The following is a 71294-nucleotide window of genomic DNA, read 5'->3' on the forward strand; positions in this document are numbered from 1 at the left end:
AGTCCTCCAGTTTAAAGTGCTGGCTGCACATTCTTAAATATCCATAATATTTCAGTGGTGTATTCTCATCCTTTCCAATAGTGCCCAAATTCATTTTACAATGTTCAAAATCTTTCTCTGGAAAACAATCTGGTACACTGCACTCCACAGGCATTGTACCAGTTGTTTTGTGAAAGACGTTTGCTAGATTGGATAATTTGTTTTATGTGCAGTGTGAATAAGGTGTGCTACTCTTGCAGCCCAGTGTTATTTGTGCATGTACTGTATAAGGGGTTATAAGTCCACACTGGTGAATCACAGTAGGGATTCCCACTAGCTGAATTACACATTTGCATGTTGCATGCTAGAAATGTGATACAATACCATGCAACAAAATACTCATATTATATATATATATATATATATATATATATATATATATATATATATATAGTTTTATGTGGTCATACTTCTTTAAAAATAAATAAACCTACAGGCAGTTGTTAGGAAAATTCAGCATGTGAGAGTGATTAAAAAAATAAAAACTGAATTCAGTCTTCTGGGTATGAAAGTGCGTGAAAAGTTAGATTAGAATTAGGATTACAAAGATTATATGGTGTGTAACTTTATTGATGTACAAGTGGAATCAAAACTACAGGAATTTATTAGAGATAACAGATTTGAAGGTGTGAGAATAAAAAAAGAATCAAGATGGTTGACAGCAGAATGTCCAGCCAATCAGGATTAATTTCTGATGTCATCATGAAGTCGGTAAAGTGGAACTGCAACCTGTGAAAACTTCAGCGTTACACATGCAAGAAATGACATTGTAAAAACATGTGATATGTTAAATCTCAGTGTTTACAATGTAGAGCGATTTTTATAAATATTACATTAAAAACGTTCTCACGGGACAGATTGAACGCTATAGGAACTGAAAATTTCACGAAGAGAAACGTCATGTTTCAGTGGTGAATTTACTCTTCACACACACACACACACACACACACACACACACACACCATGACATTTTATTCACACAACTTTACATGTTGCTTTTACAAATGAAACGTACAGTGAAAGTGTGCCGATTAACACACTAAACACACAACGGTGAACAGTTAGGGTTAGAACAGTTCATGAACATTTCATCACATACACAATAACAAACGCAAACACCATTTCACTGTGTAACACGTCTCACAGAAGCAGAAACTAAATGGAAAGGATTATGGGTAAAAATTCTTAGCCCCACAGTATGGCATCATACACACTGAGCACACTGTCTCACTGTCTAGGTGTCTCACTGTCAAACTGTTGATCTACGATGTTTTCAGGTTGTCGTCCGGCGCTGTATTTAATTGCTGCATGTTCTTTAACAGACCAGCAAACTGTTCCTCCTGAAAAAACACACACACAACCACATTCAGAACTTTTTTTTACCCAAACAATAACTGCCATCAATAACAACAATAATAATAAAGCTCCACCCACTTACCAACACATTCATGCGTTCAGCTGCTGCCAGAGCAACACTCAGCTTCCTCTCATCTTCCTCACGCTCCTCCTCAATCACTCCCAGTCTACACACACACACACACACACACACACACACACAAAACAAGACACACTAATATTGAGGGTAGCTGACACACAGTGATACCGTAGGCAGATTAATATGATGTGTACATTTCGGTGACAGTGCACTGTTACTATGTCTTTTTTTCCAAATTTTCCCCCGAATTTAATCATGGCCAATTCCCACCCACTAAACAGGCCTCCTATTGCTATCAACGAGGGAGGACAAAGGTCATCGCATGCTTCCTCTGAGGCATGTGACCCCATCTTTCCAAACATAACACACTTGGAGGAAAGCACTATCCTCCCACTTCCACCCACATCTGCCCATGGCTAGCGTCGCTGTAACTGATGGGGAGAAAGAGTTCGCCACCCCTCCCTGAGAGCACAGGCCAATTTTGCTCTCTTAGACTCCCAACCATTGGGATTCAAACTTGTAATCTGTAGGAAAAAATGCTTTTCTGTTGCTCTACTCGGGAGCCATTCCTGTCTTTTTATAACATCACACTTATACAGGCTACTCACACATCCCTGTGTGTGTGTTACCTGAAGGTGGCACTGGCAAGCTGCTCCTCTCGCAGAGCTAACACACTGCGCAGTTCCTGCACTTCAGCCTGCAGCTGTGCCTGCTGTTCCTGACTCACGATGATGAAATCCTCCAGCCGCTTCGCCATCTCCAGCTCACGCTCCGTCACCTGCTCCACCCCCAAGCGCAGCTCAGACAGTTCCTGAGCATGCTGGGACACACACACACACACACACACACACACACCTGTCAAAACTCTGACTGTGTCAAGAAAGAGGCAGTGATTGGAACAATTTAGGTGTGTTTTTATAACAAGGTGTTTTTTGAGACATTGTCAGTGTTTCAGACAAAGCAGATGTTTGGGACAAACAGTGTTTGGGAAAAAGGGCAGGTATTTGAGACAGAGACAGCGTTAGGGACAGAATCAGTGTTTGGGACAGGGAGGGTGTTTGAGATTGGGTGAGGGATAGTGCCTGTAAAATGTAAGTGATGTTAGATAGCCATGAAGACCATGATAATGATGAAGTTCAGCATGAACACACACCTTATCCAGTAGACTTGTCTCTTCCCGAACATGATTGATTTGATCCTGCTCTTTGATCCAGGGAATATGAGCAGGTAGGGGTTTAGCACTCGTGGTCTACACACACACACACACACACACACACACACACACACACAAAATATGCATCACAACATCGCCACAATTACACTCGCTCCTTCTCTAATTTGAGGTTCTCCATCAGCTGTACTGAATCTGGGGGTGGCTGTTGTTGCCATCTGAACATGTGATTCTTGTGTCCCAGAGTGAATCTGAGGGTTCGTGTGCCAAATTAACCTCTATGTGACACAGAAATGCGCCCTTTTTCAACACACTCCTGAGTGATGTGCTGATGTTTTGATTATGACTTCATGGTGCGTGTTGAGTATGCCAGTGTATCATATAAAACAACACACACAGGGGTGAAGTTAAAGAACCTCATACGGGTGGAGGAACAAGTGACCCATTAATAAACCTTTTGAAGAGCCCTAATGTCATAAAACCCTCACGTGCTGTGGTGGCGAGATGTCCATGGGTGGAGTTTCACTGTTCTGGTGGATGTCAGGGTTCTCTGTCAGGTCAGTAGTGCTGTTCGTTCTCTTCGCAGGATGGCGATGGTGTCTTCCAGAGGCAGGGACACTCTGCGTCCTCGTCACCTGCTTCCGATGTTTGTCCTTGGCATGTGCAGGGCGTTGGTCTGTGGGCAGGTGCTGAAGGGACTTGTTCAGTGGGCTGTACTTGCTGAGGTCTCGGGGAGGAATGTAGGTGGGCTTGGCTGCTTCACAACTGTAACTGAATAAACAAAACAAAAAATGCTCAGTACTACAACCAGGAACAAATACAGTACCAGTCAAAATTTTGAACACACTTATTCACATTAAAAAGTAAATGTGTCCAAACTTTTGGCTGGTGCTGTACATCCAGAAGCTCCTCAGAATTCCCAATCCTCAACAATCCCACTCCTGGACTTTTACCATTCTTGACCATTCCGTATGCTCAAAATGATCTAATCCTGAACATTCCATCTCCTGAACAGTCTCTGTCCTGGACATTCCCATTCCTGGTCATTTACCCCTCCTGAAAATTCACCACTTCCAGTCATTCCCTGTTCTAGAGCATTCCCCTCTCATGAACATTCTCACTCCTGAAAATTCCCTTGTCCTGAACAATTTCACTGCTGAACATTCCCATGACTGAGCATTCTCCACTCCTAAACATTCACTAATACTGAACTTTTAAACTTTTTAAACTCCTGATTAGAAGTCAGTAGTTCCTAGAGGTTTTCCTACTACCTGCTGCAGGTGATCTGGGGAACGTCCGGGCCGAGGTGTTCGGTGATCTGGTTCAGGATGGAGGGTAGAGGTTGTAGGTTGTTTATAGTTTCCTGTGTCAAACAGAAAGTTGTTTAGTGTTTCAGGTCACTGCTTAACCAGAATAAAGCAGGATTCTCAGAGCATTTTAGTTCTAATTTTTCTAGTTCTAGTTGCACTGGTAGGATTGCATCCAATTTCATTGTACCGTGTGAATGTACAATGATGATAAAGATATATTCTAATTTTCTCCAAGTTATTTTTTTGCTTGTAGAATTAATCAGAGAAAAGTCTTCCACAAATTATCTGAAGAAAGATTCAGCAAAATACTGATTAAAATTGAAACCTTTTACATTCATTCTGTGTTTTGTTTCACAATTAAAATGATGAATTGTGTTTATTAGCACCAGCAGCTCATACTCAGGGCTTGTGAGTGAATGTGGAGCCTTCAGCTGGCTGTGCCTCAGTGGCAGATCTTCGTGTATTTTGCTTTTGATTAATTTATTACCAGGCTCATTGAGGAGATGATGGCCACTAGCAGGCTGTGAAGCACAGCGAGGCGTAAAGGAAGATCCACATATCCATCAAACCGCGCCATCTCTAGTTCACAGTCAGGGTTTGATACTTTCTGCAGGAAAGTCCTCATATTGTCCCAATGTTCCACCAGGAAGTCATTCATGAACAGCATGTACGCTTCTTTCTCTCCAAACCTACAGTGTAAACAGAGGGAACCAGAGAACATTGAACTCAAAGCATTTTATGTGTGGGTCTCAACATCATCTGCGGAGTATAAATTCAGTTAAATTTCCTTTAGTATACTTTAGAATAACTTTAGTTCATTTCAGGCTTTTTTGTGTGTGTGGTGATGTAGCATGGTCATTTAGACATTCTGAAGATAATCACCCTTCAGTACCATGTTCTCTGAACTACAATTTGTGTTAGATTTTTTTTTTTGCTGTGACTTGTCATTTTTTATTTGGCCTAAATATAATTTGCATATTTGTTAACATTTATGTTAGCATTTTGACTTTAATATAAAGTCCTAAGTTAGGCTATGATTTTTTTTTACATTAGCCTAAATGTCTTATTTTATATCCCATAAATTCAAGCATTTTATCAATCTGAAGTATTAACCAAACCAAAGAGTGTTGTGGTGAAACACTAACTGTGACTTCTATTAAACATTATGTGAAATAAACAATGCAAGTTTCAATAACGTGTTATGTTAATTCCACAGTGCTGTGGCAGTAATGCTGTGAGTGTTATAGAGTTATATAGTGTTGTAGTGTTTCCGTAACTCACTTTGTGAAGTTGGCAAGGTTCTGCAGCACCTTAGCCGTGAGAGTCAGAGTACGGAGTGTGTTGGGTTCTGGGTATGGTTGGGTCAGTCCAAACAGAGAGGGACTGAGGATGGCAGGACAGAGGAACCGGAGGAACAAAGATGCTGAAATGAGACGGTGTCCGATGTTGGCTCGTCCGCATTCCTCACAATCAGACACCCAGCTGGAGAAAATTTCATTCAGTTCCACTGGAAAAGAGCTGCAGGAGATGGATCACAAACAGACAACCACATCACAAAACCAAATCACCGCACACACTCACAGAACCGTATTACACTGTACTAAATGATTACAGGTTTGCTGTCTGAAGTTTGTGTTTTAGCTTTGCATCTGAGCTATGAGGCTAATGTAGCTAACAGGTCATGGAATGGTATAGATTTCAGTTTAACATGATACAAACTACATGTCTAAATCACTGAACTGCTCCCTTAGATCAGTAAACTCGAGACTGAGTTTTTCTTGTTCAGACCTGTGCGTCTCAGTGATATGCTTCATCACTTCTCCACACGTTTCCTTTAGGTGGCGCTGGTTGACAAGCAGCTCGGAGGCAGAACATTTCTGTGGATCGACTTCACAGCTTTCTGAGGATGCATACAGTCGAGCGATGAAATCTCCTGTTCAACAACATGTGAGAAACAAACATGGGTGATTTTACAGTTTCCAAATGGGCATGTCAGGGAGAGAGAGAGAGAGAGAGAGAGAGAGAGAGAGAGACATGGCGTGACACATTTGTGTAAATACAGACACATTGGTCTAAATGTATGGTCTGATGTGCAATACCTACACACACACACACACACACACACACACACACACACACATCAATGCACTCAACAATTATTAAACCATACACTTGATAATAAATCATGAAGAAATACAAAACTCAGACAAAACAGTAATGGAAACGAGAACTGTAATATTCAACAGTTTCACCCGAGTATGCTCAAAATAGACACAGAGAGCCTCATAAATGGTAACTGACAGGCCACTTGGGGTGAATAAGTGAGTGATCGAGTAAATGAGTGATCGAGTAAATGAGTGATCGAGTAAGTGAGTGCATGGGTGAGTGAATGGGTGAATGAGTGTATGATTAAGTGAGTGGGTGAGTGAGTAAGTGAGTGATCAAGTAAATGAGAGAGTGATTGGGTGAATGAGTGAGTGATTGAGTAAGTGAGTGGGTCGGTGAGTGAGTGAGTGAGTGAGTGAGTGAGTGAGTGATCGAGTGAGTTAGTGGTTGAATGCGTGAATGAGTGAGTGGGTAGGTGAGTGAGTGATCGAGTAAATGAATGAGTGGGTGAGTGAGTGATCGAGTGAGTGAATAATCAAGTGAGTGGGTGGTCAAATAAGTGAGTGAGTGGGTGAATGAATGAGTGATCGAGTGAGTGAGTGATCAAGTGAGTGGGTGAGTGATCGAGTGAGTGGGTGAGTGAGTGAATGATCAAATAAGTGAGCGAGTGATCGAGTAAGCGATCAAGCGGGTGGGTGAGTAAGTGAGTGATCGAGTAAATGAGTGAGTGGGAGAGAGTGAGTGAGTGGGTTGAGTGGGTCGAGTGAGTGAGTGGGTTGAGTGAGTTTCACCCCAACAGTAGGAGGTGCTATAAAATTACCTATAAAAACAGCAACCACGTGGAGGATATAAACTAGAAGGGACAGCTTAATAAAACTGATCTGGAACTTTCTGTACCAAGAGTATCGATGAGATATTTCTGCCCCACCAGCTTCATGTACTCGTCTATGGCTTTGGTGGCCAAAGTGTTTTCTCTGAAGATTAGAGCCTCGTTCTCACCCGACCGCTGGACTTCAGCCCCACCCAGCTCGATTAGGAATTCCTGAGAAAAAGAAGAAGAAAACAGGAGTGGAAAATGTTTCAGTCCCTTTGTGGCTAAATCTCTGACCACAAAAGACTAATGATAATTAAACTCTAAATATCTAAACTCAGACAGCAGCATGCTGGTCTTGGACTCAACCTTCTGTGGTGATGTGTAAATTCGGTCCTTTTTGTCTCCGTCTGTTCCTGTTTATCCTCCACAGTACTTTTTTAGTCACAGTTTCTTGTTCTCATTAACCTTCACTCTTTCTACTGCTTTATTGCACTGGTTTATCATTTTACAATTTCTATATTTGGTCAGAGATTCCTGTTCTTCTGAACAACAAAAAAAAAGAAAATTAGGTTCCTCTCAAAGTTCCTTCCTTATTCCATCACAATAAGTTTCTCCTTCTCAACTGTTACCTTTGGCTCAGTTTTTAGGATTTATATTAAAAGGTTTATGCAGCTAAAATTTAACTGAATTAAATCAGTCATTCTTGATTCCAAGCTTGTTTACGGTGGTCTAGTGGTTAGCACTGTTGCCTCACAGCAAGAAGGTTCTGGGTTCGAGCCCAGTGACTGACGAAGGCTTTTCTGTGTGGATTTCATATGTTCTCCCCGTGTCTGTGTGGGTTTCCTCCGGGTGCTCCGGTTTCCCCACAGTCCAAAGACACGTGGTTAGGTTAAAATGGGGCGGCCTGAGGTTGGGCTGAAGTGCCCTTGACCAAGGGACCTAACCCCCAACTGCTCCCTGGGCGCTGTAGCATCGCTGCCCACTGCTCTGGGCATGTGTGTGTTCACTGCATCAACTGAGTGAAATGCAGAGAGGAATTTCACTGTGCTTAAGTGTATGTGTGATAAATAAAGTTCTTCTTCTTCCAAGTCTCTGATGGTTCCTGAGTTCCCCACACCCATTTGTTCCCCATGTGGCTTACCCTGGTTTTAATCTTAGTTTATTTGCTGTTCTGATTATGAACTAACCCTTTCTTTTTTCAAAGTTTTAATTTCAACCAAGTAAACACTTTAACCCTGCACACACACACACACACACTATAAATAAGCAAATACATTTTTATATATTTCTCTTTAGTAGAAATGATGGTTGTATGTTTTCAGGTCTATCTGATTCTTCAGCATTGAACAGGTAGGGTGATCACTGCAACAAAAATGCACACATACATTTTTGTAAATTTGTTTAGAATTTGTTTTAACTTCGTATTGCACATTTGAAAATGCCACCTATTTTTATATGGTGTGTTCTTTATTTATTTTATTATTTTTCAAATATTTATTCTATTATTTGTTTCTGTACACTGTTTTGGGTAGAGTTCCTACAATTTCATTGCACCCCACTGTGCAATGACAATAAAAGTCTATTCTATTCTATTCTATAAGCATTAATGATGAGAACATTATCGTGTCTGGGGGTACAGACCTTGGCCTTTCCAATGCTCTGTAGGACATGGACAAGTGCTCCAGCCAGCTCCTCTTTATCTCTGACATTCAGTAGAGGTTCCAGGTTGCTGCACATCTCCACATACCCCAGTGTCACATACTCTGCAAACTCCTTATATCTCTCAATCGGCAGCACCTGCAGGTTCTGGAATCGTGCCTTCACCCGGACACATGCCTGTGGCCCAAGCTGCTCCTTCACCCCGCTTGTACCAGGAGGTTTGAAGGGAATGATTGGATACCATTTCTCCTGAAATATTCGTCCTTTAATGTTGGCCAGAGACAGAGCCACGCTGCCCAGAGGGTAAGAGATGCACTCATCCTTCGAGTGGCGCTTCTTCTTGGGGTCATCATCACGGAACAGGTGCAGTGTGATCTGTGTGACAGGGGGGAGGTTATCAAGCTCAAAAAGCTCGCCCCAAAACAGCTGGCAACCCCCTACGCTTCCACTTCCTCCAGAAGATACGCCCACAGTGCTTGACCCGCCATCATTCCCAGGGACTGATGATGATTTACCCACAGCGCGACTGCTGGTGCGAGCGAACAGCGTACCATCAAGATGAATCTCACAGTAGTAGCGCTTTTTTGGTGGGAGATCTTTAGCTTCATTCACCCACAGGCTGAGAGAGTTCTCTGTACGCTCACAGTTATCCTACATGAGAACCATCACAACAAACACACCAGATTTATCAAAGGACTTAAACCAGCAACCAAAAAAGTTAAGTCAAATGGATTTTGTTGCCATTCCTCTATATACCTTATATACAATACATTGGAATTAAATGTCATTTTTCCAAGACTATGGTGCAATACATGACAATAAAGTATAAATAATATACAGAACTACATAACGTGCACATATAGAGCAATGTGAGATAATTACAGTACAATAAATACACAGGAGAATAAATACACAGCAGCATGTTGAATATTCTGCTTTCCTCAGGGAAGAAGCTGTTGTGGAGTCTGAAGGTGGTACAGATGCTATGGTAAATAATGTAATGCAACAAGCACATTACATCACACACACACATACACACACACACTTCTTCTTGTTAGTCCATCTTCATTGACCATGGTAGTTCTCATTTAGTTGTTTTTGGTGGGAGTTGCTAAACAGACCAATCTGAGCCTGGAGTTCAGTTCTTTGTGGCACACTGAACTGTCATGACTTTATGACTGGCATTCCTTTCTTGGTCATGTGGGGTCCTCAGTGTCTTTTGTTTGGTCTAACTATCTCTGTATTGTGTTCACCCGAGCCTGGTTAACGTGCCTATTTGAGCTCCCCTGTTTTCCTGAGTTCTTTGCTCAGTTTTGAGCTGACATTCTGTTTCAACCCTGTTCCCAAGTTTATGCTCTGAGTTTTCTCCTGTTTGTCGACCCTTGCATGCCTCCTTGGATTGTATGCTATTTCTGACTGACACTGGATTTTGACCCTTGTCTGGACTGTACTTCTGATTTATTGTCTTCTTGCTGTTTGGATATTCCTGCCCTGCTATCAGGTAAAAATCCTTCATCTGCATAACCTCGTCTCTGAATTTTTTTTAAACTTTAATCTTTATTATTGACTTACATTTTGATACAGAATTATTTTTCCATCTTTTTCTGTTCTGCATCTGGTTCTTGTGGCACGGGGTAGTGCTCTGGCCTGTAACACCAGAGAACCAGGTTCAATCCCAGGTGAATCTGACACTGATTATGTTTGGGAGCATGTAGCACTCTGAGGTGTAGTTACAAGTCCTTCGTTGGACTGGGACCTCTTCATCAGAGCTTCTCCTACTTTCACAGAGGACTGCACCTCCTGTATTACTGTTTGATCTTGGTTGCCATATTGTAAACTAACACAAATATAACACGTAATACCCAGGTCTTTAAAGGTGTATCTCTGGAGCTTTGTGAATGATTTACCAAGAAGAGAAGAGCAAAGAGGATTGAGAATCGAGCAGCTGTGGTTCCTTTTACACACGATACTAAAACTTGTAATGTCCTAGCAAACATCGCAAAGACTCATATAAAAAACCAAAAATCCCGACTTACTTGGGCATAAACAATACAGGATTTATCTTGTAGTGTCCTGATCCCCAGATCTTTAACCCAGCCACATATAAAAAGTTGTTCTCGATGCTCTTCCAGGTTTCCATCTGCATGTCAGTGTAGAACAATGTCTGCAGCACCAGGTAGTTTGAGATGTTGGGGAACTCAACGGATGGATAATTTGCCAACTCATAAGAAAAATCCTTCTTTGCCAGAGTGTAAGGATCTATCCCATTGCAAAGAGCAACTTTCTGAAGGTATCTTGACCATGCAGGCGGCACGGTGGTGTAGTGGTTAGCGCTGTCGCCTCACAGCAAGAAGGTCCTGGGTTCGAGCCCCGTGGCTGGCGAGGGCCTTTCTGTGCGGAGTTTGCATGTTCTCCCCGTGTCCGCGTGGGTTTCCTCCGGGTGCTCCGGTTTCCCCCACAGTCCAAAGACATGCAGGTTAGGTTAACTGGTGACTCTAAATTGAGCGTAGGTGTGAATGTGAGTGTGAATGGTTGTCTGTGTCTATGTGTCAGCCCTGTGATGACCTGGCGACTTGTCCAGGGTGAACCCCGCCTTTCGCCCGTAGTCAGCTGGGATAGGCTCCAGCTCGCCTGCGACCCTGTAGAAGGATAAAGCGGCTAGAGATAATGAGATGAGATCTTGACCATGCATTGCCTTCTAAACTGAGAAAATAATCAGAGACGGTTTCACTAGCTCTTTGCATAATGGCAGCCACATTGGTTTTCCTGACCAGCACTTCATTCACCAGAAGTAAACTCGCAAGCAAAAGTCACGTGACTGAATACAACCTATTCCTGAAGTACGTTTTAGGGTCACCTTGCACTCACTTGCCATTTTTCAGCTCATTAAAGATTTGTTTTAGCAATCTTGTGCAGGGCATTCTGGTCACACAGCAAGCTCATCAGAGCTGTGCCTTCACAAGCAGAGTGGTAATGCTGGGAATATTATGTATATATGAGTGTTTAGTCTACTTCTAGTTCTTATCTAGAGTGTTTTATACTGTTTATATTGTCTGAGTGTTTAGTCTACGTCTAGTTCTTATCTAGTGTTTATACTGTTTATTTATACTGTTTATATTGTTTGTCTGAGTGTTTAGTCTATGTCTAGTTCTTATCTAGAGTGTTTATACTGTTTATATTGTTTGTTTTTTCAATTATTCTGTTTTTATTTATTGCATTGCCTGTTTGCACCGTGGGTCAGAGAGGACTGAAATTTCATCTGTGCTGTATGTCAAGCATGTATAGCATATTTTACAATAAAGTTGACTTGACTTGAATATTAGCAGTTTCCTCAGACAGATCAGGTGAAGATGGTTCAATTTCCAGGCATGACACTGGAAGACTGTCAAGGTTTTGCACACACAGAAGAGTTGGTAATATGATAGCCTGGTAGACCTTCAGTTTCGTCTCCTACTTGATGCCAGTCTGTTCCCACACAGAGTCATCCAAAGGCTGCACTGGCCTTCACAATCCTGATGTTAACTTCATCATTTGTGTCTACAGCCCAAATCAGAGTACAGTACTTACAAGATAAGTAAACTTGCCAATGGCTGAAAGTGTTTGGTCTTTCACAAAGATGGCTGGTTCTGTGTAGGGTTTCCCAGGAGCAGGTTGGTACAGTACTTCAGTTTTCTTTGTGCTGATTGTTGAGCTGAAGTTATTGCAAGCTGAGAAAAAGTGGTCCATATTGATAGCACGGTGCAGGCACTTTCGGATGTATGTGCAGATGAGAGGAGAGTGCAAACTGTGTCAAAGCCAAAATGTAAGACAGGAATCGGCGTCAAAGAACTAGCGAGGGTCAGATGATTGGCAAACAACATGGAGGAGGAAAGATAGAGTGTAAACAAGAAAAGGAAGCGCAAGAGTCAGTCAGAAATAACAACGCTTGGTATGAACTGTAAAGAGCAGAATGATACTTCACACTGGAGTAGTGGGAGTGAGTGGCAGGGAGAGAGGTAATTAGGAAGATGAGTGTCAGCTGTAATCAGTAGTCTGGAGACAGAGGGTGCTGTGAGTCTTGGGGAGTGTAGTTCATAGTGTTCATGTTTGTAGTCTGAACATTCTCAGCAGGTTTACTGACAATTGACCTATAGTTCTTCAGTTGAGCCAGCAGCCAGAGCACAGTCATCAGCAAACAGAAGTTCTCAAACAGTGACTTCCACCACTTTGGTTTTAGCTTGTATCCTCTGCAGACTGAACAGCCCACCATCACAACAGTAGATGAAGCTAATTCCAGGGTTGTTGTTCTGGAATGAGTCTTGCGGCATGGCAGAAAATGCCATGCTGAAGAGTGTTGGTGCTAGGAAGTGACCTTGCTTCACCCCATTTGTGATTGGGAACAGAATGGAGAGTTATTGCTGATCTTTGACGCTAGGCATCATGCCATCGTGGAGTTTGCACACTATGCTGATTAACTTGTCTGGACACCCATACTTGACTGTGATCTTTTAACATCAAAACTAGCTGACTAGCAAAACGTCAAAATTAGCTGATGGAAAATTTTGCTGAATATTTCATCAGAAACAGTGAGTGCTAGAGAACAGCCCTCCTGGCTGACTGTGTCAAATGCTATTGTTAGGTCAATGAATGCCATATATAAATGAGCATTTTGTTCTTGGCTTTTCTCCTTCCTGTAGCTACCCGGCAGTAAATACCATCTCAGTGATTCTGGGGTCTTTTCTGAAACAGCACTGATTCTCAGGCAGCAGATCCTAGTCTAGGTGGACAATTAGATGGTTCAAAAGGATTCTTGCCAAGATTTTGCCAGCAATTCAATAGATGCATCTGTGGTTGCCTTTGCTCTTGTAGAAATGAATTATAAAGGCATCTTTAAGCTCCTGAGGAACAGCTTCTAATTTTCACAGAGACTGAAAGAGGTCGGTCAGGTCCTTGACTAAATGAGGCCTTCCAGCCTTGTAGATTTCCACCAGGATGGTATCAGACCAGAATGCATGTCTGCGGGGTCTACGTATATCTGACCAGATCGTTCTGTCATGCCTTGTACAATGGTGGACCTACATGCAGACTCTGGAAACAGGATGAAGTTCAAACATGAATGTGAAGGTAGAGGCGTGGCTGGGTATCTGTTTATGAGTGGCGAGTGAGGCCATGGGAAGTGAGTGGCAAAGCGATTACACCTGGGACTGATTAACAGTTATGAGACTGCGTGTCTTCTCTTTCAGTGATGACAAGAGCTTAAAAATGTGGAGAGAAAGAGCTGAGAGGAGAATTGAGATCCCACACAGAACTGTGTGTGTGTGTGTGTGTGTGTCTCAGAGAGATCATAAAGTAATAAAACCAGCTGAAAAGCGAAGTCAAAAAGAAAACATGAATTAATAAAGTCAAAGTACCCTGCCTGTTTCCTTGCTTCAGTTTCCCCACCTCTGTGAAACGTTAGAATTAATTTTTATTTACAGCAAAGGGAGAGGGAGTGACAAGTCACTGAGTTGTTGTCCGAAGTAAGAAATAAACCCCCAGGTGCTGCAGCAGAGGCACGGAATTTACCAAGTGAGCTACAGGGAAGCTCAGGGCCAAATGCTGACTGGAGCGGGGAAGATATTCGCTGAGACGGCAGATGGCATGTATATGAAGATAACAGCAGGATGAACGATGGCTGGACTGACTTGAAGGTGGCAGGCAGGTTTGCGTAATGCTGGAAGCAACAACCTGGTGATGAGTTGAAGTGAAACCGGAGTTTAAATGCGGGGATGATGATGATGTGCCGTCAATCAGCCAGTCACATGCCCAGATCACATGCCACTGGAGCAGAAAACACCCACCCACAGAGAGAGGGAGCAAGAACAAAGGTATGTACAGCTGAACCATGACAGTTTTTTTCCCGAAAAACTAACACCCACATCACATTTCTCCTCCTGCCCTTGGACACTCCTGAAGAATATATAACCTGCACACATTTCAGTCACTTGTCCAATATTGGCCAGCTGGATCTCACAAAGGGCAACGATATCCACGTGGCATCTGGCTAGCTCTCTGCCCACAGGGGTGGTGTATCTCTTGGATCTTTTGACCCAGATGTGTTCATCAAAGTGTACACATTCCAGGCACCAACAGTGAGTGGTATCACCTTGAGTTTTTTTTTGAAGAAGACCAAAGTGATACACACACACACACACACACACACACACACAAAAATCATTTACACGTGTACTTATAATGTGATGGAAACGGAAAGCCGTGCAGCAGTAACTCCACCTGCTGTGTCTCCAAGTGTTAAAGTAAATTTTTAAACCACTGAAAATAATTTATGAGTATAAACAATGTTAGTTTTTTTTAATTTCCAAGAAATTATGTTAGTTATGTTCTGATTTTTATTTCACTTTGCGTAAAAGAAACTAATTTTGATCTACACAGTTTTTTTTGTTTTGTTTTTTAAACAAATTTGGTACCTTGTTGGGCCGAGCAGCACGCCGCAGGTTCTCAATCCAGCGGTCCCTCTCAGCAGCAGAACTGCAGCCAAAGCAGTGGTTACTGTCTGAGTTAATCACCTCAAAGCAGTACTTTTCTCCAAGGATGGAGCTGTGCACAGGCCGGATTACAGTGGTGCAGTCTGAACTTACATCCAGACTTTCAGCTGCATTCAGTGGTACCGAGAGAGAATCTCGAGAACCAAACCTGGAACACACACAGAACCACAGAACCACACATGAGCTTCAACCTCAGAGGAGAATAAACAACTTCACCATAATAACAGACAGACAGACAGACAGACAGACAAAAAAATGCATAGATAGATAGATAGATAGATAGATAGATAGATAGATAGATACCCACACAAAAAGACAGACAGACAAACAGACAGGTAGTACCGTGCTGCAGAACTCAGTCCCACTACGTTCAGTTGTGGGTTACTCAGTTTCCTGTGAGCTCCACCCTGCAGACGCCGTTTTATTTTCATCTGTACATGAGAGAGAGAGAGATTATAGCAAACAGTTATTATATAATATTTATCAGTGTGATACTCTCACTGGGGTATCAGTGTGATACTCACTCTCACGCCACCATCCTGAGTTTTAGGTTTCGGGGCCACAGACACGTGATCTGGAGTGCACTCTGAAAAAACACACAAAATTAATCTGAATATGAATCATTCACACTTCCTGTGTGTGTGTGTGTGTGTGTGTGTGTGTGTGTGTGTTGTGTTTTCCTGCAGAATCATGATACAACTCTGCTATAAACTCTGAGAGTGCAGCAGTTGCAGGATGTGGTTTTACAAAAACACCTGCTGACAAATCAGCGCCAGAGTAACAGGGTCTCACTTTAATAACAGTTAATGGAACTTAACAAGACGTCTCACCAATTAATGTTTTTTTTTTCAGAGAAGAAGCACATGTTTAGCCTCACATCAACTCTCTCTGTGTGTGTGTGTGTGTGTGTGTGTGTGTGTGTGTGTGTGTGTGTTTTGTAAACTAAATACTAAATTAATCATTTCTATAGTGAATTCTGTTCCGAAGTTGCAACTTTGTGATAAAATGCACTAGTTTTAGATAATATTATTTTGCTTCCTAAAACAGAGTAATCAGAAATTGTTTTAACACAGGAAATGATGTCATACTTTATTTCACATTAAATGTGGCATTTTGTCAGTGAACACTCCGTAGCTTTTACACTCTACTGACATTTTGAACACACAACACTTCAGTCAACTGTTATGATCCAACACCACACTGTGTAACTGTGTCGTTAGTGTAATAGTGTAATTAGTGTAATACTGAGTCACTAACCACTGAGCAATTGTGCAATTTGTCTTAACTGTACAATTATGTCGATAGTATGTGTTCATGTCTGCTGTTGTGAAGTTGCTGCAGGAGAACATTGAAATATGAATTTCCTGTTTGTGCGCATGACAATCAAACTGGAAAACTTGAAACATAGCCGAGTAGTCAATAAAAAAGCCTGAGTTTTTGAACAATATGAGAATTGATAAACACAAAAACACTAAAATAAAAACATGTCTAAAAGAAGCTCATGAATACACAACACTCTCACTGAGAGAATACTGTTGCTATGCAAACACAAAATACTGCTGAGAATACGGTAGCTGCTGGTTGAGGTCAACAGATTCAGGCATCACGGTGGTGTAGCAGTTAGCACTGTCGCCTCACAGTGAGAAGGTTTCGGGTTCCAAGGGCCTTTCTGTGCGGAGTTTGCATGTTCTCCCCGTGTCTGTGTGGGTTTCCTCCAGGTGCTCCGGTTTCCCCCACAGTCCAAAGACATGCAGGTTAGGGACAATGGTCCCACTGCAATTAGTGCAAGCTGTCGTGGTTTCCCAGCCATAATGTATGTACGTACCAGTATATATCTTGCTATGGCAAAGCTAATAAAATAAAATTTGCTTGTTACCCCATAGATATGAAGTGTAAAGACACAGTTAGAATGGAAGTGACACAGATCCATCCAGAACATCAACATTTACCTCAGGTGTGCTGAAAAAAACAACTAATAAACATAAAATTATACTATAAATGCACATAATAACACAACAAACATGTTCTGGTCCTACAAATGTGATCCTGTGTAATAACAAATTACTCACACCTTTATCCTAATCATTATAATTCCATAAAACCTTCTACAGGTCTCATTATCGTTATAAGTAACAGCACGTTACTGACATTAATTAAACTAATAACAATCTGATTAATCACACTAATAGCAGTCTGATTAATCACCCAGAGGGAACATATATAAAGAAAAAACAGTGGACTCAAGACAGAACCCTGTGGAACACCAAACTTTACCTCAGTACATCTAGAAAAATCACCATTTACATCACCATACTGATAGCGATCAGTTAAATAAGAGCTGAGCCAGGAGAGGGCCGTTCCCTTAACTCCCACAACATTTTCTAGTCTATCCAGAAGAATGGAATGATCAATGGTATCAGATGCTGCACTAAGGTCAAGCAACACAAGTAGCGAGACACAGCCCTGATCAGACGCCAACAGTAGGTCGTTTACTACTTTAACCAGTGCTGTCTCTGTGCTATGATGAGGTCTAAATCCTGACTGATACATTTCATGGATGTTATTCCTGTGTAAATATGAGCATAACTGCTGTGCCACAGCAGTTATTAGGGATTGATAGGGATAGGGAAAGATTAGGGATAAAATTAGCTCATGTTTAAAGTCATTAAAATTCTGTAAAGCTGCTTTGCGACAATGTCTATTGTTAAAAGCGCTATAAAAATAAACTTGACTTGATCAAACTAATAACAATCTGATGAATCACACTAATTTCAGTTGGTTGGGTTCAATGCCCAAACTGATAATCACATCATCAGTTTTTCTTTGGCTAATCAGACACAAGGTATGCCACCACTCTTGCCAGGGCGGTTGGGTGCCTTGCTCAAGGGCACTTAAGCCAATCCTGCTAGTCCAGAGAATCAAACCAGCAACCTTTTGGTCCCAAAGCTGTTTCTCTAACCATTAGGCCATGGCTTCCCCTAATCACACTAATAATATTTCCTTTGTGCAGAAAATGGAGCAGCCGAGGAAACTCACACAAGCATGAAGCGAACATGCAAACTCCACACAGAAAGACCCCATTTGGCCATGAGGTTTGAACCCAGAATCCTTCCTACTTGCTGTGAGGCGACAGTGATCACCACCGCACCACCCCACACTAACAACAGTCTGATTCATTTTATTGATTACATTCTCACTAATCACACATTTTAATAAAAATCCAGGGATGGAAAATGATCAAATTAAATAATAATGTTTTCAATAATTCTTACCCAGCGCTCCGCCACAAACAATCCAGCGCCTGAACACCATGTTGACCACACACGCACACACACACGCACACACACACACACACACACACACTTAACAACACATACCCTCACTCAACACCACTCTGTCTCTCTCTCTCACACACACACACACACACACACACACACACACACACTTACTTAACAACACATACCCTCACTCAACACCATTCTGTCTCTCTCTCTCTCTCACTCACACACACACACACACACACACACACACACATGCAGAGATCCATTTCAGGCAGACGAGTAGTGTACAACCAAGACAGACAAGACGAGCATCTGAGCCTTTGAGTGAGTGGAACACCCAGTACTGATGTTATCTCTTAAAATTAAAGAGGAAACAATTTCACACACACACACACACACAAAATTGCGTATTTCCTCTGAGAGAGCCGTAACAGACACGTACTAACACTCAGTTTCATGTCAAACCTCAATATCACAGTTTTTGCCACGTTTCAATATGTTTCCTTTCAGAAAGAGGCTGTCTACATAGGGAGCATGTTTGGGTCCCTGAAATTAAATCTGTCCTTACTTTAGAAAAGTGTGTGTCATGTGTCCTTCTCAGAGATGACAAACCCATAATGCACTGGACTGGACTGTAGTTCAGAGTCCTGGTGTTCCACAGGGTTCTGTTTTAGACCTGCTATGATTAAAGTCAAGTCAAGAAAAAAAAGTGTCATAAAGTGACATAAATATATAAAAAAAATAATAAAACATTCAGTATTCTCTATATTTGGGACTGTGGATGTACACTGACTGCCCACTTTATTAGGGACACCAGTACACCTGCTGGTTCATGCAGTTCACGTATCAGCTGCTCATGTGGCAGCAGCACAGGGTAGAAAATCAGGCAGATACAGATCAGGAGCTTCAGTTAATGTTCACATCAAACAGAATGAATAACTGTGACCACGGTGACTTTCACTGTGGGATGGGTGTTGGTATCAGATGGACTGGTTTGAGTTTTATAAACTGCTGATCTTCTGTGATGTTCATACACAACAGTCTCTAGAGTTTACACAGAACGAACAAAAAAAAGGAAAACATCCTGTGAGGCGGGGGGCAATGTCAGGAGAGGAAAACCAGGCAAATGTTTGGGGCCCCAAAACATTTTGGAAAAGGGGCCCGAGGCCCATTCATATTGGCACATTTTGCAATGACAACTATAAACCCCCACAAACCTCCCATAAAGGCACTGTACAGTGCCCCCCACTGCCCCCAAAACCCTCTAAGTGAGGCCCCTTCTAGCTACCGTATGACACCTGGATACCATTAATTAGAACAGACCTGTAACTGCCACACATACAACATGAGGTGCAACCATCAGCATAACAGAGCTAAATATAAAAACGGTTAGCCTGTATACTCATAGATAATGTGGAGTGTTGTGTGTTTGCTTAGTCGTTTATTTACTGAAATTATAATTTTGTTTAAAGTTAATCTTTCTTGGTTGTGTGAAAGTTCACAAATGCTTCCTTTCCACTTTCGGCTCTGCATCTAAAAAGCCACGCCCCTAAAATCTACATGCAGCTGATTAACTGCGGTTTCAGGAACAGGCTTAAGCACAACACAACAAACCACCAAACGTATTTTCTGCTCTAAATATTATCTTACATGAGTCAAAATCTTGGCACATTGTCCTCTGAGAAAAGAAAAGACCCCACTCTGAGGACGTCAAGTCTTGTTCATAATATCATCTTTCATCGGTTGCAGCTGGTGTTAGCTCCAGTGTTAGCACACTCGGGGTCTCAGCTGTAGTGTTAATTCTGACAAGAATTTTAAATTTAGTTTTAGTCATTTACTAAAGATTGTAGTTACATTTTAATCTTTTGTCAATATTTAGTTGGAGGAACTGAGTTTGAATTTTAGTCAATGTATAATTTTCTCAGACAGTTTCATTATACTTGTGTTTAAATGTGCTCTGTAGCTTTAAGATGTTACAGGAGCAGTTTTACCAGAGGGTTTTTTTTTGTACACGCATGTTGTTGTGATGCAGAAGTTAGATGGTTGTTACAGTTACAAAAGTCCTTACAATTTAGTTATAAAATAAAATGGCGTCAATGAATACTTACAGTGTCTTGCAAAAGTATTCATCCCCCTTGGTGTTTGTCCTGTTTTGTCGCATTACAAGCTGGAATTAAAATGGATTTTTGGAGGGTTAGCACCATTTGATTTACACAACATGCCGACCACTTTAAAGGTGCAGATTGTTGTTTTATTGTGACACAAACAATAATTAAGATGATAAAACAGAAATCTGGAGTGTGCATAGGTATTCACCCCCAAAGTCAATGCTTTGTAGAGCTACCTTTTGCTGCAATTACAGCTGCAAGTCTCTTGGGGTATGTCTCTATTAGCTTAGCACATCTAGCCACTGGGATTTTTGTCCATTCCTCAAGGCAAAACTGCTCCAACTGTCACGCTCTGCCCCGGACATCCACTCCTGAGCTTGCGGATCTCACACGTCAGCTCCGATCCAGATCCGGGACGGGAATTCCATCCTGCCTGCATCCCCGTTCAGTGAGCGCTCATCTGCATTCACTTCCTGATCATCACCACTGCCTTTTTAAACGCCATTCTCAGCCACAGACCGTACCAGAACGTCTCATATGTAGACTCTAGCCGTTTTTTGCCTCAAGAGTTTTTTTCATGTTTTTTCCCTCAAGTGTTTTTCATGTCTTTGCCTGCCTCGTTTTTCAAGTCAAGTTTCATGTCTTCTTTTTATACCTGGACTATTTTCACTATTGTTTCTTAATCAAGTTTTGTTTACATTTTTGCCATGCCTTTTTCTGAATTAAACCCACTACGCTTCTTGGATTACTGTCTGTGTGCATGCTCTGCTTTTAGGTCCTAATTCACCATACCTCCAGCAACCCTAACAGTACGTTCTGGCCAGCATGGATCCAGCAGAATTCACCCATCTGAGAACGGCTGTCCAACAACAAGGGACTCTCCTCGGGACCCATCAACAAGACCTACGACAAGTCAATCAGAACCTCGCCACCTTGTCTGACTCACTCAACCTCCTCACCACACAGATGCAGCATTATCAAGCCATGCCTACCCCTGCCCAGCCGTCTCCGACTCCAGCTCCTGCCACCACCTTTCTCCGCAAGCCGAGACTCCCAGTGCCTCAACCCTATGATGGAGAACCAGGTACTTGCAGATCTTTCTTGTTTCAATGCTCATTAATCCTAGAGCTGCAACCTCTGGCCTTCCCCACAGAACGCTCCCGGGTAGCATATACCATCATGCTCCTCACCAGCAAGGCCAGGGAGTGGGAAACAGCGGTCTGGGACGCCGATGCACATTTCTGCTCCAACTTCAAAGATTTCTCTGAGGAGATGAGGCGAACTTTCGACCGCTCTTTGTCCTGCCGGGAGGTGGCTAGAGAACTCATGGAGCTGCGGCAGGGGTCCTGGTCTACCTCAGACTACGCCATTGAGTTCCGGACGTTGGCGGCATCGTGCAGTTGGAACAAGACCGCCCAGGTCGACGTGTTCCTGTACGGCTTGTCCGACGCCATTAAGGACGAGCTGGTATCGAGGGAACTGCCATCGGACCTCTCCAGCCTCATGGACCTCGCCAACCATATCAACGCCTGTATCCAGCAACAGAGGAGAAAGAAGACTCGCCCCAGCTTCACCTCCTCTCCATCTCCCACCTCATCCGTTGAACCTATGCAGGTAGACCAGGTTTGGGTGTCAGCTGAAGAACGACAGTGCTGGCGGAGCACAGGGGCCTGCTTCTACTGTGATCAGCTGGGACACATCTGCCGAGCCTGCCCATTAAAAGGACGAGCCCACCAGTGAATCGAGGGAACCTGGTGGGCAATGCTCGAAACCAGCCCCCCACTGATTGACCGTTACTCCCTGTCATCATCATCCTCAACAACCAGCATTACCACCTCCAGGCCCTCGTTGACTCAGGGGTGGACAGGAACCTGATCTGCTCCACCACCGCCAAGTGTCTGGGAATCCCGCTACTCGCTCTCAATGTTCCTCTCACCATCCTGACACTCAATGGCACCGGCTTGACCACCATTACCCACCTCACCACCCTGCTCATCCTGAGGACTTCTGGTAATCATTCTGAAACCATCCAACTTCACGTCATGAATGACCCCCATGTACCCATCATTCTAGGATTACCTTGGTTAATGCAGCACAACTCCCACCTAAACTGAGCCAATAACTCCATCTTAGGCTGGAGCCAGTCCTGCCTAGCTTCCTGCCTGAACTCAGCTCTGCCTCCCGCCAAGCCACTGCAGTCTTCAGCCAGTGAGTTTCCCGACCTCTCTCACGTGCCTCCGGAATACCTGGACCTAAAGCTTGTCTTCAGTAAGACCTGAGCAGTGTCCCTCCCTCCTCACAGACCCTATGACTGTGGAATTGACCTCCTATCCGGGATGGTGCCACCCAAAGGACGACTCTACTCTCTCTCTCCCATCGAAAGGCAAGCCATGGAGAAGTACAATTCCGAGTCCTTGGCAGATGGGATCATCTGCCCTTCCTCCTCCCCAGCAGGGGCAGGATTCTTCTTTGTGGAGAAAAAAGACAAGTCACTCCTCCCATGCACTGATTATCAAGGTCTCAACGCCATCACGGTCAAGAACCGCTACCCACTACCGCTCATGACCACGGCCTTTGAACTACTCCAGGGAGCCAAGGTATTTACCAAGCTGGATCTACGTAATGCTTACCATCTTGTCAGGATCAGGGAGGGAGACGAGTGGAAGACGGCCTCTAACATCGCCACGGGTCACTACGAGTACCTTGTAGTCCCCTTCGGCCTGACCAATGCTCCTGCAGTCTTCCAGGCACTTGTGAACAACGTCTTAAGGGACTATCTCAACATCTTCGTTTTCGTGTACCTGGATGACATCCTGATCTTCTCCCACTCCCTGGAAGAACATTGGGGTCATGTCCAGCAGGTCCTCCAGCACCTGTTAGAGAATAAGCTGTTTGTCAAGGTGGAAAAAAGTGAGTTCCACCAGAGCACTGTCTTGTTTCTGGGGTTCATCATCTCCCCAGCAAGGATCCAGATGGACTCCCTTAAGTTTGAGGCAGTCGCTGACTGGCCCACCCCATCCTCGCGGCGAGAGCTCCAGCGTTTCCTGGGATTCGCTAATTTCTACAGGCGCTTCATCTGTGACTTCAGCACGGTGGCCGGACCTCTCACGGCATTGACCTCGATCAGGAGCCCGTTCAAGTGGGGGGAGGAAGTAGAGAAAGCCTTCTCCATGCTCAAACACAAGTTCACCACAGCACCCATCCTCACCATACCCAACCCGGCCAAGCAGTTCATTGTGGAAGTCGACGCTTCCGAGTCCAGGGTCAGAGCCGTTCTCTCCCAGAGGGCCAATGACAACAAGGTCCACCCCTGCTCCTTCTTCTCTCGCCAGCTGTCCCCTGCTGAGTGGAACTATGACATCGGCGACAGAGAGCTGTTGGCCATCAAGCTGGCCTTGGAGGAGTGGAGACACTGGCTTGAGGGGTCAGATCTCCCCTTCATTGTCTGGACCAAGCACAAAAATGTAGAATACCTCAAGTCCACCAAACATCTCAACTCACATCATGCCCGATGGTCTCTCTTCTTCTCTTTGCTCCTCCTACTCAAGCGAGTAGGACGCTTCTTTGCTTTGCTCCTGCTTTCTTAATCTTTATTTCTATACTTTACTTTCTCATTGAATTTCCACTTTTTTTTTCTCCATCTTTATAAGCTTTTAATTTTAATTTCCACTTTTTTTTTTTTTTTTTAAATGCCAGGAAGCAAAAAATCCTGCAGAAAATGCATGGAACTAGAACAGAGGATTTCTATTCTGGAATCAAAGATTAATGCTCTGCCAAAGACGGACGAATTAAAAGCGATATCTCAGGAAAGGAGTACAGAAACAGTGGCTGAGAATGCAGAGATTGCGCTCCGACAGACTGAGGACATTGCAGACCAAGTGGAAGAATTCATCACTCAAGCTGTACAAAATGTGAGTACTGAAAACTGGCAAATGATGGGTGCTAAGCCTAAAAACAAAAACAGAAGAGTAATTACTTCAACACCAGCTCGTTCTACAAATTACAATAGGATCTACAATCCTATGGAAAATCCACAGCCCATAAGGCTTCAGAACAAATTTGAATGCCTCAGGGATGTGGAAGAGGATTTGTCAAGCGGACAAACACATAGTAAAAAGAGATCGCACCAAGATCGAAGAGCTGTGAGAAGAGGCAAAAAGCAGCTCCTTACACCACCTGATCCCACAACCCTTGTTCTTGGTGATTCCACTGTAAGACAATTAAAAGGTTATGAGATGATTATTTGTTGTCTTCCAAATGCATCCATCTCTGACACCAAAGACAGCATTTTGAAACTCATGTCCGAGCATAAAACGATTAAGCGTATCGTTGTACATGTGGGAGCAAACGATGTTTTCAGAGAACAGCTGTTTGTCCAAGATGATTTCAGAAAACTTTTTTCTGAACTCTATAAGACTGGAATTCAATCTTTTATCAGTGGCCCACTCCCAGCGAGAGGAAGTTTTGCTTTTTCTTGACTCTTCAGTCTTAACACCTGGCTTGGAAAAACTTGTTCTTTATTTGGTATGAATTTCATAGACAATTTTAATCTTTTTTGGAATCGCAAAGAATTCTACAAGCCAAATAGCACTGAACTCAGCTGGATTGGAGCCAAAGTCTTAGCAGACCACTACAAACTTGCAATCTTTTCTCAGCCAGCACCGAGGAAAACAGTTGATAAGATGTCGCAGACTGACATAGTTACAAAGCCTAAACAATCATCTTTGCAAGTCGTCATCAAGGACACACAAACATCTGACTTGCAGGCCTCCCAACATTCAAGGACAGACGACTCCACTTCTCCTCGGATGGATTTCCCAAATAGCATGAAAAAATTGCTTCCTATGGCTACACTCTCTTTTTCTAGTCCAAATTTGTCGCGACAAGCAGTGTACCCAGTTCATCAAAATTGTGTTCGTCCAGGACTTTCAGCTGGCTACAAATCTTTTTCACCATCCAAAAGATACATGTCATCTCCAGTCCTTTCACCCTCAAACCAAATGGAACATTTAGAAAGTCTTGTTTGATGTACTCTGGGTCCCTGCAAATGGATGTAGAAAAAAGCAGGGATCCGATGTTGACACTATTCCTGTGTTGATAAGAAACAGAAAACATAGAGCACATTTAACCCTGGGGGTGAACCAATCTAATCTCCTTCCTGTTTTAAAACAGCATCAGAGTGCACAACCAAATATTACTGTAAAACTAGCCCTTTTGAACATTAGATCACTTTTAAACAAGTCATTTTTAATTAATGATCTTATTTGTAAACACAATCTTGATTTTTTGCTTCTAACCGAAACCTGGCTGGATCAAGCAAATAGTGCTACCACCCTTATCGAAGCAGCTCCCCCAAATTTTAATTTTTTGAATGTTACCCGACAAGGGAAAGGTGGAGGGATCGCAAATATATTCAAAGCCTCTTTTCAATGTAAACAATCCTCACTTGGTGATTTTATGTCCTTTGAACACTTATGTGCACTTGTTACATGCTCTCCTAACATATTATTATTAACTATTTACAGGCCTCCGAGACATTCAGCCAAAGTCTTTCTTGAAGAGTTTGGTGAATTGTTATCAGTCATTTGCTTAGAGTTTGATTGTCTTATTATATCTGGGGATTTTAACTTGCATGTAGATAATACTGATAACATTTATGCCAAAGAACTATTTGCAATTATTGATAACTTTAACCTAGTACAACATGTACAGGGGCCGACCCACTCTCGTGGTCATACTCTTGACCTCGTCATCACAAAGGGTCTTACTGTTTCTACTACTGTTGTTGACCTGGCCTTATCTGATCATTTCTGTGTTTTCTTTGAAGTTTCTATGTCCCCTCACATTCAGAATAGCTCAACGACTATTGAGGTATTTCACTCACGTGATCAAGTCATGTGACGCTGCCATTTTGGACGGCACGGCTCGAATCAGTTTGAATGCGAGGAAGGCGACAAACGAAAAACATAAAAGAAAAAGGAGCGAGATGCAGAAAACACCTTCACTATCCAGCGACGTAGGGCATTTACCATAGACGTCGCCAGACCCATTTTAGGGTAGCTCCAGCCACCCTATCTTATGGCAAAGCCACCCTATATTTTTTGCCCTTTTTTAAATTATTTATATTTTTATTTTTTTTCCCAAAAAAAACAAAGGCAGTAAAGCACTGAACATGAGCCATCAAGAACGCAAGTTAATCCGAACAACAGTTTCTGCTTGCTTATTTATTGTTTAATGCAATATTATTAATATCGTTATGATTCCTCCTCATTGGCTCTGTGTCAAGCGTCACGTCGAGTGGTAGGCTAGTAGGACTTAAAAAACTATGCGGGCATTCTGCAGCAGGCGCGGTGCGGGCTTCCATTGAATTGGGTTTGCAGAGAGTCAGAATTCTATGCTTTCATTTGCAGACACACACGGTGAGATTGTAATTTGATGTCAGTGGTTTGCATTTGCTTAACTTTACCTAGGCTATATTGAGTCTTCTGTAGAATGTTTACATGATGATTTGTGAAGCACTTGCCCTCTTCAGTTTGCGCAGGAATGCATGACACCTACCATTGTTTTTTTCACATTTTTGTAGTTTAGCTGGTGAAGTTGCTTCAGCAAGCAATTAAATGATGAAAGCAATTTTAAAATAGAATAGAAATGGTGGGAAGTGTGTCCCCAAGGTGTGATGCTCTTGAAATAATGAATTGATTGACAGCCTTAGTAGGTGCTTTGAAAAATGTTCGGCGCACGCTGCGCGCGCAAAATACCTTTTCTCCTCTGGGTGCTAAGCTACCCCTGTCTCTCAAACCTAGTGACGTCCCTGGCATTTACAGGGCGAGCAGAGGGAGAGGTATTTGCAAAAATTGAGGTTAGCAGGCTTAGAGAACGACGTTTACCTGCTTCCACCAGGATTGTTCACTGACGTACGGAAGTACACGAAGCCCTCGTCTTTACCTGACTTCGGCCCACAGGATCTGTATACCTACGTCGTTAAAAACCCATCGCCATACACAGGTATTGATCTGAAAGCGTATACGAGTTTGGATGCCTACAAATATTTTGTGTCAGGCTGGGTAACATGCCTACATCAGCGGGTCGTCCCTGGAGCCGGTGGTCTTCATCTGATTACAGCTAAGGTTTGTTCACATTTTCATTTACTTTCGGGCCTCAGGATAAACAAAATGTTATTAAATGTCATTGAAATAACTTCTTAGTCTGTTGAGACATGGCCCGTTATAAATTTGCTGTTACCAGGCAAAGACTAAGAACTGTATTATTAGGGTCGGTGTAGTTGTAGCAGTGTATTAGCAACTCGCTGTTAGCACTAGCTAATGTCAACAACATAGTAGCTGGTATGTTACTGTAGCAATATTTACGTTCAGTCATTTGGATGACTGTTAAAACCTTTCAGTCTCAAGTTTTTCCTTTACTGGATTTACTAGTTTACTGAGCCATCGCGCGCTCTCCGGCCGAGCCCGGAGCCATCGCGCGCTCTCCGGCCGAGCCCGGAGCCATCGCGCGCTCTCCGGCCGAGCCCGGAGCCATCGCGCGCTCTCCGGCCGAGCCCGGAGCCATCGCGCGCTCTCCGGCCGAGCCCGGAGCCATCGCGCGCTCTCCGGCCGAGCCCGGAGCCATCGCGCGCTCTCCGGCCGAGCCCGGAGCCATCGCGCGCTCTCCGGCCGAGCCGGGAGCCATGGCGCGCTAGCTCAGTAAACTAGTAAATCCAGTAAAGGAAAAACTTGAGACTGAAAGGTTTTAACAGTCATCCAAATGACTGAACGTAAATATTGCTACAGTAACATACCAGCTACTATGTTGTTGACATTAGCTAGCTTGCCGTCCAAAATGGTGGACACCGGGGCGTCACGTGACCCTGTGATGTCAGGTGAAATACCTCAATAGGCAGGAGAGTCATAAACGACAACACATGTGCTCTTTTTAAGCAAGCTCTCTCTCAGAACTCAACCAAAATGTCAGACTCTGTAGATGATTTACTGGAAATTTTTAATTTAAATATGACCCAAATTATGGATGATATTGCTCCATTCAAAATAAAAAGAGTCAATGATAAGCAGAAAGCACCATGGAAGCAATACCCGGCTGTTAAACTGCTAAAGAGAGAATGTAGAAAGACTGAAAGAAAATGGCGCAAATCTAAACTTCACATCCATTATCAAATCCATAAAGAGATGCTTTGTAATTATAATTATGAAATTGGTAAAGCAAGACAGTCTTTCTTCTCCAATATCATCAGCAGGAATATGAACAATGCCCGTGTGCTATTTTCAACAGTAGAGAAGCTAACTAATCTCCCACCACAATTAGCACCTGAACTTCGCTCAGTTAATAAATGCAATGAGTTTGCATCCTTCTTCAAAGGGAAAATTGATAAAATATGGCAGAATATTTCTCATAATATATCTCAGTTGCATAAAATTGAAAAACTGCAATCACCAATGACACAGATAGATAACTTTAACACAATGTCAGAATTTTGTTTGATTGATTACGAGACTCTTGAAAAAACTGTACAAAATCTCAGTTCCTCAACATCTGAACTGGACATTCTGCCCACCAACTTTTTTAAGTCTGTTCTTCATCTTATAATTACAGATGTACTTCAAATTATAAATACATCCTTGGAGACTGGTGTTGTTCCTGTGTCCCTAAAAAAAGCTGTTGTAAAGCCCCTTCTTAAAAAAAATAATCTGGATCCTTCAGTGTTAAATAATTACAGGCCAATATCAAATCTACCATTCATCGGGAAAATCCTGGAAAAAATTGTCTTCAATCAATTAACTGCCTTCTTGATATCAAACAGCCGTTTTGATAATTTTCAGTCAGGATTTCGTGCCAATCATAGCACTGAAACAGCGCTGATTAAAGTTATAAATGACATACGTCTTAATACCGATGCAGGCAAAACATCGGTCCTGGTATTACTGGACCTCAGTGCAGCTTTTGATACTGTTGATCACAACATACTGCTATATCGACTTGAACACTGGGTTGGATTGACTGGTAAAGTTATCAATTGGTTAAAATCATACTTAAAAGATAGAAGCTTCTTTGTTACCCTGGGAAATTGTTCCTCAACGTCAATGCCCTTGACCTGTGGTGTCCCCCAGGGGTCGATTCTTGGACCATTACTTTTCAACCTTTAAATGCTCCCACTTGGGCAAATTATCAATAAAAATTCAATTTTGTATCACTGCTATGCAGATGATACCCAAATTTATTTTGCTCTATCACCAAATGATTATGCCCCCCTTGAATGTCTCTACCAGTGTATCGACCAAATCAATAGCTGGATGTCACAAAATTTTCTTCAGCTGAACTCAGATAAAACAGAAGTAATTCTATTTGGAAAAAAAGATGAAAGACTCAGGATTACCACTATTCTTGACACTAAAGGGATTAAAACTAAAGAAATGGTTAAAAATCTTGGTGTTTTCATTGACAGCGAGCTAAACTTTGACAGTCACATGAAAGCAATCACTAAAACGGCATTTTATCACCTAAAAACATTTCCAAACTAAGAGGACTTATGTCAAAACATGATCTGGAAAAACTTATCCATGCCTTCATCTCTAGTAGGGTTGATTACTGCAATGGCCTTTTCACAGGCCTGCCAAAAAAGACCATCAAACGACTTCAGCTGGTTCAAAATGCAGCGGCGAGGGTTCTCACACGAACAAAAAGAACAGAGCACATTACTGCAATTCTAAGGTCCCTTCACTGGCTTCCAGTAAGCTACAGAATTGACTTTAAAGCATTGCTGCTGGTGTACAAATCTCTAAATGGTACAGGGCCCAATTCCCTCTCTGATATGTTGCAGCGGCCTAACCCAATCAGATCTACCAGATCGCAGCAGAAAAATTTACTATTAAAACCAGTTGTTAAAACAAAGTGTGGTGAAGCAGCTTTTAGCTACTATGCAGTGCAGCTATGGAACCAACTGCCAGAGGACATTAAAAATGCTCCTGCTGTTGGCAGCTTCAAATCTAGGTTAAAGACCAAGTTGTTTTCAGATGCTTTCTGTTAAATAATTAATATTTTTACATTTTTTATAATCTTTACTTTCTCTGCATGTTTTAAATTTACTTTAACTTTATTCTATTTTATTCTGCTAGGTTTTTTTTCCCTTTCTCTTTCTTTTTCTCCTTTTTCTTTTTGGCATTTTAATATTTTATTTCTACTGTTGTTTAATTCTTATTATTTTCTTTTAATTCTTTTAATTCTTTTAATTAATTATTTTAGAATAAAGATAAAATTATTTTATGTAATTTTATTTCTCTATTGTTTACTGTTTTGTTTTTACTTCTGTAAAGCACATTGAACTGCCATTGTGTATGAAATGTGCTATATAAATAAACTTGCCTTGCCTTGCCTTGCCTTCTCTCGATTCTGGTTCACACTCTCCTACTGCCCAGGCTCCAAGAACGGCAAACCTGACACCCTGTCCAGGATATTCTCTTCCCACCAGGAGCAGTCTAGAATGCCTGAAACCATCCTCCCTCCATGCTGTCTGGTGGGGGCCGTCCTACTTGAGGTAGAGACGTTAGTGCAGAAGGCCCTGGAGCAGGACCCCGGGGCTGGTAACCCTGGCAATATACCATGTAACCATCTGTTTTTTCCCTATTCTGTGCGAACACAGGTGCTGCAGTGGGGTCATGGCTCCAAGTTGGCTTGTCACCCGGGAGCTGCTCGAACCCTGGCACTCATTCAACAACGCTTCTGGTGGCCATCGGAAGACATCCAGGAGTTCGTGGCAGCCTGCGACATGTGTGCCCGGAACAAGACAGCCAATCGACCCCCTGATGGCTTGCTGAGACCCCTCCCGACTCCTCATCGACCCTGGTCACACATCGCCCTGGACTTCATCACAGGACTCCCCAACTCAGGTGGCAACACATGCATTCTCACAGTCATTGACCAGTTCTCTAAGTCAGTCCACTTCATCCCTCTGCCCAAGCTTCCCACAGCTAAAGAAACTGCTGAACTACTCATCCTCCATATCTTCCGCATACACAGACTCCCCTCTGACATTGTCTCCGACCGGGGTCCTCAGTTCACTGCGCAGTTCTGGAGGGCCTTCTGCAAACTCATTGGGGTCACCTGTAGTCTCTCATCAGGGTTCCACCCTCAAACCAACGGCCAGGCGGAATGGGCAAATCAAGACTTGGAAGTGGCACTCAGGTGCATGGCGTTCAGGGATGCCGGTTCTTGGAGTAAGTACCTACCTTGGGTTGAATATGCTCACAACACTCTGCCTTCATCTGCCACAGGTCTCTCGCCCTTCCAGTGCTCCCTAGGCTACCAACCACCACTCTTCCCCAACCAAGAGGAGGAGGTCACCGTGCCCTCAGCCCAGACCTTCATACGCCACTGCAGGAGGATGTGGGCGTTGGCCCGGAGAAGACTCCTATGTTCCACTCTAGCATCCAAGAGGCAGGCCAACAAACGCCGCTCTAAGGCGCCCACCTACCGGGTGGGGCAGCGAGTCATGCTCTCCACGCGCCATCTGCCTCTCAGAACCGTCTCCCGCAAGCTGGCTCCCAGATACGTAGGACCCTTCCTCATCAGTAAGGTAATCAATCCATGTTCCATCAAACTGGCATTACCACTCACCATGCGACGCATTCACCCCATGTTCCACGTATCACAGTTGAAACCACTGGTCTCCAGTTCTTTGCTGCCACCATCATGCTTCACTATAGGAATGGTGTTCTCAGGGTGTTGGGTTTGCGCCACACATGGCATTTCCCATCATAGGCAAAAAGATAAATTTTTGTCTCATTTGACCAGAGAATCTTCTTCGATGTGTTTGGCGAGTCTGCCACATACTGTTGGCCAAACTCCAAATGGGTTTTTTTTTAAACAATGACTTTTTTCTGGCCACTCTTCCATAAAGCCCCACTCTGTGGAGTGTACGGCTTAAAGTGGTCCTATGGACAGATCCTCCCTTCTTTGCAGCTCCTTCAGCATTATCTTTGGTGTCTTTGTTGCATCTCTGATTAATGCCCTCCTTGCCTGGCCTGTGAGTTTTGGTGGGCGGGGCCTTCTCTTGTCAGGTTTGTAATTGTGCCATATTCTTTCCATTTTGCTATAATGAATTTAATGGAGCTCCGTGGGATATTCCTAGTTTTTTTTTATAACCCAACCCTGATCTATACTTCTCCACAACTTTGTCTTTGACCTGTTTGGAGGCTCCTTGGTTTTCATGTTGCTTGCTCAGTAGTGTAGCAGAGTCAGAGTCCTTCCAGAACAGGTTGAGTTCTACAGACATCATGTGACAGGTCATGTGACACTTTGATTGCACACATGTGGCTCTTAATCAACTAATTATGTGACTTATGAAGTCAACTGGTTGGAGCAGCTCTCATTCAGGGGTTTCATCCAAAAGGGGGTGAATACTTATGCACACTCCAGATTTCTGTTTTTTCATCTTAATTATTGTTTGTGTCACAATAAAACAACAATTTGCCCCTTTAAAGTTTTAGGCATGTTGTGTAAATCAAATGGCGCTAACCCCCAAAAATCCATTTTAATTCCAGCTTTTAATGCAACAAAACAGGACAAACACCAAGGGGGTAAATACTTTTGCAAGACTGGTCTGGGCTGACAGGAAGTCTGTAGTACCACAAATAATCGTTTTTACAACTGAAGCAAGCAGAAAAGCATCTCTGAACGCACAAAACATCAAACTGTGAGATGGATGAGCTGTGACAGCACAAGAGCACATGAGGTTCAGTCGTGTGAGCCAGGAACAAGAATGTGAGGCTCTCAGGAGCACAGACTCACACACACTGGACAGGGGAAGATTCAAAAAAGACCAGGTGATTTTTTTCCCTAAACTTCATGATTAATCATATCTGAGCATATCACTGTTAAAATATAAGCAATTATAAATCATTGTAAACATCATTATATTACTTTAATGACATCCAGAAAGATAGTGGAGTGTAAATGCTAGCGTTATTATCTTACCTACAGAACATGCTAATGTTAGCCAAAGTAAGTGACAGACAGGCCGTTAATCACTTCAAAACAATTAGGAGAAAGAAGAATAAATGTATGTGTGTGTGTGTGTGTGTGTGTGTGTGTGTGTGTGTGTTTAATACATACTGACCGAGGTTGGAGTGGCTTTCAGTGAGGTTCACTAGACTGAGAGATGACAGACAGCTGCTTGCTCGATTCCTCATCCACAACGGCTAAATACACACACACACACACACACACACACACACACACACACACACACACACACACACACACACACACACCTGAATTTACTGCACACAGTCTGTGTGTGTGTGTGTGTGTGTGTGTGTGTGTGTGTGTGTGTGTGTGTGTGTGTATACCTCCTCCTCTCGGGAAATAAAGATCTGTCCATCCTGAAGGATGCAGTTGTTGATGTCCCACACAGGAACATCCTGAGGAACCCAGGAGAACCGAAATGAATCTGCAGGGTCCACGCATGGCACATCTAAACACACAGAGAGAGAGAGAGAGAGAGAGAGAGCGTAGATTAAGCTCCATCTTTAAAGAGTTGAGATTTTTACAAAAGTCACTCTGAAGTCAACCTGCCAGTTACACACTGGGGGCGGAGCTTCTCTCTGAAAACACTTTTTCTGGGCCACTTCAGGAAAATACCCCCCCCCCCCCCCCCCCCCACGACCCAGCCAATGATATCAGTGCATTTAATTTTATTGATTTTAAAATGTGTAAATGTGGAGCTGCTGAAAGTCCAACACAGAATTCGTTTGGATTCGTTCGGATTAAAAGTTAAATTTAGATATTTAAATCAGAATATTAAATGTTAAAATGGTAAAAGCCTAAATGTTTGAGGTTTATTTATTTATTTTATTAATTTAATTTTAATGATGATGATCAGTGGTTCTTACCCTCGTGCTGTTGTTGTTGTTGTTGTTGTTGTTGTTGTGAGGTGCTTGTGTTGTTGCGGTTCTGCGCACGTGGTCGCTTCAGTTTCTGAGACACCTGCCGCAGGTATTTGCGGAATTTCCCACCCTGTGTCGTGTCTGCGGCCGCGCTGTTTTCCGCAGGTGATGGTGATGATGATGAAGGAGACAGGATGGAGGACAGGAGCGAGCCGGGAGGTTCTGACAGCGCTCTGCGGAACGGGTTCTTCCTCCCGCTCGCGGGTTTGGTGGTTCCGTTGCCCCCGCGTGCCCCCGGTGCCGGTGATGGTGCCGGTGATTTATCAGGTGTGTCCTCACTCACTGCTTTCCTCCAGCTCTGCATCTTACTCCACTTGCTTCCCGCGCTTTTCTCTGATGGATCGCCGCGCGCGCCTCCCGTGTGCCAGGTGTATGTGTTCAACAGGTTCCCGTCATCCGCGCGCTCTCCTCCGCTCTCCTCCTGTGTCACTTCTTCTTTCTCCATCTCTGCACGTGCCTCTGTCTCACTCTCTTTATCAGTTCCCATGGATGGAGTGATGGAGTCGGTCACCTCACTCTCAGCAGTTTAGCACACGTGAAGCTCCACTGCCGTCTGAACTGATCTTTACTGTTTCAGCTAATCTTGCGTTCCTTGTTTCTGCACGCACTCTGCTTCATAACCACTTCCTGTTGCATGTATTTATAGGAAACTCAAACGTCCAACGGCTGCACTCTGTCTTTTCTACAAATGAAGATCACTGAGAGGTTTTCAGGTGTTTACAGAATTTAATTCAGTTCTTCTGGGGATCTGTTTTTAGAACCTTCACAGCAAAATGATGGAAGAGTTCTGAAGAAACCTTTTCATTGATAATGAGTAGATTACAGTCTATCTTCTGCTTCCTTCTGTTAAATTTCTCAGGTTGTGTTTCCTGCACCGGAAATGTCAGAAGTGTGTGTGTGTGTGTGTGTGTGTGTGTGTGTGTGTGTGTGTGTGTGTGTGTGTGTGTGTGTGAAAGAGAGAGAGAAAATAAAAAAAGAAAAGAGGAAAACGGCAGAAAGAAGAGAGAAAAATATGAGAAAGAAAGAAAGAAATGAGAGCAAAGTGTGTGTGTTTATCATTTGAAATTGAACAGGAAGTGAGTTGCGGTTTGTGCTGCTATGACAGGAAGTGCTGAACCAACCGTCAGTCAACCAATCACAGATCTCTGCAGGACACACAGACACAGAGAATTTTTGAATTTTAATAAAAAACTTTATTTTACATCATCTATATTCCAATATCTTCCTGAAGAAAATATCAAATAAGGTAAAAAATAAAAAGAAAGGAAAATTAAAAGCGGGGCACTGCGCGAGCACTTTAGCTCAACACATATCCATATATCAATTCATCATCACTAACAGAGCACAATACCTCTCTGTGTCCCCACACACTCACAAACCCATCAACAGCTTTCATTGCAGAATAAAATTTAAAATCAATAATAATTCTGGACTTGACCAATCTTAAAAAAACATGAAGACAGTCCTGACCAGATCCACCCTCTAACATTCCTGCGACTGACCCATATCGCCATCTTCGCTTGTCCAGTTATGAAATTCAATAACTGACACTGAGACTTTTTCTTCTGCATATACATAACACCCAAAATAAAACAATCGTTTGTAAATCCAACCTTAAAAGCTCTAAATATCAACTGTAAACGACAAAGCAAAGAGCCGAGCCTTTCACATTCCATAAAACAATGAAAAACAGTTTCTCTTTCTGCACAAAAAGGCACTTATCATCGACAGCTGGGTTTATGACAGAAACAAAGGAGTTAACAGCTACTACGCCGTGTAAGAGTTTCCACTGCAAATCAGCAAATGTTTTCGTTAATGGTGGTTTGTATAAAGCTCTCCATGCAGGTTTAATATCATCATTGAGTTCAAATTTCATTCGCCATGGTGTGTCAACTCTCGCATTCAACTTTTGCTTATTTAAGACCTTAACACAGGTTTTATAAAAAACCTTCTCATCTGTTAGTTTTAGGTTAAGTTCAGTTGCCTCTAGGAAGGCACCCACACAGTCTGCATACTCAGGAGTGATGTTCAACGTTGGAAAAGGCTCTTCATCTTCAGAAATCAATACATCATTATGACGAGACTGTAACAGAGCGTTTTCTCCTTCTGTTAAAATACCCTTGACCTTGTTTAGCAATTGTGTAACAATACGCAAAGACCTTATTCCTAGAATTGTTGACAGATTTTCTGCATTATGTAAAGTTGGGCCAGCCACAATCACAAGGTCTCTTAACGTTTTGACACCTTTATTGCTTAGAATGTTATCCAAAGAGGGCATCACTCCTGCTGATGCATCCAGACGTGCCCCGCCGATTAAAGGCTCTTGCAAAAGCCAGCAAAGAGAAGAAGAGGTTTCCCCCTGCATTTTAAACAAAGAAAGCACTTTAAAAAGTCCACAATAAAAACAAGGTAGTCTCCGGGTAGATAGTGTTTTTGGATCCATTAAAAATAGAGAAAGATCCATGTCCAAACCTCCTAGCCTCCTCAGTAGAGTGCAAGCAAGAGATCTCCACACCAGGTCATTTGATCCATAGAGAAATCTTTGTAGAAACTGGAGGCGGAAAGCAGCAACTCTGCTTGCCAGATGAACTAACCCTTGCCCACCTTCTTCTTTTGGCAAGAACAAGACACTTTGGGGTACCCAATATAACTTATCCCAGAAGAAGTCTACGATTAATGACTGGATGTTTGAAAGCAAACCTGGGGGAGGGTCAATGCACATCAGACGGTGCCACAAAGATGATGCCACCAAATTGTTACAAATCAATATTTGCCCCCATAAGACATTTGCGAGCATAACCAAGACCACCTACCAAGGCGCCCTTTAACTTTTTCAATCACACCATCCCGATTTTTCATTTGAACTTATCTCCTAGAAATACCCCGAGATATTTAAAGCCTCCTCTGACCACACTCAACCCTTGAGGGAAAGTTAACATTTTCCCCTTATCCCATTTGCCTATTAACAGGGCTTCACTTTTGCTCCAATTAACTTTGCTGAGGAAATCTTTCCAAAATCTAAAACAGTCTTAATAAGATGTTCAATATCTTTTTGACTTTTTACAATAACGACCACATCATCAGCATAGGCAGATATTACCAGTTTAAAATCAGAACGTGGTACAGTAAAACCAGAAATAAGCGTCCTAAGTTTGTGTAAAAGGGGCTCAATTGCTAAGGAATATAACATTCCTGAAAGAGCACAGCCCTGCCTTACACCCCTCAGGACCTTAAATGGAGAGCATAGACCACCATTAATTTTCAATATATTCTCAGCGTCACAATACAGTACTTTGATCTTATCAATAAATACTGGGCTAAAGCCAAAGGCTGCAAGGGTTTTCCATAAATATTCGTGTTCAACTCGATCAAATGCTTTTTCTTGATCTAAAGAGGTTAAACCAGCGTCCAAATTCAGCGCTTTTGACAGTTCCAAAAAATCACGAACCAGAGTAATGTTGTCAAAAATGCATCTGTTTGGTACACAATAGGTTTGATCAGCGCGGATTACCTCTCCAATCACCTTCCTTAATCTATTAGACAGGCTTTTTGAAAGCAGTTTATAATCACAGCACAGCAGTGCAACAGGCCTCCAGTTCCTAATGTCCTGCAGGTTGCCTTTCTTTGGAAGCAGAGTTAAAACAGCTCGTTTACAGCTCTTGGGTAGCTGTCCTTTATCGATGCTATCATTTAATACTTCTAGCAGGTCTTCTCCAAGATCAGCCCAGAAGCATTTGTAGAACTCTACGGGCAACCCATCAACACAAGGCGCCTTCCCACAATCCATGCTCTGGAGTGCACTAGTTAGTTCATCCAAAGAAAATGCAGCCTCTAAGTCATTAACAGATTCCTCTGGAATCTTTGGAAGATTTTCAAAAAAATCATTTTCCATGACAGGCTTTTCAGTGTACTCACTGGTATAGAGGCTGGCATAGAAACTGACTGCAATTTTCCGAATTTCTGCTGGGTCTTCTGAAAGACTACCAGACTCTGAAAGGAGGGCATGCATACATTTTGCCTGCCCATTTTTCCATTCCAAACCAAAAAAAAATCTGGACGGTGCATCCATCTGAGCCACATTTTGGTATCGGGATCGCACCAAGGCACCTTGTGCTCTTACATCAAGCAAATCAGCCAGAGCCGCTTTTTTTGTTTTTGCCACCTCAATATGTGCAGAATCTCCTGCTAATTCAGCTATATCTTGAAGTTCTACTATGTCACGTTCAAGTCTGGTCATAGATCTAATAATATCATTTGTGATGCTGGAAGTATATTGTTGACACAACTGTTTAATCTGAACTTTCCCAAAATCCCACCATTGCTGTAAGGATTTAAAGGAGGGCTTGGTCTCTCTAAAATTAGTCCAGAAAAAAAGAAAAACATCTTTAAAATGTGCATCACTCAACAAAGATGTATTAAAGTGCCAATATGCACTCATAGGCTTTATGTACTTTATACCTATTACACTTTGCACCATACTATGATCAGACAACATAACAGGGAAGATTTTACAACTTCGGAAAACATTAACATGATGCTTGAACGTATAAACGCTATCAAGCCTGGCCACGGACAAAAAGTTATCCCTGGCATGTATGTATACCGTCTTTGATCATTAAAATTCCTCCAAATATCACTTAAGTCATGCATATTAATTAGTTTAATGATTTTCTTGCGGGCGGCACGGTGGTGTAGCGGTTAGCGCTGTCGCCTCACAGCAAGAAGGTCCGGGTTCGAGCCCCGTGGCCGGCGAGGGCCTTTCTGTGTGGAGTTTGCATGTTCTCCCCGTGTCCGCGTGGGTTTCCTCCGGGTGCTCCGGTTTCCCCCACAGTCCAAAGACATGCAGGTTAGGTTAACTGGTGACTCTAAATTGAGCGTAGGTGTGAATGTGAGTGTGAATGGTTGTCTGTGTCTATGTGTCAGCCCTGTGATGACCTGGCGACTTGTCCAGGGTGAACCCCGCCTTTCACCCGTAGTCAGCTGGGATAGGCTCCAGCTTGCCTGCGACCCTGTAGAACAGGATAAAGCGGCTACAGATAATGAGAATGAGATTTTCTTGCGTGAAGCACTGTGTGGTTCAGGGTGATTTCTGTCGATATCTTTTTCTGTACAATTAAAATCCCCTGATAGAATTAAATATTCATCTTTGTTACAGTTCTTCAGTGCATTGTGTAATTGGTCTAAAAAGATCATTCGATCAACTCCGGTTGAAGGTGCATAAACACACATGAAAACAAGAACACACTTATCAAAGATGGCTGGCACTTTTAAGAGCCTTCCTTCTACTGCGTTCTCAACAGAGTAAGACTGAGGAACAAAGCTTTTAGAGAATAACAATCCAACTCCTCCACTCACAGAGGGTTTATGACTAAGAAAGGTTTTCCTTTCCCACTCTCTGACCCAGCCAACAGCGTTTTTATCATTGCTGTGTGTTTCTTGGATAAACATGACATCCACATGCTTTTGTTTCATCAACTCAAACAATTTTGTTTTCTTCCTAAAATCTCTTGCACCATTGATGTTTAGGGTCGCTATTTTAAAATCACCCATAAATGAAAGAGAGCATGAAATCAAGTAAACAAACAAAAATAGTAAACAGAAAACAATAAATTTACCCTGTCTCATTACCATCATTTTCATCTGCTTGCTGATCGAGCTGTGTCAGTAATTTATTAAGTCTATAACCTTCTTGTTCAGTAAAGTTACCTTTCACACACTTGAAATGCTGAACTGCCGTTGCTAAATTGTTTTGTGTCTGGAAAACGCTCTTCCACTTTGACCCCTCGGGTATTTTTAGTGGACCCCAGGAAACTTTTGATCATCTTTAGAGTATATACAATAGGAGAAGGAGAGCACAAATGGGGAATCTAAGTCCCTATCAGTGACTGTTCAGTGGAAGCTGATTGTTGATGGTCTGTGCTCCACCACAGAGTAGAAGAGCGATGCTGCTGATGATGTTTAATTCACACTTAGTGATTACCAATGTCTGATTTCTAGTGAAATTTTTTTGTGTGTGTTGAAATGCTTCCAGTGAAACCTTCTGCTTTTCTGCTTTAAAAAGTGACAGTAATTTGATAAAGAGATGCATCAATGTTTTGTACACCAAGCTGAACAAGAAATTCCTATCCGATTTAAGTATTACACACACACACACACACACACACACACACACACACACACACACAAACCTTTGGTTTTCACACTTTTTATTTCATTGTGCATGTGGGTCACAAAACAGTGATGTATTTAAACACAGAGGACATTCAGGTGAACGTGGACAGGAAGTAGAATTACATTCCAGGGAATTTAATAATCATTGTGTTTAATAACAACCTGATCAGAGAGTTAAAAATGTCCAGTGGTTTATTCATCATCTATAAACATGTAATAGAGTGTCTGTAAGGTTTCAGGTCTCAGTTACAGTAGAACAGTGACATTCGATTAAAGTGCAATAGAATTAATTCTAAAATACCTGATTTGTGTAAATAACAGCTTTATGGCAAAATAAAATATTTTATCTGTAGGTGTGTAAATTTGTCTGAAGTGTGTTAAATGTGCTTACTGGATAATTTCCTGCCTTGTATTCTGCTTCGGGATTTCAGGACACAGTGCATTATGGGATTTCAGTGTGAGGATCCAACACTAAGCTGCTGCAGTGCATTATGGGTATTCACGAGTGTGTCTGGTTCTCTGACATGACTACACAATAGTGCACTACGCAGTGAACATTTTGGGGAAAGTGAAGATAAACACAAACAGGAAACAGATAAAAGCGCAGAATAAATATGTTCCATTATTAACGTACACACACTCCATATGCTAATTAAAGCTCAGGATTCATTTGCATAATAGTTCCATTAAAGCTTAATTTTACCCATTTCTGAGTGTCTTACTGAACATTACGGTCATCTTAAATTAATAAGTAATCTAAAATCCGAAATCTGTTACTTTAGAATAAAAAAGTTGATTTTTTTTTGCCAGAATTACACGATTAAAGGTGAAAAAAACTCTGAATGAGCTCAAGAACTCAAGTTAAACTGTTCAATCAAACAGCAGTGCTCATTCATGGTGAAGCAGTATGTGTGTGTGTGTGTGTGTGTGTGTGTTTATTCAGTTGATTTGGTGCCATTGTAGTCGCCCTGAGAGTCAGCATCATCCTCATTAGCGTCAGCATCAATCATGCCCCGCCTCCCAACTGTCCGCCGCCCACCACTAGTGAATGATGGAGTCTCATTACCACGCCTGCAAACAAACACACACACACACAGACACACACACACACACACACGCATGAGAGACAGGAACTCATAACAGAACAAACAGGAGACTTGAGTGTGGCACTGTAACAAAATGACTGTGTGTGTGTGTGTGTGTGTGTGTGTGTGTGTGTGTGTGTGCGCGCGTGTGTGTACCTCAGTTTGTTCTTCAGTGATGTCACCTCTCTGCTCAGTGAGTCATTTGTCTCCGTCGCCTCCTCCAGTTCTCTCTGCAGTTTGCGGCGAGCGGCAGTGATGCGCTGAGACTCTTCCTCCGCCTCCTCCACCTGCCGCTTCAGCTGCTTCACCCGTGAGTTCGCCTTTTCTGCCTGTATACACACACACACACACACACACACACACACACACACAGAGTGAGACAGTGCGTTAGAGAGGGTAAGAGCGAGAGAATGATAGAGAGAGCGACAGTAATATGAGAACGTCTGCTGGAGCACTGTGGAAATGACTGGAGCTTCAACATCAAGTGTGTGTGTGTGTGTGTGTGTGTGTGTGTGTGTGTGTGTGTGTGTAAAACCTGTTCTTTGTATTGCTCAGCCTGCTTCCTCTCGTCCTCCACCTGCATGATCAGGTCCTTCAGCTTCTTCTCCTTCTGACGCATTGCTTTACTTGTCACCTGTTTCTCCCTGACACACACACACACACACACACACACGTGAACTCTGACTGTTTTGCTCTGTGTGTGTGTGTGTGTGTGTGTGTGTGTAGTACGCACCTGTTCTCCTGCTCTAACTGTTCCTCCAGCTGTGCCACTTTAGCCTCCAGAGCAGTAATGGAGGACTTGAACTTGGACTTCACCTGGTTCTCCATCTCCTGCAGTTTGGCCTTCAGTTCCTTGTTCTGTCTCTCCAGCTGTTGACGTGCACTCTCATTCTTCTGTGAAGTCGTTCTCTCTGTCTGCAGCTCGCTTGTCAGTTGGTCCACCTACATCATGGAGGAAATGATGGAGATGTTGGAAATGATGGAGATGTTGGAAATGATGGAAAAATAGAGATGTAGATGTAATCTCACCTGCTGAGCACTCTTTCTCATTCTGTCGTTCATCATCTCCATGTTGCTCTGTTCCTCCTCCAGGTCCTCCTCCAGTTGTGCGATCTTGGCCTCCAAACGTCGTTTCTCATCACTCAGAGCAGACCTAGTGAGATAGCACACACACACACACACACACACACACACACACACACACACACACTGAGTATGGGCCACTAACGCTAATTAAGAGTTTAGAGCATATACAGTGCCTTGAAAAAAGTATTCATACCCCTTGAACTTTTTCACATTTTTCCACCTTACAACCATGAACTTAAGTTTTTGAGATTTTATATGATAGACCAACACAGAGTAGCACAGAATTGTGAAGTGAAACGAAAATGATAAATGGTCTTCAAAATTTTAAACAAATAAAAATCTAAAAAATGTGGTGTGCATTAGTATTCAGCCCCCTGTACTCTGATACCTCTAAATACAATCCAGTGCAATCAATTGCCTTCAGAAGTCGTCTAATTAGTTAATAGAGTCCTACTGTGTGTAATTTACTCTCAGCATAAATACACTTGTTCTGTGAAGGCCTCAGTGGTTTGTTAGAGAACACTGAAGAACAAACAGCATCATGAAGACCAAAGAACTCACCAGACAGGTCAGGGATAAAGTTCTGGAGAAGTTTAAAGCAGGGTTAGGTTATAAAAAAATATCCCAAGCTCTGAACATCTCAAGAAGCACTGTTCAATCCATCATTCAAAAATGGAAAAAGTGTGGCACAACTGCAAACCTACCAAGACATGGCCGTCCACCTAAACTGACAGAGCGAGCAAGGAGAGCACTGGTCAGAGAAGCAGCCAAGAGGCCCATGATCACTCTGGAGGAGCTGCAGAAATCCACAGCTCAGGTGGGAGAATCTGTGCACAGGACAACTATAAGTCGTACACTCCACAAATCTGGCCTTTTTGGAAGAGTGGCAAGAAGAAAGCCATTGTTGAAAGACAGGCATAAGAAGCCATGTAGGGGACACAGCAAACATGTGGAAGAAGGTGCTTTGGTCAGATGAGACCAAAGTTGAACTTTTTGGCCTAAATGCAAAGTGCTATGTGTGGCAGAAAACTAACACTGCTCATCACCCTGCACACACCATCCCCACTGTGAAACATGGTGGTGGCAGCATCATGCTATGGGGATGCTTTTCTTCAGCAGGGACAGGGAAGCTGGTCAGAGTTGATGGGAAGATGGATGGAGCTAAATACAGGGCAATCCTGGAAGAAAACCTGTTGGAGGCTGCAAAAGACTTGAGACTGGGAAGGAGATTCACCTTCCAGCAAGACAATGACCCTAAACATACAGCCAGAGCTACAATGGAATGGTTTAGATCAAAGAATATTCATGTGTTAGAATCGCCCAGTCAAAGTCCAGACCTAAATCCCATTGAGCATCTGTGGCAAGACTTGAAAATTGCTGTTCACAAACGCTCTCCATCCAATCTGGCTGAGCTTGAGCTATTTTGCAAAGAAGAATGGGCAAAAGTTTCAATGTCTAGATCATGCATGTCAACCTATACGGAATGTCCGTATTTTATACGGATTTGATTCAATAAACGTAGTATACGGGCGTACAAATAAAGTTATACGAATTCTTTAAAAAAACCTTCAATATTTATTTAGAGCTATAATCAATTCTCACGATGATAAAAGAGCGCATAACATTTACAAACGTACTGTACACCACTGAAAGCACAGACAGCCAGTAAAGAGTCTTATGAAATCACACGTTATCTTGTGGTAGCGAGACTTCGTTCCACTTTTGATCATGCGCACACCGCATTGCGAGAATCCCGCCAACCGGGAAGTAACATTTTAAACACGTATTTCCACCTTAGCGACTTTCAATAGCGACTGAAAAGATTCTGAATGGGCACTCCGGCAAGATCAGCACAGACACTTGCTGTGACGTGCAGCCTCGTGAGGTATTGGTGCAGAGCGCTAAAAAAGCTGTCATGCAGTACAATTCAGAACATTAGAGTGACACTTTGTGCTTTTGTCGAACATTGGAGCTTTGTATTCATTCTGAAGGTTTATTGTTATTAATATTGAATAAAAAGTAACTGGGATATATCATTGTTAATTATCATTCAAATTTTAGGTAAATTATTTTAATTTGCATCTTATACGGATTTTATAAGGGAAATACGGATTTTGGAGGTTGGTTATACAGGTTTGATTGACCAAAGGTTGACATGTATGCTAGATGTGCAAAGCTGGTAGAGACAGACCACAAAAGACTCGCAGCTGTAATTGCAGCAAAAGGTGGCTCTACAAAGTATTGATGCAGCGGGGCTGAATACTAATGCACACCACATTTTTCAGATTTTTATTTGTTTAAAATTTTGAAGACCATTTATCATTTTCGTTTCACTTCACAATTATGTGCTACTCTGTGTTGGTCCATCACATAAAATCTCAATAAAAAACCTTTAAGTTCGTGGTTGTAAGGTGGAAAAATGTGAAAAAGTTCAAGGGGTATGAATACTTTTGCAAGCCACTGTATGCAGGATGTATTAGCTTTGTGTGTTAGCCGCTAATGCTAACAAAATCATCAGTTCTGAGCACAGAACAGGTAGATTGATGCTAAAAAACAACTGTAGCGTTAAATTTTAACCCAAACCACATTTAAAGGTTTTTAAAGACAACAGAATTTATCATCATGTTTTGTGATACTCACTTTCCAGATGTGTTGCTGGCGAGTTCATCAGCGAGTTCATCACGCTCAGCTTCAGCCTGCTTCTTCGCTCGTTCTGCAGCAGCCAAGTCCTGAAGACACACACACACACAGTTATTTTCACAAACACCTATAAAATACACGTGTCCAGTTAACACCACTAAAACCCAACACTAGAGTAAAGCCTCCTGAGATAAACAGTGAATGTGTTCAGTGTATCCAGCTGTGTTATCGACACGCCCCCAAAGGGCTCTTTACTCCACCCCATCTTTACTACTCAGAAGTAAGGAGGAAGTTCATACTAAACAATGTTTAAACCAGGAAACCTGTGAGCTGCTTCTGTGAGACAGTGAAACCTGCAGACTGCAGAGATGAAGTGGGACCCAGAATGAGCTTCATTTCTCTTCGCGTGATGATGAAATCATTAATGTGAAAAACTGTTTCAATTCATAATCACAGTGACACTACAGTGTGGTTTTTACTGTCAGCGTTTTGTGTATTTATAGTAAACTGTGTCATAAACAATCAGATGAAACAAGATGAGGAAAGGTTCACTATCAAAAACGCTAACAGGGATGACTTTAACTGGACAACATCCATCCACCTGTCTATCCATCCATCAGTCTAGAATGGACAGAAGGCGGAGTCAAAAAAAAAAAACTCCTTCCAATGTTGCTGTAGTTCAGCCTGTAACCATGAGAGTCCAAATGCCACCCAATGCACCTTCAACATGGAACCCAAGCAAAACGAGTGTGTAGTGTGTAAATGGCGTGTGTACTTGTGTGTAAATGGCGTGTGTAGTTGTGTGGAGTGTGTGGTTGTGTGGAGTGTGTAGTTGTGTGGAGTGTGTAAATGGCGTGTGTAGTTGTGTGGAGTGTGTAGTTGTGTGGAGTGTGTAGTTGTGTGGAGTGTGTAAATGGCGTGTGTAGTTGTGTGTAGTGTGTAAATGTGTGTGTAGTTGTGTGGAGTGTGTAAATGGCGTGTGTAGTTGTGTGGAGTGTGTAAATGGCGTGTGTAGTTGTGTGGAGTGTGTAAATGGCGTGTGTAGTTGTGTGGAGTGTGTAAATGGCGTGTGGTTGTGTGGAGTGTGTAAATGGCGTGTGTAGTTGTGTGGAGTGTGTAAATGGCGTGTGTAGTTGTGTGGAGTGTGTAAATGGCGTGTGCACTTGTGTGTAAATGGCGTGTGCACTTGTGTGTAAATGGCGTGTGCACTTGTGTGTAAATGGCGTGTGCACTTGTGTGTAAATGGCGTGTGCACTTGTGTGTAAATGGCGTGTGCACTTGTGTGTAAATGGCGTGTGCACTTGTGTGTAAATGGCGTGTGCACTTGTGTGTAAATGGCGTGTGCACTTGTGTGTAAATGGCGTGTGCACTTGTGTGTAAATGGCGTGTGTACTTGTGTGTAAATGGCGTGTGCAGTTGTGTGTAAATGGCGTGTGCACTTGTGTGTAAATGGCGTGTGCACTTGTGTGTAAATGGCGTGTGCACTTGTGTGTAAATGGCGTGTGTACTTGTGTGTAAATGGCGTGTGTAGTTGTGTGTAAATGGCGTGTGCACTTGTGTGTAAATGGCGTGTGCACTTGTGTGTAAATGGCGTGTGCACTTGTGTGTAAATGGCGTGTGCAGTTGTGTGTAAATGGCGTGTGCACTTGTGTGTAAATGGCGTGTGTACTTGTGTGTAAATGGCGTGTGTACTTGTGTGTAAATGGCGTGTGCACTTGTGTGTAAATGGCGTGTGCACTTGTGTGTAAATGGCGTGTGCACTTGTGTGTAAATGGCGTGTGTACTTGTGTGTAAATGGCGTGTGTACTTGTGTGTAAATGGCGTGTGTAGTTGTGTGTAAATGGCGTGTGCACTTGTGTGTAAATGGCGTGTGCACTTGTGTGTAAATGGCGTGTGCACTTGTGTGTAAATGGCGTGTGCAGTTGTGTGTAAATGGCGTGTGCACTTGTGTGTAAATGGCGTGTGCACTTGTGTGTAAATGGCGTGTGCACTTGTGTGTAAATGGCGTGTGTAGTTGTGTGTAAATGGCGTGTGTAGTTGTGTGTAAATGGCGTGTGTAGTTGTGTGTAAATGGCGTGTGTAGTTGTGTGTAAATGGCGTGTGTAGTTGTGCGGAGTGTGTAAATGGCGTGTGTAGTTGTGTGGAGTGTGTAAATGGCGTGTGCACTTGTGTGTAAATGGCGTGTGCACTTGTGTGTAAATGGCGTGTGCACTTGTGTGTAAATGGCGTGTGCACTTGTGTGTAAATGGCGTGTGTACTTGTGTGTAAATGGCGTGTGTACTTGTGTGTAAATGGCGTGTGCACTTGTGTGTAAATGGCGTGTGCACTTGTGTGTAAATGGCGTGTGTACTTGTGTGTAAATGGCGTGTGCACTTGTGTGTAAATGGCGTGTGCACTTGTGTGTAAATGGCGTGTGCACTTGTGTGTAAATGGCGTGTGTACTTGTGTGTAAATGGCGTGTGCACTTGTGTGTAAATGGCGTGTGCACTTGTGTGTAAATGGCGTGTGTACTTGTGTGTAAATGGCGTGTGCACTTGTGTGTAAATGGCGTGTGTACTTGTGTGTAAATGGCGTGTGCACTTGTGTGTAAATGGCGTGTGTACTTGTGTGTAAATGGCGTGTGTACTTGTGTGTAAATGGCGTGTGTACTTGTGTGTAAATGGCGTGTGCACTTGTGTGTAAATGGCGTGTGCACTTGTGTGTAAATGGCGTGTGTACTTGTGTGTAAATGGCGTGTGCACTTGTGTGTAAATGGCGTGTGTACTTGTGTGTAAATGGCGTGTGTACTTGTGTGTAAATGGCGTGTGCACTTGTGTGTAAATGGCGTGTGTACTTGTGTGTAAATGGCGTGTGTAGTTGTGCGGAGTGTGTAAATGGCGTGTGTAGTTGTGCGGAGTGTGTAAATGGCGTGTGTAGTTGTGCGGAGTGTGTAAATGGCGTGTGTAGTTGTGCGGAGTGTGTAAATGGCGTGTGTAGTTGTGCGGAGTGTGTAAATGGCGTGTGTAGTTGTGCGGAGTGTGTAAATGGCGTGTGTAGTTGTGCGGAGTGTGTAAATGGCGTGTGTAGTTGTGCGGAGTGTGTAAATGGCGTGTGTAGTTGTGCGGAGTGTGTAAATGGCGTGTGTAGTTGTGCGGAGTGTGTAAATGGCGTGTGTAGTTGTGCGGAGTGTGTAAATGGCGTGTGTAGTTGTGCGGAGTGTGTAAATGGCGTGTGTAGTTGTGCGGAGTGTGTAAATGGCGTGTGTAGTTGTGCGGAGTGTGTAAATGGCGTGTGTAGTTGTGCGGAGTGTGTAAATGGCGTGTGTAGTTGTGCGGAGTGTGTAAATGGCGTGTGTAGTTGTGCGGAGTGTGTAAATGGCGTGTGTAGTTGTGCGGAGTGTGTAAATGGCGTGTGTAGTTGTGCGGAGTGTGTAAATGGCGTGTGTAGTTGTGCGGAGTGTGTAAATGGCGTGTGTAGTTGTGCGGAGTGTGTAAATGGCGTGTGTAGTTGTGCGGAGTGTGTAAATGGCGTGTGTAGTTGTGCGGAGTGTGTAAATGGCGTGTGTAGTTGTGCGGAGTGTGTAAATGGCGTGTGTAGTTGTGTGGAGTGTGTAAATGGCGTGTGTAGTTGTGTGGAGTGTGTAAATGGCGTGTGTAGTTGTGTGGAGTGTGTAAATGGCGTGTGTAGTTGTGTGTAGTGTGTAAATGTGTGTGTAGTTGTGTGGAGTGTGTAAATGTGTGTGTAGTTGTGTGGAGTGTGTAAATGTGTGTGTAGTTGTGTGTAGTGTGTAAATGTGTGTGTAGTTGTGCGGAGTGTGTAAATGTGTGTGTAGTTGTGTGGAGTGTGTAAATGGCGTGTGTAGTTGTGTGGAGTGTGTAAATGGCGTGTGTAGTTGTGTGTAAATGGCGTGTGTACTTGTGTGTAAATGGCGTGTGCACTTGTGTGTAAATGGCGTGTGTACTTGTGTGTAAATGGCGTGTGTACTTGTGTGTAAATGGCGTGTGCACTTGTGTGTAAATGGCGTGTGTACTTGTGTGTAAATGGCGTGTGTAGTTGTGCGGAGTGTGTAAATGGCGTGTGTAGTTGTGCGGAGTGTGTAAATGGCGTGTGTAGTTGTGCGGAGTGTGTAAATGGCGTGTGTAGTTGTGCGGAGTGTGTAAATGGCGTGTGTAGTTGTGCGGAGTGTGTAAATGGCGTGTGTAGTTGTGCGGAGTGTGTAAATGGCGTGTGTAGTTGTGCGGAGTGTGTAAATGGCGTGTGTAGTTGTGCGGAGTGTGTAAATGGCGTGTGTAGTTGTGCGGAGTGTGTAAATGGCGTGTGTAGTTGTGCGGAGTGTGTAAATGGCGTGTGTAGTTGTGCGGAGTGTGTAAATGGCGTGTGTAGTTGTGCGGAGTGTGTAAATGGCGTGTGTAGTTGTGCGGAGTGTGTAAATGGCGTGTGTAGTTGTGCGGAGTGTGTAAATGGCGTGTGTAGTTGTGCGGAGTGTGTAAATGGCGTGTGTAGTTGTGCGGAGTGTGTAAATGGCGTGTGTAGTTGTGCGGAGTGTGTAAATGGCGTGTGTAGTTGTGCGGAGTGTGTAAATGGCGTGTGTAGTTGTGCGGAGTGTGTAAATGGCGTGTGTAGTTGTGCGGAGTGTGTAAATGGCGTGTGTAGTTGTGCGGAGTGTGTAAATGGCGTGTGTAGTTGTGCGGAGTGTGTAAATGGCGTGTGTAGTTGTGCGGAGTGTGTAAATGGCGTGTGTAGTTGTGCGGAGTGTGTAAATGGCGTGTGTAGTTGTGTGGAGTGTGTAAATGGCGTGTGTAGTTGTGTGGAGTGTGTAAATGGCGTGTGTAGTTGTGTGGAGTGTGTAAATGGCGTGTGTAGTTGTGTGTAGTGTGTAAATGTGTGTGTAGTTGTGTGGAGTGTGTAAATGTGTGTGTAGTTGTGTGTAGTGTGTAAATGTGTGTGTAGTTGTGCGGAGTGTGTAAATGTGTGTGTAGTTGTGTGGAGTGTGTAAATGGCGTGTGTAGTTGTGTGGAGTGTGTAAATGGCGTGTGTAGTTGTGTGTAGTGTGTAAATGTGTGTGTAGTTGTGCGGAGTGTGTAAATGTGTGTGTAGTTGTGCGGAGTGTGTAAATGGCGTGTGTAGTTGTGTGGAGTGTGTAAATGGCGTGTGTAGTTGTGTGTAGTGTGTAAATGTGTGTGTAGTTGTGCGGAGTGTGTAAATGTGTGTGTAGTTGTGTGTAGTGTGTAAATGGCGTGTGTAGTTGTGTGGAGTGTGTAAATGGCGTGTGTAGTTGTGTGTAGTGTGTAAATGGCGTGTGTAGTTGTGTGGAGTGTGTAAATGTGTGTGTAGTTGTGTGGAGTGTGTAAATGGCGTGTGTAGTTGTGTGGAGTGTGTAAATGGCGTGTGTAGTTGTGTGTAGTGTGTAAATGGCGTGTGTAGTTGTGTGGAGTGTGTAAATGTGTGTGTAGTTGTGTGGAGTGTGGACCTCCTGAAGCTGCATGAGCTCCGCCTCCAGGTTCTTGGCCTTCTTTTCGCTCTCTTTAGCGGTGGCGAGAACTTCCTCTCGAGCAGTGCGGGTGTCATCCAGCTCCCGCTGAAAGTCCTTCATCTGAGCCTGAAACATCCAAACACACACACACACACACACACACACACACAGTCAGACACCTGTAATCACATTCTACCAGGAAGTGCTGAATTATAGTCTGATCCACTCACATTCTGACAGGAAGTAACTCCAGTGGTGTACAATAACGAAGTACAAATGGTTGTAGCAGGATGTTTTTGTGTAGTAGTGGAATATTTCTCATTTACAAACTTAAATTTGATTTCACTTTTCAGAAGCTTTTACGGTGCTAAATGTAACCCAAATAATCTCATTAAATGTCAAAAAATCTCAGTGTTAAATACTGAAAAATTAAACTTTACCTCAAGACTATTATCAGACTTTAAAATAAATTAGAACCACTTTTAAACATTATATCTTGACTGTCCAATCACCAAAGTAATTTTTCTGATCTTTGAGCCAACCCCTAACATTTCTGTCTGAGAGTACATTCGTGAAGTCTATTTCAGGAGCCGAATTCAAGAAACGACTCATTTGTAAAAGACTCATCGTCATGGAAACACCAAGATGACTGAAGTAAGAAAGTTGCTAAAATGTTTTTTAATTTCATTTTAGTGTGTAAATCTGTTCATATTTCTAAAATAATTATAATATTAATGGCTAGTTTGCACTTTTAGTGATAGTAATGGTGCTAGGGGCGGAGTTTATTTATAGTGACAGTAGCAGGACGGAGTTTATTTATAAGTAATGCGAAGTTTATAAAAAGTTTACTATAAAATTTAGTGAAGTTTATAATGTGTGAGCAGAGTTTAGTCAACAAAACTCATTCCAAAATAGATGTGAACAGAGATTCTTCCCGTGTGACCCTGAGAGCCGGGTGTAAGAGCACGTATAGAAGGGATATAAGCTGGATGTCGGACTTGTATCACTGGATCAAGAAACAGTGTTTGACAGAGTGGACTATCTACCTTTTTAAGACCTTAAAATCTCTCTCTCCCTCTCTCTCACTGTTCTCTCTCTCTCCCTCTCTCTCACTGTTCTCACTCTCCCTCTCTCTCACTGTTCTCACTCTCCCTCTCTCTCACTGTTCTCACTCTCCCTCTCTCTCACTGTTCTCTCTCTCTCTCTCTCTCACCTGTAGTTTGCGCAGTTGTTTGATGGCCTCGTCTCTGTTTTTATTGGCTGTGTCTATCTGTCCTTCCAGGTCTTTTATGTCTCCCTCCATCTTCTTTTTGGATGCAGCCATAGCGACTCTCTGCTTTCGCTCGTCCTCCAGTTCCGTCTCCAGCTCGCGCACCTGCATCGGCCACACCCTCAGTCAGAACGTGCGTTATAACTTATTTAATACATATTATTTTAAGGTGTCATAGTAAGTGGGAAAGTTTTTTATAAACACTTCTTAATCCTCAGTGATTATGACAAAGAAATTATTTAAAAGTAGTTTTGTGTGTTGGTGATGGACACACCCACCTGTTTTATCAGCTGTTTCCTCTTCTCCTCTCCCTGCTCATCTCGTCCCTGTAGGTCTCGCTCGAACTGCGCTTTAAGGGCTTGCATGTTCACTTCCAGGCGTAGTTTTGCGTCCTCTGCAGCCTGCAGCTCGTCCTCCAGCTCCTCTAGTTGTGTCTTCATCTCCTCCACCTGCTGCTCCAGACCACGCTTTGACTTCTCCAGCTCATGAACCTGAGAAACCACAAACCATAATGTTAATGCTGTAGTAACAGTAAGTGCAAAGCCTGAGGAGTGTGTTTGTTTATAACTGCATTTATGGTTAATTCCCGCCCCCTGGTGGTGACACAGTGTTACTACAGTGATACTCACGTTCTTGCCCACGTCATCCTTGGAGCTGATCAGGTCCTCCATCTCACCCCGTAAGGCTTTGTTGGCTCTCTCGAGCTCCTCACGTGCATCCTGTGCCTCCTCCAGTGCCCTCGCCAGGGACAACGCCTTTGTCTCCTTCTCTCGCGCCTCTGCCTCTGCACGGTCCCGCTCATCTGCATACTTACACGACACACTCTTCTCCTCCGCAAGCATCTGAACACACATCAAAATCAAACATCACCAGTGTGTTAGTGTAACACACACACACACACACACACACACACACACACCTGGTCGAACTTCTTCTGCTTCTTTTCCAGGTTGGAGACAAGCTGTCTCTGGTGGTCCAGGTCCATCAGAATGTCCTCCAGCTCCTGCTGCAGTCTGTTTTTGGTCTTCTCCAGTTTCTCGTAGGCAGCAGACTTCTCCTCCAGCTGGGTGTTTGATGCTTCCAGGTCTTTCTGCAGACGTTTCTTACCCTCCTCCAGCAGCTCCACGTTTCCTGACACCTCATCCAGCTTCTTCTTAAAGTCTGACAGCTGGAACACAGAACACCACAGACAATGTGAGACAGTCACTCACATAAACAGACTTCTCTCTTTTCATCTCTCTTCTCATCTCCCTCCATCTTTCTGTTCACCTTAGTGCCATGTCCTGTTTCCCTGCTGCTCAGCCCTTCTTACTGAGTCCACTGAATCCAAAGCGTTTTGATTTCTTGGTCCCTTGTTTCTGTGTTGTACATCCTTATTCTGCTTTTTGTCATGTGTCTGCACCTGTCCTTGGTACCTGCATATGTTGGAGTTACCTGTCCCTGTCCTTGTTACCTGTCTCTGTCTGTGCCTTTGCCCTGTCATACACTATAAACGTTAGAGAAGAGAGTGACGTGTGATACTCTGGTATGATGCAGTATGATGGTGTAGGTAAAGATCAGACCTGGATGTTGAGGGTGGAGACGTGTCTCTCAACATTCCTCTTGGCCTCGGTTTCCTCATCCAGCTGCTCCTGTAGGTTGTTCCTGTCATCCTCCATCTGACGCAGTTTAGTGGAGAACTGCAGTTTCTGACGCGTCTCTTCAGCCAGCAGCTCCTACACACAAATCAGATTTTGTGTGTGTGTGTGTGTGTGTGTGTGTGTGTGTGTGTGTGTGTGTGTGCGTGCGTGCATGCATGCGTGCGCGCACGTGTGTGTATACCTGTGTGTCTTGGAGCTGAGAGCTCAGGCTGGCCACATCCTTATTCAGTTTAATATTCTTCCCCTCAGCCTCATTTAGCAGGTTGGTGACGCTCTCCAGCTCCACCTGCAAACACACACCTTACTACAGGAACTACACACTGTTTAAAAAACCCATTTTACTCTGTTCAGGAGGAGGTTCTCTCGACAGGTATTCGTATGTTTACAAACAGTAGACTGGGAATCATGGCCTGTTTTCTGTGTTTATAATAAACCAGTAATAAGGATGGGATGGTGCAAGTGTGCATTTGTACTCACAGTGATCTTGGACACTCGGTCTCCAAGCTCAGCTTTCTGTTTCTCGCTGTCATTGAAGCGGGACTGCAGATCTGCTAATTGTCCCTCCACTTTCTTCCTCTTGTGCTCCACGTCCTGTTTGGCCTGAGAGAGTGAGCGGATCTCCACACTTAGCTCCGATGTCTCCTTCTCCAAAGCCTGCTTTGCCTTCTCCAGGTTCGTCTTCACCTACACAATCCAAAAACAACAAAAGGTAACATGAGCAGGACAGTAAAATACAGAAGCAGCTATGAGAATCGAGCTGATACAGTAAGGAGATGGCCCTTAAGATGGCCAAGAGGATTCATGCAGGGGGCAGTGAACAAGGAGAAGGGTTATAAACCATGAGTGAAGTGCAGGTCTCATACCCTCTTGGCTTGTTCTAGCTGTTCTGTGAGCTCCTCCACAGCCTGTGTGTGTTTCTGTCTCATCTCATGCACCTGAGCCTCGTGGTTTCGGCTCTCCTCCTCTATGGCTTTCTTCAGCAGGGTCACTTCCTGTTCACGTTTTGCCCTGTAGGAAGTACCACACTGTCAGGTGAGACTAATACCTGCTCTGAACAGGTAAGTACTTGTGGCAGTGCGGACGTGGCCAAGTGGCGGTTTGTGAATGGAGGGCGGGGTCAGGGAAGGTGAATGGCAAAGTCAATGCACCTGTTGCCAATTAATGTTGTGCGTTTTTGCAGTGATGGCAGAGGATGGAAAAGGAGGGAGAGAGCGAAGAGAAGAGAGCTCTTCTGACCAGAACAAATGTGTGTGCGTGAGTGAGCGTGTGAATGAATGAAGCTGAAAAGCGACAATCTCAAAAATAAAGTGTGTATGAACATCATCTCCCGCCTGCCGTACTTCAGTACTCCACCCACATCAGGGCTTACTACAGTGGTGCCGAAAGCCAGGATACTGAAGGGAACCACCCATGGAATCCTTCCCATTCAAGGACCTCATCCATGCCCTCGCCACCACCCAACAAAACCAGCATCAAGCGCTGATTGCCCTTCGAAAGGAGCAGGAGCAACGCTTTGAAGCTTTATGCTGGCCCAGCAGGAAGATCGCCAGGCGTTCTGGCACCTGCTCGCGTCGGCAGGGTCCTCGACCACCACCGCAGCAGACCCTCCCCACATGACCCTCATGAAGACGGGGTCGCACGATGACCCAGAAACCTTCATTGCTGTCTTCGAGCAAGTAGCCGAAGCATGGGGGTGGCCGGTTGAGCACCGCATGGCACACCTACTTCCATTACTGAGTGGCGAGATGCCACTTGCCGCGCAGCAGCTCCCCACCGACAGCCGGCTCGTATACGCAGACCTGAAGCAAGCCATCCTACAGCATGTCAGCTGCTCCCTGGAACAACATCGTCAGCGCTTTCGGATGCTGACATTGGAGGAGGTCGGCCGGCCATTTGCATTTGGCCAACAGCTCTGGGACATCTGCCAGCGATGGCTGAGGGAGGATGACCACGATGCCAAAGGGCTCATCAATCTGGTGACACTGGAGCAGTTCATCGCGCATCTTCCAGAAGGAACGGTGGAGTGGGTCCAGTGTCATCACCCAGCATCGCTGGATCAAGCCATTGAGTTGGCAGAGGATCATCTGGCGGCGGTTCCAGTGGTGGGCAGACATGTTGCCTGTTCTCTTTTTCTTTCTCCTTCCCCTCCTCCCTCCTCTTCCTGGCCCCACCCCATTCCTCCACTGTGGAGACAGAAGCTCCCCCCCCAGCTGGCCCACTGCACCCACAGTGTCCTCCCGTCTTCCCCTTCCATGTCTGTGTCATCTCCCCCCTAGTTGAGTGACACCCATAACGCCGGTGTAGAGATGAAGTCTGGGCCGGTATGCTGGCACTGTGGGGAGCTCCAGGGTCAGTGTCCCATGATGGAGGTGGGAGCTTTGGTCCGGATCCCCGACACGCCAGAGACCGCCCCCGATCAGGCCGGAGCGTATCGTATACCGGTAAGTGTTCAAGGGGATACGTATCATGCATTGGTGAATTCTGGCTGTAATCAGACCTCAATACACCAAAGCCTGGTGCAAGGTGAGGCATTGGGGAGAGCACAAGTGGTGAAAGTTTTGTGTGTGCATGGGGATGTTCACAATTATCCCTTAGTGTCCATCCACATTCTATTTTGGGGGCAAAAATATAGTTTAAAGGCAGTGGTTAATCCACATCTTACCCACCCGCTGATTTTAGGGACTGATTGGCCGGGGTTCAGAGGATTAATGGAGCATATAGTAGGGGGTGCGTCCTCCAATAATGTGTCATGGGGAGATGCCGATGTGGCATTGACTGTGGAAGCTGTCACAGAGCCGTCTACGTCAGCACCACGTCAGGACAATCCGAGGAGTGAGGAGTAGCTCGCCCCTCCTCCCTCTCTCGGGGATTCCCTCGAAGATCTCCTGTTAGAGCAGTCGTGAGACAAGACTCTGCATCATGCGTTTGACCAAGTGAGAGTAATCGATGGTCAAACTCTCCAGCCAAATGCAGCACCTGTCTTCCTGTATTTTACTATTATTAAGGATAGGTTGTATTGAGTGACGTAGAACACTCAAACCGGTGAACAGTTAACACAATTGTTAATCCCTAAGAGCCGTAGGGAACTCGTGTTCCATGCGGCTCACTTTAATCCCATGGCCGGACACTTGGGGCAAGATAAAATACTAGCCCGAATAATGGCCTGGTTCTATTGGCCAGGGATTCGCGGGGACGTTCGTCGGTGGTCTGCTGCGAATGCCAATTAGTAAATCCCACGGCCACTCCAAAAGCGCCTTTATGCCCGCTCCCTCTAATCGAGACCCCCTTCGAGAGAATTGGTATGGATCTTGTCAGGCCATTAGATTGGTCAGCACAAGGATATTGCTTTATTTGAGTTCTGGTGGACTATGCAACGAGATATCCAGAAGCGGTGCCTCTCCATAATATCTCCACACGCAATATTGCGGAAGCGCTCTTCCATATTATCTCCCAGGTCGGGATTCCGAAAAAAATCCTGACGGACCAAGGCACTTCTTTTAGGTCATGTACAATGCGCAAACTGCATGAGTTGTTGGGGACTAAACCTATCCACACCAGCGTCTATCACCCACAAACAGATGGTTTAGTAGAGCACTTTAATCAGACACTGAAAATTTTAATTTGGAAATTTGTAAGTGAAGATGCACATAATTGGGATAAATGGCTCGAGCCCCTGTTATTCGCAGTACAAGAGGTCCTGCAAGCCTCCACAGGATTTTCCCCATTTTAATTATTATATGGACAAAAGCCGCGCGGCATTTTAGACGTGCTGTAGGAAAATTGGGGGGAGGGACCTTCAACTAGTAAGAATGAATTTCAATACATTCTCGATCTGTGCGCAAAGCTCCACACCTTCACACACTTAACCCAGGAGAATTTGCGGCAGGCAGAAGAACATCAAGCCCGGCTGTATGACGGGGCACGCGCCTTAGGGAGTTCACTCCGGGAGACAAAGTACTCATGTTATTGCCCATGTCAAGCTCCATATTAGTTGCCAAGTGGCAAGGGCCTTTCGAGGTCACATGGTGAAATGGGGACATCGACTATGAGGTGAGGCAAATGGATAGGGACAGGGCACTGCAAATATACCACCTCAACTTATGAAAACGTTGGAACAAGGAGGTTCCTGTGGCATTGGCGTCGGTAGTTCCGGAGAGGGCGGAGCTGGGGCCGGAGGCAAAAATGACAAATGCAACAACTCAAACCGCTCCAGTCCTTTGTGGAGACCACCTCTCACCGGCCCAGCTCACAGAGGTTGCCAAGTTGCAAGAGGAATTTTCCGACGTGTTCTCGCCCCTTCCCGGACACACCCACCTCATAGAACACCACATTGAAACGTCCCCAGGAGTGGTGGTGCGTAGCTGCCCTTACCGCTTACCCGAACACAAAAAAAAGGTGGTTTGGGATGAACTCAAGGCCATGCTCGACATGGGCATAATCAAGGAGTCACACAGTGACTGGAGCAGCCCGGTGGTCCTGGTACCCAAGACCAATGGGTCGGTCCGGTTTTGTGTGGACTACAGGAAAGTCAACGTAGTGTCTAAATTTGACGCATACCCAATGCCTCGCGTTGATGAGTTCATGGAGAAGATCCTCTGTCCCCACGCCGCCTATGCGGCAGCGTACCTCAATGACATTATCATGTATAGCAATGATTGGCTGTGGCACCTTGAACAACTTAGGGCCGTCCTAGAGTTGCTGAGACATGCGGGTCTCACAGCTAACCCGTAAAAGTGTGCAATTGGGTAGGTGGAAGTATGGTATCTGGGTTTCCATTTGGGTCATGGAAACCCAGACCTAACCCTAACCCTAGTCTGCTGCAGGCCAGACAGCTCCCCGGCCCGAGTCGGGTGGTGGGGGGGTGTGGGAGTGGGGGAGTGGTCAAGCGTTGGTTTGTGAATGGAGGGTGGGGTCAGGGAAGATGAGTGGCAAAGTCAATGCACCTGTTGCCAACTAATGTTGTGTGTGTTTTTGCAGTGACAGCGGAGGGTACAAAAGGAGGGAGAGAGCAAAGAGAAGAGAGCTCTCCCAACCAGAGCAAATGTGTGTGCGTGTGAATGAATGAAGCTGAAAAGCGACAATCTCGAAAATAAAGTGTGTGTGAACATCATCTCCCACCTGCCGTGCTTCAATACTCCACCCACATCAGGGCTTACTACAATACTCATAATTATTTATATCTGAATTATTGAATATGTACAACTGTGTTATATCCGACTCGCAAAACACGGTCACTATTTTTGGTCTGGGTTCAGTCCCAGCGCATTCTGGGTAAGTCATATACCGATGGACCTCCTGTTAAGCAAGCAATCAGTTTATTACAGAATGTTGATATTATGGTGAAGCGCTGATGATGCTGCACTAGCCTGAGCTCCTGCTGAGTGGCCGTGGTGTCTAGCGTGTCCTCCAGCTCAGATTTCAGAGCCTCCAGCTCCTCCCCTAGGTCTCTCTTGGTTTTCTCTGCTTTGTTTCGGGCCACTCGTTCTGAGTCCAGGTCCTCCTGCAGGTCTGAGATGATGCCCTCCAGCTCGCGGATCTTCTTCAATGCATTGTTCTTCTGTGCTGTCTCATCCTCCAGCCTGCAGACACACACAATGATTTTAGAACTTGAAACTTCTTCTCCTCACATCAGTTTCTCTAATCACCATAAAAATCATATTAATACTACAATAACACAATATTTGGACTCACTTAGAGCCAAGACTAAAAGTGTGTGAGTTGTGTATGTATTATCATAGTGCTCTGAATACTGCAATCTAGGGAGTAGGGAACAGGGAGTAGGGTGTGTTACCGTGCTAATGCAGCCTGTAGCTCCTCCTCCTTCTTAGCGAGTTGAGCCTTTAGCTCAGCGATCTGCGCTTGCAGGTCTGCAATCTGTTCCTGCAAGTCATTTGACTCTGACTCCAGCTTCCTCTTGAGCTTGTCAAGCTCCTGGCGTGTCTTTTCTTCTTTCTTCAAACGCACTGCAGGGCAACAATGAACACCACAAATTAACATTAGCATTATTATTTATTATTCATTGTAATATTAATAATTCTGCACACCTTCCAATTCTGAGATCATGGACTCGTGCTTGTTCTTGAGCTTGGTCAGGTTTTTAGATTTCTCCTCTTCTTCAGCCAGATTAGTACTAAAATCAGCAACACGCTCCTCTAACAGCTTCCTCTCCTACACACACACACAAGTAAATGAAAATGTCCAGATATACAGCCATACAGATGGTGGCCAAGGGGGCTCAATCCAGGCAGAGGATTTATAAGACGCAACTGTAAACATTGCACCTTCAGCAGTTTGTTGTTCTGGTCCTCCATCACCAGCAGGTCGTCGTCCAGTTTCTTGATCTTTCCCTCACAGGTGACCTTTTCCAGCTGCAGCTTCTGCCGAGCATCCTCCTCCTCCTCTAGGTGTTCCTCCAGTTCCTGAATATACCATCATCATCACCCATATAGACAAACACACACTCCTCATGCTCATCATCATTGACGCCAACACACCCAAACATTACCATCAGCTCTTACACAGAACACGCACACAAACTTCTGATCATGAGACAAACGTATACTCTGACACCTGCAGTAATCAGGTTCTGCTCTGGTGTTGTCCTTGTTGAGGAGAAGAGAAGTTTGTTATGACAGAACACATCTGGCTAAACCAGCTGTAGTTAATGGAAGAACTACTTCTCTATCAGAGTGAAATGGAATACGGAGGACAGCCCCACAGTTGCTCGTTATGTGGTGTGATGAGTTTTCTCTGCCCATCATTGCATCACTGTATCAGTGTAACACACCTGGATCTGCTGCTGCATCTTCTTCTTGTCGACCTGCAGGGTGGCGCTCCGGTCCTCCTCCTCCTCCAGCCGTGCCTCCATTTCATGAAGGATTTCCTCCAGCTCCTGCTTCTTAGCAGCTAAACGTACTCGCATCTCCTCTGCCTCAGCATAAAGCTCAGTCTCAGCCTGGAGCTGCTCCTGCAGCGCGTTCCTCTCCTCCACCAGCTATGTAAAATATCAATAATATAAAGAATATACAAAGTACAGCATTGTGAGTACATCATCAGTACTTACCATGGTTGCTCTGTGTTAAAACTGTGTCCATCCTGAACATGGCAGGTGTCTCTAAATATCTGACCTGAACATCTGGCTGCGTTCTGCTCCTCACCTGTGTGTGTTTCAGTGTAATGTCTTTCAGCTCTGTCTCAAACTTCTGTGCCGAATCTTTGGCTTTCTGAAGCTCCTCCTCTTTCACACTAAGCTCCTCCTCCTGCCGTGTTACCTGGAGTAGAGGCTTCACCTGTAACAGGTAAACCCACAAACACTTAGCTCAGGCAAATACACACACACACAGCTTATCCTACGGTAGGTAAACTGACTTCTACATTAAAGCTCATTTTGTCAGTTTATTAAACACATGTTTAGACAGTCTTACACGTCTTAAACATTCCAGTGTGGAGTTTGGCTTGAAATGTGTAAATATTATGAAAATTCAAATAGTATTTGAACAGTGAAATTGGTTCAGGTCTAACAAACACACTCTGGTGTCTGACCTTAGTGAAGAGTCTCCACCATTGCCAGTTCCTGAGCTTCAGATAAGCAGCACAGTTCCTCTGGATCACTCGCATCGCCGTGAGCTGCTGCTGACGCTTAGCAAATGCCCTACACACACACACACACACACACACACACACACACACACACACACACACACACAGAGTCAGTCTAAGTCATACCTGTTATAAACACTCTGACCATGTGTGCTGTGTAGGTGTGGTCCTCACTTTCTGGCGAGGAAGCCACGGGCCTGGGCCTGGAAGGCAATAATAATGACGGTGATCTTGAGGTCACGCTCCTCCTCCAGCTGAGCCAGAACTCCAGTCCTGAAAAAGATCTTACTCTGACCAATACGGTACAGATTAGGGTCCAGGTCCAGGTGCTTAATCTACAACGGGATAAAGGGTGGGATTAAAGTGGGACAATAAACACTGCTGTTAATTTGTTATATAAACACACTCTACAACTTACTGTAGATAATCTGCTGGTATTTTACAGTTACTGATGTTCACACAGTTATATTTACTTTATATTTTATATTTCTATAGTTATCATTTTTACTGAATGTGTTTATTTTATTACACTTGACTATTTCTTACTTTTTCTATGTACAATGGTGCTTGAAAGTTTGTGAACCCTTTAGAATTTTCTATATTTCTGCATAAATATGACCTAAAACATCATCAGATTTTCACACAAGTCCTAAAAGTTGATAAAGAGAACCCAGTTAAACAAATGAGACAAAAATATTATACTTGGTCATTTATTTATTGAGGAAAATGATCCAATATTACATATCTGTGAGTGGCAAAAGTATGTGAACCTTTGCTTTCTGGTGTGACCCCCTTGTGCAGCAATAACTGCAACTAAACGTTTGCGGTAACTGTTGATCAGTCCTGCACACCGGCTTGGAGGAATTTTAGCCCGTTCCTCCGTACAGAACAGCTTCAACTCTGGGATGTTGGTGGGTTTCCTCACATGAACTGCTCGCTTCAGGTCCTTCCACAACATTTCCATTGGATTAAGGTCAGGACTTTGACTTGGCCATTCCAAAACATTCACTTTATTCTTCTTTAACCATTCTTTGGTAGAACGACTTGTGTGCTTAGGGTCGTTGTCTTGCTGCATGACCCACCTTCTCTTGAGATTCAGTTCATGGACAGATGTCCTGACATTTTCCTTTAGAATTCACTGGTATAATTCAGAATTCATTGTTCCATCAATGATGGCAAGCCGTCCTGGCCCAGATGGAGCAAAACAGGCCCAAACCATGACACAACCACCACCATGTTTCACAGATGGGATAAGGTTCTTATGCTGGAATGCAGTGTTTTCTTTTCTCCAAACATAACGCTTCTCATTTAAACCAAAAAGTTCTATTTTGGTCTCATCCGTCCACAAAACATTTTTCCAATAGCCTTCTGGCTTGTCCACGTGATCTTTAGCAAACTGCAGATGAGCAGCAATGTTCTTTTTGGAGAGCAGTGGCTTTCTCCTTGCAACCCTGCCATGCACACCATTGTTGTTCAGTGTTCTCCTGATGGTGGACTCATGAACATTAACATTAGCCAATGTGAGAGAGGCCTTCAGTTACTTAGAATTACCCTGGGGTCCTTTATGACCTCGCTGACTATTACACGCCTTGCTCTTGGAGTGATCTTTGTTGATCATTCACTCCTGGGGAGGGTAACAATGGTCTTGAATTTCCTCCATTTGTACACAATCTGTCTGACTGTGGATTGGTGGAGTCCAAACTCTTTAGAGATGGTTTTGTAACCTTTTCCAGCCTGATGAGCATCAACAACGCTTTTTCTGAGGTCCTCAGAAATCTCCTTTGTTCGTGCCTGTGGCAACGGGGGCGTGGCCAAGCAGCAGTTTGTGAATGGAGGGCGGGGTTGAGGAAGGTAAGTGGCTAAGTCATTACACCTGGTGTCCATTAATGTGTGTGGGTGTGTGTGTTTGTTTATTGCAGGGATCAAGCATAAAAGGAGGGGGAGAGCAGAGAAGAGCAGCTCCCTAACTCCAATGCATGCGTGTGACTGAATGAATGAATGCAGCAAGCTGAAAAATTAAAATAAGTCAAATAAAAAGCGTGTATGTGAACATCAACTCTCGCCTGCCGTGCTTCTGTGATGTTCACATACACGCTTTTTATTTGACTTATTTTACAACCCCGATTCCAAAAAAGTTGGGACAAAGTACAAATTGTAAATAAAAACGGAATGCAATGATGTGGAAGTTTCAAAATTCCATATTTTATTCAGAATAGAACATAGATGACATATCAAATGTTTAAACTGAGAAAATGTATCATTTAAAGAGAAAAATTAGGTGATTTTAAATTTCATGACAACAACACATCTCAAAAAAGTTGGGATTCTAGTTGCTCAACTGTCTTAGGTCTTTTTTGTCGTATCTTCCGTTTTATGATGCGCCAAATGTTTTCTATGGGTGAAAGATCTGGACTGCAGGCTGGCCAGTTCAGTACCCGGACCCTTCTTCTACGCAGCCATGATGCTGTAATTGATGCAGTATGTGGTTTGGCATTGTCATGTTGGAAAATGCAAGGTCTTCCCTGAAAGAGATGTCGTCTGGATAGGAGCATATGTTGCTCTAGAACCTGGATATACCTTTCAGCATTGATGGTGTCTTTCCAGATGTGTAAGCTGCCCATGCCACACACACTAATGCAACCCCATACCATCAGAGATGCAGGCTTCTGAACTGAGCGCTGATAACAACTCGGGTCGTCCTTCTCCTCTTTAGTCCGAATGACACGGCGTCCCTGATTTCCATAAAGAACTTCAAATTTCGATTCGTCTGACCACAGAACAGTTTTCCACTTTGCCACAGTCCATTTTAAATGAGCCTTGGCCCAGAGAAGACGTCTGCGCTTCTGGATCATGTTTAGATACGGCTTCTTCTTTGAACTATAGAGTTTTAGCTGGCAACGGCGGATGGCATGGTGAATTGTGTTCACAGATAATGTTCTCTGGAAATATTCCTGAGCCCATTTTGTGATTTCCAATACAGAAGCATGCCTGTATGTGATGCAGTGCCGTCTAAGGGCCCGAAGATCACGGGCACCCAGTATGGTTTTCCGGCCTTGACCCTTACGCACAGAGATTCTTCCAGATTCTCTGAATCTTTTGATGATATTATGCACTGTAGATGATGATATGTTCAAACTCTTTGCAATTTTACACTGTCGAACTCCTTTCTGATATTGCTCCACTATTTGTCGGCGCAGAATTAGGGGGATTGGTGATCCTCTTCCCATCTTTACTTCTGAGAGCCGCTGCCACTCCAAGATGCTCTTTTTATACCCTGTCATGTTAATGACCTATTGCCAATTGACCTAATGAGTTGCAATTTGGTCCTCCAGCTGTTCCTTTTTTGTACCTTTAACTTTTCCAGCCTCTTATTGCCCCTGTCCCAACTTTTTTGAGATGTGTTGCTGTCATGAAATTTCAAATTAGCCAATATTTGGCATGAAATTTCAAAATGTCTCACTTTCGACATTTGATATGTTGTCTATGTTCTATTGTGAATACAATATCAGTTTTTGAGATTTGTAAATTATTGCATTCCGTTTTTATTTACAACTTGTACTTTGTCCCAACTTTTTTGGAATCGGGGTTGTAGCTTTTCAGAGGGCGGCACGGTGGTGTAGTGGTTAGCGCTGTCGCCTCACAGCAAGAAGGTCCTGGGTTCGAGCCCCGTGGCCGGCGAGGGCCTTTCTGTGTGGAGTTTGCATGTTCTCCCCGTGTCCGCGTGGGTTTCCTCCGGGTGCTCCGGTTTCCCCCACAGTCCAAAGACATGCAGGTTAGGTTAACTGGTGACTCTAAATTGAGCGTAGGTGTGAATGTGAGTGTGAATGGTTGTCTGTGTCTATGTGTCAGCCCTGTGATGACCTGGCGACTTGTCCAGGGTGTACCCCGCCTTTCGCCCGTAGTCAGCTGGGATAGGCTCCAGCTCGCCTGCGACCCTGTAGAACAGGATAAAGCGGCTACAGATAATGAGATGAGATGAGGTTTTCAGCTTGCTGCATTCATTCATTCAGTCACACGCATGCATTGGAGTCAGGGAGCTGCTCTTCTCTGCTCTCCCCCTCCTTTTATGCTCGATCCCTGCAATAAACAAACACACACACCCACACACATTAATGGACACCAGGTGTAATGACTTAGCCACTTACCTTCCCCGACCCCACTCTCCATTCACGAACTGCTGCTTGGCCACGCCCCCGTTGCCACAGTGCCATGATACACTTCCACAAACATGTGTTGTGAAGATCAGACTTTGATAGATCCCTGTTCTTTAAATAAAACAGGGTGCCCACTCACACCTGATTGTCATCCAATTGATTGAAAACACCTGACTCTAATTTCACCTTCAAATTAACTGCTAATCCTAGAGGTTCACATACTTTTGCCACTCACAGATATGTAATATTGGATCATTTTCCTCAATAAATAAATGACCAAGTATAATATTTTTGTCTCATTTGTTTAACTGGGTTCTCTTTAACTACTTTTAGGACTTGTGTGAAAATCTGATGATGTTTTAGGTCATATTTATGCAGAAATATAGAAAATTCTAAAGGGTTCACAAACTTTCAAGCACCACTCTATCTATCTATCTATCTATCTATCTATCTATCTATCTATCTATCTATCTATCTATCTATCTATCTATCTATCAACCCCATTTGCAGAAAAGTTGGGATATTTTCCAAAATGCAATGAAAATGAAATTCTGTGATTTGTTATTTCATGTGAACCTTTATTTAACTGACAAAAGTACAAAGAAAAGATTTTCAGTAGTTTTACTGAGCAAATTAATTGCATTTTGCAAATATAAACAAAGTTAGAATTTGATTCCTGCAACACACTCAAAAAAAGTGGAACAGAGACAAAATAAGACTGAGACATTCATAGGATATTCAAGTAACACCATTTTGGAAGATTCCACAATAAGCAGGTTAATTGGTCACATGATTGGGTTTAAAAGCAGCAGCACCAAAGCCTCAGTCTCTGCAAGTAAGGATGGGCATGGCTCACTGCTTTGTGATGAAATTCATGAGAGAATTGTTCATCAATTCAAAAAGAACATTTCTCACTGCAAGATTTTAGTACATAATATTGTGAAAAGATTCAGGGAATTTGGAGACATCTCAGCGTGTAAAGGGCAAGGTTGGAAGCCACTGGTGAATGGGCGTGAACTTTGAGCCTTCAGGTGGCACTGCCTGAGAAACCGTCATGCTAATGTGACAAATATAACCACATGGGCTCGGGAGGACTTCAGAAAACCGTCGTCACTTAACACAGTCTGCCGCTGCATCCAGAAATACAACCTGAAACTGTATTACACAAGGAGGAAGCCATTCATCAATCCCATACAGAAACACCGCCGATTTCTCTGGGCCTGAACTCATCTCAGATGGATTGAAAGACAGTTGAAACGTGTGCTGTGGTCAGATGAGTCACATTTCAGCTTTTTTTCAGGAAACCTGGACATCGAGTTCTCAGTACCAAAGGTGAACACGACCATCCAGTTTGTTATCCGAGAAAGGTGTAAAAGCAGCATCTGTGATGGTATGAGGGGGGATCAGTGCCCATGGCATGGGGGAGTTACATGTGTGTGAAGGTACCATTGATGTATTGGGATTTTAGAGCAACATATTCATCAAGACGACATCTCTTCCTGGGAACTCCATGCTTATTTGAGCAGGACAGTGCCACACCTCATTCTGCACTGGCTACAACAGCGTGGCTTTGCAGACACAGAGTGTGTGTGCTTGACTGGCCTGCTGCCAGTGCAGATCTGTCTCGTATTGAGAATGTATGGCGCATCATGAAGAGGAGAATCAGATAATGGCGACCATGGACTGTTGAGCAGCTGAAGTCTCGTATCAAGCAAAAATAAACAAAAATTCCAACTGCAAAACTCCAACGATTCATATCCTCAGATCCCATATGATTAAAAAAGTGTTATTAAAGGAAAAGTGATGGAACACAATGGTAATAATGTTTCTGTCCCAACATTTTTGTGAGTTGCAGACACCAAATTCTAACTTAATTGTATTTTGTAAATATAAATGAAGTTGGTCCGTTAAACTATTGAAAATCTTTTCTTTGTACTTTGGTCAGTTAAATAAAGGTTCACGTGAATTAACAAATCACAGGTTTTTGTTTTTATTGCATTTTGGAAAATATCCCAACTTTTCTGCAAATGGGGTTCCTATCTGTCTGTCTATTTTTCTGTCTGTCTGTGGATCCATTTTCAGTAGTCTGATCTTACAGAAGCACATGTAGGTGGTGTGGCAGTAACTCACCATCAGTATGCAGGCCTGTTTTCCATCCATGAAGCCCTTTGGAATGGCGTTGGCTGCCAAAATCTCATACCTGAACATCACAGTAAGAACAGTGAGATACAGGTGTAATTATTATATCTGTGAATAATTAATTAATTAGTTATTCATACAATATTCACATATTTGCAACATTTCGATGATTAAACATTAATGTAGTCAGGCATTTTACAGTGCAGCATCATCTTTCCGAGTGTGTGTGTGCGCGTGCGTGCGCGTGTGTGTGTGCACCTCTGTCTGAACTCCTGGAAGACGATGCGGTTGGGGAAGCCCTGTCTGCAGATCCTGATTCCCTCCAACACACCATTACACCTGAGCTGTTCCAAAACCAGGTGAGCATCAAGCTTACCCGCCTGTGCATCACACACACACACACACACACACACACACACACACACACACACACACACACACACACACACAGATCAGCACAACACCACAAACAGTATATCTCATATGGATTAATTGCACATATCTGCACTTTATTCCACATATAGTCCTTACTTTTTCTGTCGTTTTTTTATATCCTGTATATTATATTTTTATATTTTCTTTTTCTACAATGGTGTATTTCTATGCAAGTAAATGTTGATTTATGTCAGTTCTGTTTTTGTGTCACTGTCCAGTCATAAGCATTTCACTGCACAACATGCTGTATGTGTGACCAACAGAATCTCATCTCATCTCATTATCTGTAGCCGCTTTATCCTGTTCTACAGGGTCGCAGGCGAGCTGGATCCTATCCCAGCTGACTACGGGCGAAAGGCGGGGTACACCCTGGACAAGTCGCCAGGTCATCACAGGGCTGACACATAGACACAGACAACCATTCACACTCACATTCACACCTACGCTCAATTTAGAGTCACCAGTTAACCTAACCTGCATGTCTTTGGACTGTGGGGGAAACCGGAGCACCCGGAGGAAACCCACGCGGACACGGGGAGAACATGCAAACTCCACACAGAAAGGCCCTCGCCGGCCACGGGGCTCGAACCCGGACCTTCTTGCTGTGAGGCGACAGCGCTAACCACTACACCACCATGCCACCCACCAACAGAATTAGACTTTTAATTGCAGAGATGCAAAGATACCACTTAAATAGTTTAAATAAAATATCAATATTAGAGCTATGACCTTTTCCTGTGGACCCACCACCCGCAGGAGGTGCCATAACGGTCCGGTGCACTGTGGATCGGGTAGCAGCCAAAAGCGGAGGCCCTGGTGTACTGATCCCAGGCTGACAAAACTGGCTTTTGGGACATGGAATGTTACCTCTCTGGTGGGAAAGGAGCCTGAGCTTTTGCTTGAGGTTGAGCGGTACTGACTAGATATAGTTGGGCTCACCTCAACGCATAGCTTGGGTTCTGGAACCAATTTCCTGGTGAGGGGTTGGACTCTTTTCTATGCTGGAGTTGCCAAGGGTGAGCAGCACCAGGGAGGGGTGGGGCTATCGGTAGCCCCCCAGTTTGGCACGCTAACATCAGAGTTCTCCCCAGTGAATGAGAGGGTCGCTTTCCTGCACCTTCGGGTCGGGGAACGGTCTCTGTCATTTGCGCTTATGAGTCAAATGGTAGTTCAGAGTACCTGGCCTTCTTGGAGTTCTTGAGTGGGGTGCTAGACAATGCACCATGAGGGGACTCCATTGTTTTACTGGGGGACTTCAATGCTCGCGTGGGCAATGACGGTGAAACCTGGAGGGGTGTGATTGGGAGGAATAGCCTGCCCGAGCTGAACCCGAGTGGTGTTCTGTTGTTGGACTTCTGTGCCATGCATGGTTTGGCCATAACAAACACCAAGTTTGAGCATAAGGGTGTCCATAAGTACAGGTGGCACGAGGACACCCTAGGCCGTAGATCAATGATTGACTTTGTAGTTGTTTCATCTGATCTACGACCATATGTCTTGGACACTTGGGTGAAGAGAGGAGCAGAGCTGTCAACTGATCACTATCTGGTGGTGAGCTGGATCAGATGGTGAGGGAGGAGGCCAGACAAACCTGGTAGGCCCAAACATGTAGTGAGGGTATGCTGGGAACATCTGGCAGAGGCTCCTGTCTGTCAGATCTTCAACTGCCACCTCTGGCAGAGCTTCAACTGCATACCAGGGGAGGAGGGGGACATTGAGTCCAAGTGGACCATGTTCCGCACCTCCATTGCTGTGGTGGCTGTGCAGAGCTGCGGCTGCAAGGTTGTTGGTGCCTATCGTGGCGGTAATCCCCGAACCCAGTGGTGGACACCTGTGGTGAGGGGAGCAGTCAAGCTGAAGAAGGAGTCCTATTAGGCTTGATTAGCCTGTGGGTCTCCAGAGGCTGCTGACAGATACCGACGGGCCAAGCGGAACGCTGCTCTGGCAATCACTGAAGCAAAAACTCGGGTGTGGGAGGAGTTTGGTGAGGTCATGGAAAGTGATTTTCAGTTGGCCTCGAAGAGATTCTGGCAAACCGTCCAGCAGCTCAGGAAGGGGAAGCAGTGCTCTCTCCCTACTGTTTACAGTGAGAATGGAGTGCTGTTGACCTCAACTGAGGACATCATCCGGCGGTGGAAGGAATACTTTGAGGATCTCTTCAATCCCACCTTCATGTTGTCCGAGGAGGACGCAGAGTCTGAGGGTGCTTGGTAGGAGTCGCCCATCACAGGGGCTGAGGTTGCCAAGGTGTTTAAAAAGCTCCTCGGTGGCCAGGCTCCAGGGGTGGTTGAGATTTCGTCCTGAGGTCCTGAAGGCACTGGATGTTGTTGGGCTGTCTTGGCTGACACACCTCTTCAACACTGTGTGGAGGTCGGGGACAGTGCCTCTGGATTGGCAGACTGGGGTGGTGGTCCCCCTTTTTAAAAAGGGGGACCGGAGAATGTGTTCCAACTATAGGGGGATCACACTTCTCAGCCTCCCTGGGAAAGCCTATGCTGGGGTGCTGGAGAGGAGAGTCCAGTCGATAGTCGAACCTTGGATTCAGGAGGAACAACGCGTTTTTTGTCCTGGTCATGGAACACTGGACCAGCTCTTTACCCTTGCAAGGGTACTGGAGGGTGTATGGGAGTTTGCCCAACCGGTCTACATGTGTTTTTTGGACCTGGAGAAGGCTTATGACTGTGTCCCTCATGGTGCCCTGTGGGGGGTGCTTCATGAGCATGGGGTTCAGGGCCCACTACTGTGGGCCATTCGGACCCTGTATGACCAGAGAAGGAGTTAGGTTTGCATTGCCGGCAGTAAGTTGAACTCGTTCCTGGTGCATGTGGGACTCCGCCAGGGCTGCCCTTTGTCACCGGTTCTGTTCATAACTTTTATGGACAGAATTTCTAGGCACAGCCTAGGCACAGTCTAGAATTTCGGAAAGTTATACCCTTCACCAAAAGTGGGTGTGTAGTTGAACGGGGGGGCAATTTTCTATCTAGTATTTGTGATTTCCTGTACTCTGGTGCATGTTGGTGATAGCCAAGACCCAAACTCAATATGCTTATGGTTTATAGAGTGCATTTGTGAATAAACTATACATTTATTTTTATTTGCTTTCAGTGGTACCAGTTATTTCCCAAATTAAGGGCTAAAATACGTATCTTATGTTAAAATAAGAAAGGTCATTATATAACCAGTCAATAAATTCAATTCCATTGCAATTTATTATGGTTTTACCA

General features: G+C 44.0%; 2 protein-coding genes across 7 annotated transcripts in view; both read right to left on the reverse strand.

Moving 5' to 3' along the window:
• Positions 1–588: 588 nt before the first annotated feature.
• Positions 589–35302, reverse strand: rasal3 (RAS protein activator like 3). Of its 4 annotated transcripts, XM_060918524.1 has the most exons (18): positions 34346–35302; positions 33803–33927; positions 33571–33652; positions 15583–15644; positions 15401–15489; positions 14981–15206; positions 8517–9185; positions 6959–7103; positions 5744–5888; positions 5237–5473; positions 4443–4644; positions 3917–4008; positions 3134–3416; positions 2628–2723; positions 2104–2294; positions 1478–1562; positions 1287–1379; positions 589–768 (listed from the first exon to the last, which is right to left on the reverse strand). In XM_060918524.1, the coding sequence occupies exons 1-17, from the start codon at positions 34884–34886 to the stop codon at positions 1302–1304; spliced, it is 3348 nt and encodes a 1115-aa protein (XP_060774507.1). In that variant the 5' UTR covers positions 34887–35302; the 3' UTR covers positions 589–768; positions 1287–1301. The 4 variants fall into 4 exon arrangements, with proteins under 4 accessions (XP_060774507.1, XP_060774509.1, XP_060774510.1 ...); XM_060918526.1 differs by lacking the exons at positions 33571–33652; positions 33803–33927; positions 34346–35302 and adding an exon at positions 30819–30971 and having other exon boundaries at positions 589–1379; XM_060918527.1 differs by lacking the exons at positions 33571–33652; positions 33803–33927; positions 34346–35302 and adding an exon at positions 30824–30852 and having other exon boundaries at positions 589–1379.
• Positions 35303–40588: 5286 nt separating this feature from the next.
• Positions 40589–71294, reverse strand: part of myh11a (myosin, heavy chain 11a, smooth muscle) — a 62142-nt gene continuing 31436 nt past the window's right edge. For all 3 annotated transcript variants that reach the window (XM_060918521.1, XM_060918520.1, XM_060918522.1), the window contains 25 exons: positions 67894–68015; positions 67627–67696; positions 61517–61677; positions 61286–61394; positions 60901–61032; positions 60531–60737; positions 60025–60162; positions 59788–59911; positions 59535–59706; positions 59110–59322; positions 54607–54751; positions 54221–54427; positions 53925–54029; positions 53666–53818; positions 53023–53271; positions 52733–52945; positions 52382–52594; positions 52047–52208; positions 50831–50959; positions 45382–45470; positions 42685–42808; positions 42389–42597; positions 42191–42299; positions 41812–41984; positions 40589–41641 (listed from right to left, as the gene is read on the reverse strand). In XM_060918521.1, the coding sequence (XP_060774504.1) occupies positions 41506–41641; positions 41812–41984; positions 42191–42299; positions 42389–42597; positions 42685–42808; positions 45382–45470; positions 50831–50959; positions 52047–52208; positions 52382–52594; positions 52733–52945; positions 53023–53271; positions 53666–53818; positions 53925–54029; positions 54221–54427; positions 54607–54751; positions 59110–59322; positions 59535–59706; positions 59788–59911; positions 60025–60162; positions 60531–60737; positions 60901–61032; positions 61286–61394; positions 61517–61677; positions 67627–67696; positions 67894–68015 (3864 nt within the window). In that variant the 3' untranslated portion in view covers positions 40589–41505. The remainder of the gene's footprint in view (positions 41642–41811; positions 41985–42190; positions 42300–42388; positions 42598–42684; positions 42809–45381; positions 45471–50830; positions 50960–52046; positions 52209–52381; positions 52595–52732; positions 52946–53022; positions 53272–53665; positions 53819–53924; positions 54030–54220; positions 54428–54606; positions 54752–59109; positions 59323–59534; positions 59707–59787; positions 59912–60024; positions 60163–60530; positions 60738–60900; positions 61033–61285; positions 61395–61516; positions 61678–67626; positions 67697–67893; positions 68016–71294) is intronic.

The sequence above is a fragment of the Neoarius graeffei genome, chromosome 4 (assembly GCF_027579695.1).
Source record: "Neoarius graeffei isolate fNeoGra1 chromosome 4, fNeoGra1.pri, whole genome shotgun sequence".
Classification (NCBI taxonomy): domain Eukaryota; kingdom Metazoa; phylum Chordata; class Actinopteri; order Siluriformes; family Ariidae; genus Neoarius; species Neoarius graeffei.

Excerpts from the sequence above, each read along its gene's own strand:
- rasal3 (XM_060918524.1), bottom strand. The coding sequence starts at position 34,886 with ATGGGAACTGATAAAGAGAGTGAGACAGAGGCACGTGCAGAGATGGAG. Across the intron at positions 15,645-33,570 it reads TGAAAGCCACTCCAACCTCG|AGTGCACTCCAGATCACGTG; the intron begins GTCAGTATGTAT and ends GTGTTTTTTCAG. Across the intron at positions 5,889-6,958 it reads ATATCTCATCGATACTCTTG|GAGATTTCATCGCTCGACTG; the intron begins GTACAGAAAGTT and ends GTTGTTGAACAG.